Raw genomic sequence first — 72,089 nt, 5'->3', positions numbered from 1 at the left:
TGCATAGAATAACGTAATAACCAAAGTCTGCCACACCTTCTTGTAATAGAAGATGTGAAAATACAGAGAGCAGACCGTATTCCTGTGAGCTTTTGCTTAATGCGCACATTGGTAACTGCATGCTCGTATTTTATAAATCCCACTCTCTCACGTTCATTCATATAGGTGAAATATATACTCATACGTATTTATGATGGGCCCAATTCTGCCTACCTTGCTCATAATGAGAAGCATCTTACCCTGCAGTAGTCCTACTGAAGTCAAGCAGAGATAACGTTCCTTAATAAGAGTATGGGTGGCAGATCCCACCTATATATAGCACGTCTATATTTATCTCCATTTAAAGTGGTTAATTTAGCTCTGTATTGCTGAATTAAATATAAATTATCTGCTAGCACAAAAGCAGCTTGGGAGCAATTACAGCCCCCTATCTTCCCCCCCCACCCCCCCCAAACCACTAAATATCAATGTGTAATATGCAAATCCTAGGGGTTTTTTTTACACTAACCAAGTCAAATTCTTAATACCAGACAAGAAGAAAATCATAGCTTAACATACTCCAGTAGATGTAATAAATAATGAACAGCACTAACAGCTTAACATCATAAGGAAACAGATGGAAAACTTCCCTCCAGAGATCATTGCATCTAGTATTAGAGAATGAGTTTCTGGACGTGCACAGGGTGAACAGTTCAAGTCTGAATTACAATGAGGTTGGTAACACTTTTTTATTATAAATGTAGGAATTTCATGTCTTCCTTTTAGAAAGTACTGCTATTATAGCATTCATCTGTTTCACTGAAGACATGAAAAGCAAAAGGCAAAATCTTAAGCTGCTAAAGCGTGCATAGCACAATCAAATCAAGATCTCACTCTGGGAGTACCTTGGCTGGGTTTGCAGAATACAGCAGGACTGCAATGCCATCATCTGTCCAGGAAACGAAACAGAACCCAGCGTGGAAGCCAAGTCTTCACTTGCAGTGTTTATCTACACTACCTTATTGAGCCTATAGCTGTTGTACTTGTAGGTCAATGACTACTACATTTTTAGAGAATTGTAACAAAACACTGTCCAATCTGTTTCACTGATAACATTTCTACATCAGGTGGCTTGGCTGTATGTTCGAAGTACCTTTCAAACTTAGAGAACAAGGGATGATGATTTCTCTGTAAAGTGAGGCACATCTGTTTAGTTTGAATAGACCACACTAGAGGAATGAACCAATTATCATATTTTTAATGCATTTGTTTACTTTTTTTTTTTAATAGGTGGTGTCCAAGTATCATATGCACACTAAATCACCGGAAGCAGCTCAGCTAAAGCAAGATGTCCTGCTTGAATCCTTCATCTACATGGTTCTAGTGGGCATTTGAGCACATGCATTGAGCACAGGCATTTGAACTTCTCTTAACTTTTATTAAGAATTTGTGCATGTCTGTACAGCATGGATTACAACAGATTCTGACCTCTCTCATCTGCCATCAGAAAGGTCTCCAAGAATGGTGCAAAGCTCCACCTCTAGACAGACCCTCTTTTATAGACACTCTATTATAGACACTCTATTTGCTGGGTGTGCAACCACACCCCATATAGAGTTTTGTGCAAAATAATGAAACTTTACAAGAAGAAATTTTTCTCCCTGCTTCCTTTATCCATCCTCTTCACACACAGCCCCCCCCCCCCCCCCCGACACCCACCCACACTTTAGAGACCACAAAAGAAGCACAAAAACTAAATGCTTTATTCAAGGTCTCAAAATCCATTTCAGCAGAGCATGCCCAAGACAGCCCAGCTGCTGTCTGCTCTCTCAGTTATTAGATAACATTGCTTCCAGGATCAGATGAGTGCAGAGACCACTGATTTCTACTATGGCTGAAAATATATGAGCATCATTGAAACTTGTATTGATTTTCAAGCCAAAACTTCTAGATGACTAAAACTCTGGGGCAACTGTAGGGTCAGCCAGAACACCTTTGGTAATAGGGTGAGGAGCAGAAGCTGATATTCTCTTGACAAACTTGCTAAGCTTATAAATGTCTAGCACTCATTATATTATACACAAGGCTAGCCAATAATTTCAGACTGCTGTTCCAAGATCCAAATTACTTCCAAATGCAGGGCTATACAGAAATAAATGGAAGAGGTCCAGTGTTGGAATGTAAGAGACACCAAAGGGTTACTTCAATAACAAGACTACCCAATCATTTTGTACTGTGCGGTTTGATACTCAATCAAATAACTCCACAGCACCCACAGTCCATTGCAAATGGAGAGCTAGTGATGTGCTCGCAGAGACTGCCTATAAAACAATTAAATAAGAAGTGGAAAAATAACTTTCTGGAATAATAATTTTTAAAAATCCCCCACAACCCAAACATCTTCTGGGATGCTGAGACAGCTAAAAATCTCACCCCTGTGTACATGCCTGAGCAGCATCTGAAGAGATGCAAAGTTGCAGGGCTGTGGAATGCATAAGCTGCTTGCAGGCAGAGTTTAGCATTTTCCCCCCTGCCCCGTCACAGGAGGCAGTGCTGGCAGCAATGAGCTGCAGGCATGGGCACAGGCAAGAGGCTGCCAAGCACAGCAAACCCACTGTGATCTCCCTCAGCCCATGACCTCCCCTGATCCAAGCACTGGACAAGTGGACATGTTGTAGATAGTAGGGAAAAGGGGTCAAAACAGGTATCTTGCCACCAGAGTTGAAAACAGATGCCCAACAAAAGAAGTTGCCCAATTTCTCCATCCCCTCCTCATTCAGGTTTCTATTCTTGATTTCCATCTTGCATTACACCATCTCCTGATAAAGAAGTGTCCTGGCCAAGCGTAACTCCACCTGGGGACAACAGTCCACCTCAGGGGCTGAGAAATTTGAAGTTACATCTGCCAAGAGAATGAGAGACTTATAGCAGAAGCTTCACCTAAAACTAAATGCAGTCAGAGAGTTTTGTATTAAATACTTTCATGAACTTCAAGATCATGTCCAAAAACTTGGATTAGGTTCTGCTTAAGGTCCCATTTTTCTTTTGACCTTCACCAGGTTAAAGTAGCATATTTTCTGTGCTTTTCACTGAAGGCCCTAGAGTGACTCCAGGTCACCATATTCACCACATGCTTTTTGGTGCATCAGCTAACTTTGGATTGCACAAAATTTCTTTACAGTTTTGTCTGCTTGTGTGGGATTGCTGCTGAAAACTAGGATGATAGCCAAATTAGCTAACAAGAGGGAAGAAATTGGAATATGGTGAGAAGTAGCATACCAGTTTGATACTGGCAGCCCAGATTTGTTTCTTCCTCATGCTTCCCCTGCATTTGCCTCCATTTGGCACTCTATCTGTCCTCACTGCATTTTTGCAAGGACTTCCTCACACCCTTGGTAGCTTTCAACTAGAATTAAAAAAATAAAACCAACAAAAAAACCCCAACCAAACTCAGAGGTCTTTTCTTTTCCCTTCTCCTTACAGCTACTTTAATTTTGTTTCTTCTGCAAATTCAGAGGCCAGCTAAATGTTTTAAGTGCAGGGTTGGGGACTTTGCAAGAGATCCATAAGAAAGTGATGCTTGGGAACTTATCCAGAAACCTTCCTTGGCACAAGAAGAAAAATTTCTCCTGGTGCATTTGAGGTTTTGCAAGGAAACCACATATTTTGCGTCTGAGGTTTGCTCATGACCTTTCTCTTTTCCTTAAGTTATGACACATTACCTGACAGTAGCTGTATTTGTCATTTATTAACTTAAACCCCTTTAAAAGTGAAGCACTTCCTGCTCAACTTTGCGAAACCAGAAATGACCAGAGGGAATGCTAGGCTGAAGGCTGAAACAAAAGACTGCATCTGTTATGGGAGGGATCTTGATCCCAAGCAGAGCCTTTTATCACCTGACTTACTAAGAAAGTGAGGTGTGAACCACTAACCAGGTGGATGTACACCCTCCAGCATACATTACATCAGTCAAACATGTGTGCATGCTGTTAGGCTGTGGCCACAGAGACTGAGAAGCCAGGTCAAGGGCCAAAGGCAGGGGTCATGCTCATATGAGCAGTTTCTCCATGCACGAGTGTCAGGATTGGTTCCTTCATTATTTTGCAAAAAGATGTCAAGAGGCGTGAAAGGTTGAAAAAATCAAAGGAGAAGCCAGCTCAACTAGCACATATATTTCTTGAATGAACACCAAATTCAAAGAAATCAAATAAGCCACTAAGCTACTAGCCTCCATCATGTGCTCAGGTTGGCTTCATAGACTCAAATCAATTGAAAGTATTTGGCAGCCATTAAGTCACAAATAGCCCATACTATTAATAAAAATAACTGCCTACAGGGTTCTCCATTTTCAAACTCTTTACTATTATTATCATGAATATTAAATATTTATGTTACCATAGGGCCCAGAGGGAATAGTCAAATCAACTCGCTAGGGCACCAGGCTCCCCGCAAGAGCAGACGTAAGATCATATATGTATTTACCAGTTGTGTTATTTCCCAGCTTGTCTTCCTGCCCCCCTTGCTGCTTCTACCCAGCCAATGAGCCCTGTAAGAAATGCCCAGCTGGAGAGGTTTAAGCACCACCACCCTCCACCTACACTGTCAGCTGCTGTCCATCTCTTTTCATCCTCTCCTGCAGCCCTTCAGCACCCCCCTGGTGTCACCGCTTTCCAGTCACGCCTCTGCCATTAGTCTGCCACACTCTGCAAACCCCCACCCTCCTCCCTTAGCTGGGGGCTCTGCCACCATATGCCGCAATTGATTTATTAGTCCAAATTTCCCGAGGGAGCTCGGCGTACCCATCTGATGCCCCCGCGCTTGGGCCTCTGAGTCACAGGTAGTGGAGCGATGTGTGAAAACCCCATCACGGATTCTGCCGGCAGAGCGCTCCCCGCAGTGCGTGCTGTGCAAGTTGCTCGCGTGCACCACTTACCCCACTCTGTCTGTGGAATAAATTATGCTCCAGAAATTTGCTGTCAATGGCCTCTCTCAGATAGTGGCAATGAGTAAGATAAAACCTGCCGCTTTATGTCAAGTCACACTCATCGAATACAGATTTAGTAATAGTAATACTTATCTTTTATGTAGCACTTTACATTTTCCAGTTGCTGCACAGAGATTAATTAATCACTTAGACATATATAAGCCAGGCCTGAAGCACATATTGGAGGATTGACAGATGCCTGCTCTGCTGTGAAAGCACAAATGGGACTGTCTGACCTGCACAGGCACAGGTATATTTAGCTGGAGTGAGACACTGTGATCTGCCTGTGATTCTGAGTTTTATAATACTACAATATGAAGAGACAGATTTTATCTTAATAACATCTGTATTGCTCTTAAAAACATCTATATATGGTCTGTGAAGGAACTAGGGGGAGTCTGAAACTTTGCATTGTTCCCTTTCATCTGCTAAAAAAAAATGTGTAAGCAAACACCAACCATTCTGCCATACATCCTGCAAACCCTTTCTTGCCACTAGAGCAGTTACTGTCTTTAAGGCTGGGAAATGTGAAACAAAGATGGATGGGTTCGTATCTCACTTTTCATTAATTCTCACTGCCAGTGGTGCCCCACTGAGAGCTCTCTTTGCCATGGCTTAGACATCCCCACCCTGTGCTGTCCCAACCCTTGCTGGGCATCTTCTGAAATCCCTCTGTGTGGTGGAGAGGGAGGTGATGTTTCTGACAGGGACACGGGGAAGGCCCTCAGCACACAGCCACGCCATGGACTGACAGCACTCCTGCAGCATGGCTGCCCAGCTGCTGTTACTACTGCTGCTGAAGCGCTTCGGACATGCTTTCTGAGCTAAGCCAATCCTGGATAATTGGAAGCTGGAACCAACCCAAACATGAGCCAGAAGACGAAGGATCATGTTTTTCTCTGAATTGCTCATTGACAGTGAAGAAAAGCATTTGTGGTGGAGCACTGCTGACAACCAGACAGGAGCATTGGCCAGTGGAGCCACTCAGTTTTGAGAGAGCATCAGTTTTTGTCTCAAACTGGTTTTATGAGGCTCTTCTTACCCCAGACTACCCCTGAGGCAGCACAAGGGGACTCACGGTGAGGACATGCCCAGCACTACATCTTAGTTTGTCATAAACTGGAAAAACCTCCCCGCGCAAACAACCAACCCCTATAAGAAACTGCTGACATCTTTATACTTAGGGACTTTTTTTTTTTTGACATCCACATTCCTGAGAATGTAGGGATACATTAATATGTGCATATGGGATTACTTCTACCCTTATACCTGTCATATACTTGCTATGTGGAGAAATATCTTACACTGAGCATGTGTAAGATGCTCAGATGAGCTAAAATTGAAGCCTTCACAAAATGCAATGTGGGCCAATTAAGAGTCAAAAGTGTTTTAAAATTAATAAATGTGGAGTTCTTTTTATTTGTCTTTTTGGTTCTGAATCCCTAAGTCATAATTTCAGGGTATTTATACTCAGCCAAAAGAACTAGCAGTCCAACTGGTATTTGAAGTGGAAGATGAGATCCTTCCACAATCAAAAGACTCCAGCAGCTGAGATTTTTTTAAAGTTCAATTAGCCAGAAGCTTGTAAAAAGACCTGGCAACACTGCTATGAGACATTAAGTTTTCCATTTTTTGACACTGTGCCTGTTTACCTTTGTATTTATGTAAGTTTTCTTGCATTTAATTTAAGTGGCACTTCTGTCATCCACAGGTACTTTCCCATCTTGCATTTTACTGTCACCAAAAGCACTCCTGTGACAGAGAATATAGAGCTGCCCCAGGTTCTTAACGGCTCCAAGTGATACTGCTGGTGGAAATGTGATTTTGCACTGAAACCAAGGTTGAAACACCTTAAACTGTGCTCCAAACACTTTGAGGTACCTTGTCATCTCTGTCTCGTTGGGCAGCAACTGCAGAGATGTATCTCCTCCTCTTTGCTGAGGCTCAGACTGACCTGCTGTGCAAGTCAGAGATGTGAGTCACTAAATTGGCACAACACTTTTATCTTGGTGTTTCTGAATTCTTCCTCATTTTTGGAGCAAGGAGGTGATTGCATGCTGTTGCCACATTACAAATGAAAAGTTACATGCCTAAAAGCCACCAAAAGAAAAATGTTAGATTGGAAACATAATGCAAAGTCAGCTTTGCTGTGCCTCAAGTCTCCCCTTGCATTTGCTTAGCTCTGATGAGGTGTGATTCAACACTGAGACATGGAGCCTGGCTATGACCCAACTCATGGGCATCTGGTGGCACTTCCCGAGGAGGGAAACACTGGGGACTGCATCCAAGTTCAGGCCCTGTGATTCTCAGGAAGGCACCTGAGGCATTGATTTGCTCCGTGAAGATGAGCAGCTCTTGAAGCCCCAGGAGGTTATGCAGCAGTGCAAGTTATCCTAGTGGTTATCCTGTGTATACTGACTCATACTTAGCTCCTGCTGTCTTGGAGGAAGCACAAAGGGCCTGATTCAGGACATGCTGCATTCACAGGAACTGGTCTAGAATATTTTCAAAACTACCAGATAGCCAGTTTTGGTTTTTCACCATGTAACTGATCTGTTGTTGTATCTGGACCTTCAGAGGAAAAACAATTTTTTTTTCTGAACTTGCTTTAACCACAACCATTGTTGTGGATGGAAAATAAAAGGTATGCATGCCTGTGTTGTGACATTTTTCCAGAGTCAGAACTCCAAATCGAAACCTCTTTGGTTGTACTCAGAAGTGACTGTGTTGTGACCCTTGTTTCATGTACAAAAAATAACCAACTCCCCCCCCCCCCCCCCAAAATCCAAAAACCAAAACAAAATAGAAGAGGGTCACTTTTAAGAATATCTCTGTGTTTCAACTATGCTTAGCAGAAACAAATCTTTCTTCCGTCTTTTTCCCCCCGTAATGAATCTCCCCCCAAAACTGACAGATTTTGTAAAGTCCTTATTATCACACTTCACTACATATCAGGATGAATGAAGAGAGCTGTGCAAACACTGCAGATATCTTTTCTTTATTACAGCTGCAGCCACTCCCCAGAGACATTATTAATGTCCACAGTTCTTGTAGAGAGGCGGTGTACGCTGGCATCTGATTGCTATTCAGATCAGCATCCTCCTCTGTCTGTCTGTGAACCAGCACATTAGTAGGTACATAAAGGGCTCTCACTGTGGGCTGGACAAGTTCCTAGGGCCTCTGTCATGAAAAGATAATGGCAGCATGATTGCAAAAATTTTGTGGAAATTGTGCTAAGCCAAAGCAAAATAAAACCCAAAGTATAGGATGCATTTTTCCCAGGCAATTTATTATTTATCACTGCTTAGCAAACCCTTTGTTCTTGTGGATGGCAGTTAGTCTCTGTTTATAGCTCACTTGGGTGTTTAATTCAAAAAAAAAGAAATACTATGTTTTTTAAGAATGTGGGGGTAAGTCTTGTTCCCTGGACCAGATCCAGGCTTGACAAGGGGCAGTTATTTGAGAAATGCAGGTTCAAAAAAGCCCAACCCACAAAGTGCACATCCACTGCTGCCTTGAGCTTTCTGCAGGGAGAAACCTGATGTGTGGAGTCAACAGCCAGAAGTATTTCATGGATCAGAGGAAGCTCCTGTCCTGCCAAAACCAGAGCTGCCTACCAGTGATTTTGAATTACACATTGGCAGGAGCAATTAAGCAGCCAATAAGGGCAGCACCCGAGAACAGGACGTGGGTGAGAGTTGTGGGTCTGCTTTGCCTGCAGCCACAGAGCCCTGTGCACTGGAGAACAAGCACCCGCCACTCCTGCCAGCTGCTTGAATCCATGATAAACGAATCTGTAATAAATCAGGCCCCATAAAATCCTACTCACAAGCCTACACTGTTCTGGAATGAGGCAGGCAGCATGCCCACTAAGTGCCCATTCCAACTGAAAAAATCTAAATACCTATCCTCTTATGATCCACTTATATCCCTGGCACAGTCACATATCAAAGAAAGCAAAAAGATACTTAGCAGTGAACAACTGAGCTGGGAGATTCGAGTTCACACAAGAGAGTCAGGAAGAGGCAGCTGCTTAAGGAAAGAGAAGAATGTAAATGCCCTGCTGTCTTGTTCCCAACCACATCCCAGGCATCAGCAGATCCCTCACAAGAGAAACCTCCAAAATAACATATTTCATGTAGATGTTGTAAGATAAAAGTAGTGCATGGCTATGTAAATGCACCCCACGGACACTAGGAGATGCTCTTGTAAATGCAAAAAGTGAGCAAAATTGTCTAGCTAGAGACAGCCTACAGAGATCAACACAGAAAATTGACTTTTTTAGGGAAATACGTCGATACATGTGAGACATGCAGAACTGTGATGCGTGTGAGTGTGCAGCTGTGGTCCTCAGAGGATGAAGGAGAGGCCCATATCCACACCCCTGCAAGAATGCATTCAAAATTAAACCAGACACTGCAGCTGGAGCAGACAGGAGAAGTATTTGATCCCTTGATCCCTTTGATGCCATGTGCTCACCGTTGAATAGCTTTTACAATAGGCCTTCAGTGTGCACATAGATCAAGAACGAGAAAAACCATGGCATGTTCTCTTATTTAGAGCCCCCGTGGTAAGGGCTAACCATGATTATCAGCCTGGGCCTGCTTTGTCTCCTTGATGTACTTAGGAGGAAACCAGCCTCTGGAAGTTGTTGGCAGAACAGTATCTTTGTCCAGCTTTGGGCATCCTGACACAGGGGCCTCACATGGTGTAAAAAGCTCCCTGGCTTAACACAAGCACTGTCTTTCCCCTTGCTGCCTTCTTCCATGGCCTGGAAAGCTCTGCCAGCAGCAGTGGAGGTTACCTAATACACTGCCAAGGCACCTGCTTTGAGAACTTTCCACTGCCTGAGGCTGCCACCTCCTGAGCCCTGCACAGACATGCCTTGTCCTTTCACTTGCTTTCCTTCCAAAGGAGGAAAGAGAGGCACGTTGCTGTGCAGATTTCCTTCCAGCTGCTCTATTCACTTTGCAGCAAGAGGCACCAGCTCCTTCCATTAAAATGAACCTGAAGGTCGCAATGAGCTCTGATTCTCTGTAATGTGGGCTGTCAGGGCAGAGATGCAGAGCACCTGCTTCAGAGAAGGGACTCTTGATTCACAGAACATCTGAGATAGATATCTACTTTTCAGAGAAAGCAGATTTTATTTTTCTGTGAACCAAAGCCCTGCCCTATTTTACACCTGTACGAAACCGCCTCTTCTTCCCCTCAGTATATGGAAATATGCTCCTGAGGGAATCTAACAAAGATAATCAGAAAATCTGAGAAACCTGTTTTGTCTGCTTCATGCAAAGATGCACTGCCTCTAGATGCTACCAAGAAGTGGACAGAAATATCAGAGAATATTTTCAGTTGCATGTCCACATCATGAAATCACATTACACAAGGAAGAATTTCTTTACTGTGTGGGTGACCAAGCACTGCCACAGATTGCCCAGAGAGGTTGTGGAGTTTCCTGTCATTGAAGATATTCAAGAACCATTTGAGGCAATCCTGTCCATATGCTCTGGGATGACCCTGCTTGAGCAGGGAGGTTGGACCGGATGTCCCACTGTGGTCCCTTCCAACAATTCCCATTCTGTAATTCTGTGATTCTGTGATTCTAAATAAAAGCCTTGTAAATCTTCTTCCCTCCTGATAGGAAGCACAAATGTGACCTTATATCTGAGGATGACAGGTTGTGACAGATTTCCTCTTGTTGTTAGTAATGATCTATCCAGGTTTCCTAAGAGCAACAGGCAACACACAAACCAAGGTGTTATTTGCTCTTAATATGAATAACAAAAAAAACTGCTAAGCCCTCTTGGAAAATGATTTTGCTCTGAGAGCGATGTATTTTCATGGAAAAGTTTTATTTGTTAGGCACTTCAGTACAATTACTTGACCATATACAGTGTGGCTGAGTTGCACTGAAAATTGATACTTTCCATAATGGTGTCTCATTACCAGTGATTCATAGGAGAGGTGCTGCTGTGATAATTAGTGTTTTATGGGTGAATGGGCCACACATTCTTTAAGTAGACCACTTCCCAAACAATGATATATTTAAGTGGCTGCTCTCTGATAGTCATGTAAATGAATACATGATAATGGAACATAGTGACAGTGCTTCTGTTGACAGGTTTCTCTGTCTTATTGTAAAGCAGCTGAAAAACTAAATCTACATATACAAATCCATAATAGTTAGAGGCTTTTATGTGTTTTTGCAGGAGCAGTTTTTGAATGCACAAAAAGATGCAAATTTCTCATCTCCTTCAATTTTTACCTCCCAGGCTGGCTTCAAAGCTTACTTTTTAACTCAGATATTTGGAGAGGCTGATGTTGGATGAATGAGCACTATATTGTGTCTGTTGACAGCCTACTGCTGTTTCAGAGGCTGGCTTCCCCCTCCCATTCCATTAACACACTTTGTCTGAGAAGATGCTGTGCTAGATGCTTTGAGCAATGCCCTACCAAAACAATTCTGTGTGGTCAACAAAAGCAGGGATTTTAACACTGGCTGTAGTGGGCAGTGGGGCACAGGATGTGACACATCCTGTCCCAGCTGGTTCTGCTCCAGTGGCTAAGGTCACCCACCCCAATTACTTCCACTACAGCTTTGCTGGAAGTTACTACCCCCCGAATTTAGCAGCTGAGGTGCCCATGTGAAAATGAGGGAGAAATGGTGAGTCTGTGCTAAGTCAGCTTTTGGGACTGACAGAGGTTAGGTGGTGTGCACCAGAGCAGAGAGCTGGCAGGTCTAAAGGCAGCCAAAGCTGGAAATCTTCTTTGTGAGGAACTCCTGCAGGCAGGAAAAAATATAAATAAAAATTAAAATTAAATTTTAAATCATCTGAACCAGTAGTTTGGCAGGTTTTCTTCCCTGGCCTGAGTGACCCGCTTGGGAGCACTTCTTGGATCCCTGCAAAACCTCCCTGAGGCCTCATGGGACAGAGTGCAGTGAGTGAAGCTGGCACAGCTCTTCCACTCTGTCATTCTCTGATCACCATGAGACAGCCAAAATAAAGGCTGATAAGCAGTCCTCATTCAATCAGCTCCAGAGGAAAAAATGCAAATAAGCTCAACAACAACAACAAAAACCCCAGAATTTTTCTGGTGCAATTATGGTTCCTATAAACACAACTCCAGCTTCAGACTCACAGTTTATACTGCTTCTGGAAACTCCCAAGACATGAATAATCTCATTGAGCAGAATCCTAGCCTCACATAAGCAATTAGCAAAACTCCTTGCCATTTCAGCAAGCAGAATTTTGTGCACCATGAGCAGTTTTTGCTTAAATCCAGAATTCAAGCATGAATATATAAAATTAAGATCGCTTATTATAGCTGTAATAAAAATATATACATCTGCATTTATATACTTAGAAAAAGGAAATAAAGGAAGGATATTTGCTAATGGAATATACATAACAGTTTACATCTGCTCGTATAGTTGCAGGGAATTAGACCAGATGTTGAAAGTCTGTCATCTTTTATTTTGAAAGATATTCTTTCAGTGTATATTATCTGGTGTGTCAATTAAAATATGTTCAAGAGTAAATTTCTTCCTCAGCATTATAAACTTACTGTGACAGGGTGGCTGAGTCATACTTGTCTGAATCACTTCAGATTTTCTACGTTCCTTCAGCCAGCCTTAATTCCCCTCGGACATGAAGAGAGCCAGTTCCTTGGTTGTGCCAGCTGAGAGGGCATGATACGGCTTTCAAAAGCTGGCAGGCAGTGCAGGATGTCCTTCCCCTTAGTTTGTCACAAACCTGTGTTCTCCCCAGGGTCAAAAAGCTGTTTCTTCTTGAGATAAGAATGGTAGCAGGTTCTTTTCATTGATTTTCATTTCAATTTCATTTCATTTTCTTTTAAAGCCTAAGATGTCTGGTGATTGTGCCATGCCCTTGTACTAGATGGAGGACAGGAAGCAAAGCAAGAAACTGTCTATTTAAAGAAAGGTTAGATGTTAGTGCCCTGCACTTCAGCTCACCACAAGACACCTACATATATTTGAGAATTTCAAACCACAGGACTCCATACAGCCCACAACTCACTGGTTTCTCCAGAAGACTCAATACTTTAAATAGCATTTGTAAAATAACACCTTGTTGTAACTGTGCCATTTGAGTAACATACAGATAAGCCTTGCAGAAATTTGAAGAGAGGTGCTGACCCAACCACAGGTTATTGTCTCACTGACCTCAAGGTAAAGGCATGTGTACATAGGCACATGCCAGGCAGGCAGCACATCAAGGTTGCTTGCATATACTTCCTAGGTTCTAAGAACAACTTTAAGCCTTTCAGCAATGTTTTCCATTATTTTCTCATCATTTAGCAGAGGGAGCAAGCAGAGTTTAAGAGCTGGAAGAAGGGTGACCTCCTTGGCCACCAGTCTCAGCAAAATTATGGAGGGTCACCTACCACCACCCTCAGACACTTTGTGTTTGCTGCATGGGGGCTACTCCACAGAGACGTCTGTCTCAGCTCTCCTTCAGCCACTGGTAATGAGGCCTGACAATGTCTCTTGCCTCAGCAAGAGACCATCTTTGCTGTAACATTGGTTCACTTGTCTCCTCCAGGAGAGGCATGAAGGGCAGATTGGCTGTCTCTCCTCAGGTTAAACCAAACCCATGTCTTTCAGGCCTGGGAAGCAGATGCGGGCTGCCCCAGACCGAGTCCTGCAGGTGACCCGCTGCTGGCTGATCAACAGGTGCCCAGATAGAGTAATGCAGCTCCACCAAAAGACAGGAGGACTCGTGCTGCTGAAATCCACATGGGTTTATTGAGGACAGGTCGAAGGGAGCAGGAACAGGAGCAGAGAGACAACCACACGCAGAGGGAGACAGCTCCAAGAGCAACTAGGGAAGGAGGGACCAGGGTATATGACAGGGAGGATAGGCGTGGTTGGGGTATAAACTGTCCAATGGGAAAAAGGCTTAAGGGAGGAGCAGGGATGGGGTGACACAAACTGAACCAATGAGGGAGAAGGGAAGGAGTGGTTTGTAGAGGGAACCAATGGGGTTCTTGAGAACAGGGAACTTTCTAGAACTTGGGGAGGACAAGCATGAACTGACAGATGACAGACATGTGTTCATCTGCATGGGGAAGCAGGGAACTCTGGGAAAGTGTTCTACACAAATGCAGTCTCCCAGGGCATCCCTGAGCTGCTGGGATACATCCCACAAGCAGATCCTGCTTTCTTAGCTCTGCCTTTTCCAGGGGTCTCTTCTGCGTTGTTTCCTTTTGGGTCTCACCTTTTGTCCAGTGCAGTACCACAAACCTGACATAGCCTTCCAGCAAAGACCATGCCTGAACTGAACAGAGTTAAAGCATTATTTTACATATCCTTATGTACATGTAGGAACATGAGATTTATCATTTTTACTACAGCATGACACAGTAGACTTACTTTAAACAACCAGTCCACTAGAGTTTTTAATTTTTTTATAGATTTGTTTATTTGCAGAGCTGATCCCTCTTTGGCATTTGGACTTTGGACACTTTCCTTTTAAATTGCATTAAATTGCTTTTTTGTTCTTTTCTTTACAAGGACATATCTTAAATACCTCAAGCCTTTTGAAGCCTGCCCCCAGCACCACTGAGGTGCTTACTCCTTGCTGCTGTCTGTAAATGTGCCAGTCTCATTCTAGAGTCCATCACTGGCACCGCTGACTGCACTGCCCACGACTTTGAGCAATCACAGGGCCACAGCAGCCTCCCACTGAGCCCTTCTTGATCAAAACTTCCATTTTGATAATGAGTTAATCACTGTTACTCTCTGAGTAATGTTTTCCAGGCTGTTTTGTGCCCACCACACAGTAGATCTGTCTAGACCACACACTTGCTGCACTTGCCTGTGAGCGCTCTGTGGGAGACGCCGTGACCAGACATGCATTTGCTTCTGTCAGCCAGATCTGTCACCCTGTCACATAAAGGAATAAGACTGGCTTGACAAGCCTACATTGGCAGCTACTCCTTCCCTGCTCCCTTCCAGGTGTCAGATTATTTGTTTCAGTATTTTTTGCAGGAACCAGTGTTGCACTGATGGGGGTACACTTCCCCAGAGGGCCTTGCCCCTGCCCTCAATGCCTGGCACTCTCCTCTCCTGTTACAGTCCTTCAGAAGATGTGGCAAGAGCTCAGCACTTGTGAATTCTTACAGAAAACCCCCAATGGCTCTGAAATTTTAGCACAGTCCCCCTCTCCCTCCCCCTCAGTTCTTTTGAGCATCTTAAGATTTAGATCGTGAGGTCTAGACAAACTTGAAAGCACCATATTTATTTAGAGAGTACACGTTAACCTGGTGCTTTGAACTTGGTTGGAGGGCTTGTTTGTTTTCAGTGTTATATTAGTTACATAAATCTCTTTTTTATGTTTCTGCATGAAAACTTTGCTGTCGACCAAGACTGTATACAAAGACTGAATCACTTCCTTTGAGGCATACTACATTAAAACATGGGATGAGTGTCTGAGATCTCCATTTTGTGGTGAAAAGCTAAAATAAAGAAATCTTCCAAGAGCAGCTGGCAGAAAATATTTGTAATGAGAGCTGCCAACTACTAGAGGAAAGTGGCTTATTTATACAGAGGCACCACTGAGACAGACTGAAGAGACAGACTGCGTTGGATTTAGAAAATCATAATCACCCAAGTGGACAAGGCTGTAAAAACTATATGATATAAAAAATGAATCTTATAATGCAGCAGCACCTGCATCTGGCAATCTCATTCATGCCTTCTGCAGGAGATAAACCTTCTTGCTCTATCAAATAAACCCCATAATTACACTGCTTAAGTAGGATATTAAGTGGCATCATATTAAGCCATTACATGACCCTTGTCATCATCAGCCCTGCCAGGCAGTGAGGAGAGCTGTTGCTCCCTGCTGATTACTCTGGGTATCTATTTAAACATACTGTGGTAATTAGAAACATCTAAATAAAGCCCTGCCCAAGGATTACAAGGGCTGAATGAAGAAACCTTTCTTTCTGGTGGCTACAATGTCCTTACCTGCTGCTGTTGTGCGTGCACACACATTCTTGCCAACATCCCTCATTTGATATGATCCAAAGCTCTATGAGGTAAGAAAGCAAAGAGGTTCAAAGGCGGCAATCCTCCTCTGATTGATAGAGCCTCTGCCACTGGCAAAGAGAATTTTTCCACAGGGCTTGAAAGCCAAATGTGCTAATTCCTCCTGCTTTACTCTTTTATGCCTTTCTCTGAAGGGAAACCTACAGGTTTCAGATGCCAGCTTCATTCTAGGCATCCTTCCTAATTACCTGAACTGCCATTGTTATATGCAGCACATATATTGATTGCTATCATGAATGTTGCCTTTCTAATATTCAGCGAGTGTGAATCAAACTGTGTCACAGATGTGGACTTCAATCACAAGGTATATCTGAGTGCACCCCACAGATTACCCTTCCTTATAGTAACTATAGCTGAATCAGAAAAAAAAAATCACTCAAGTTCCCGTTCTTTAGTTATCATCTAAGGTAATATGATGAGCTCGGGAACACTACAGGGCGTCTACTCCTGGAAAAAAATTTCAGCTTTGGGTGGGAGAAGCCCCCTACTGTACATGAAAGGTGGTTGGAAACACACTTCCAGACTGGATTGCCTCCCAGATTTAGGAAACAGATGGCCTAGAAAAGTCTACATTCATTTTTCAAAGCACCAATTTTAGCATTTGCCTTTCACTTAATTGTGTTTCAAGAAAACTTTTTTTCACTTCCCACAGGAAAACCACTGCAAAAGGATTTCCAGCTCTGTGCTGTGCTGCCATCCCTGCTTGTCTCTCACTCACAGGATTTACCTCTTCAGTGCCTGGGCTCAGATGCTACCATGCTTTCCATCAACTGCAAAAATGGTTCATGAGCAAGCTCACAAACAAGCCGTACTTCATGCCACTGTCAAGTAATTATGGTGGTAGACACAGTTTGTAATAGTGCTTTATGGAAAGGAAAAAGTCAGATATACCAATGATCTTTGTCAAAAGGGAAGTTTAAAGATTTTAAGATACTTGAGGAGAAATTGAAGTTGTCCACCTCGATCACAAAGGCAGCCTTATATGTTATAGCCAAGGGCTAATATCATCATTGGATATTTAGAAAAAATTCTTCACCAAAAGGGTTGCCAGGCATTGGAATGGGTTTCCTAGGGAAGGGGTGGAATCACCATCTCTGGAAGCATTCAAAAAACATGTGGATATGGCACTCAGGGACATGGCTTAGTAGTGAACATAGTGGTGCAAGGGTAATGTTTGGCTTGATGAACTTGAAGGTCTTTTCCATTCTTACCAATTCTATGAATTTGTGATATGAAAAACTACAACATTTGTCCAATATTTCCCACTGCATACAGAACGCATCTTTTGTGATCAATAAGTGCCACTCGCCACTAAGACTTGTCAGTGCCTGGCCACATAATATATCCACATAATTGTGTAGATGGGTGCACAACTGCACACTCCCAGCCAGCTGCAGGGTGTGGGTGTGTGTGAACACCAGGTTATCTGATAATCCTCTGGCCTTTTTAGACCAGAACAGCTGTTCCAAAACAAACACGCTGCCATAGTTGCTCTAGAATGGCTCATCAGGTGGGTTTGCTTTCCTGAAAAAGATTATTTCCCATGCATAATCACTGGCCTCTGGAAATGCAGTGGCTTTCCTTCGACTAGCACAACCTAGTGAGAACCACTTCCAAGCAACTATTGGGAGATGATGTATTCTGTAACAGTTATTATAGCAAATTTGCTCAGGTAAAAAAGCTCAGGAGATGTGCTGACCAGAAATGCTCTTGGACCAACTTGCCCAGAGGTTAAGGAGCAATAAGGAGCAGAATGGAAGATTTTACTTAGCAGGCTCAAAACTGATGCTGAAAAAAAGGCAAAGCCTATTTTTGTCTCTTGTCATCTGTGCCTCAATCACAGTATAGAATTACTCTGGTCCAGCGACTGCCTGCCCAGAGAAAGGCCCATATTCATTCCACCTCCAGGGTTTCCATTAACACAGCAGTTACACTGTCATTTGGGCAGAAGGCCCAAGTCAAGCACTGCTTCATTTGATCTGCATCTGTCCTAAAGTAATATCCCTCTGCCCTTTCCATCCTGTTTGTTTCCCTCTGAGGAAGCAGACTGCTGTTTCTGTGAGGAGTGACTGCCTCCATTGGACAGCAGAGTACTTTGGAGCAATCACGCTAAGTAGGCAATGCTGCTGCTATGAATTACTGTCTATAGCACATTATGGTGACCTCCCTACTTTCTTTTTCCATTTCATATGAGGACCTAGAAAGGAAAGGCACCTTTGTCTGCATCATAATCATTCAAATATGATGCTTTTCAGTGATTCTTTCAAGGTAAGAGAAAGCAATTTCGTTGAAAAAGGAGAATGCTCAAATAACATGGATCCTACGCTCCCCTTGTGTTTGGCATGGTGGAAATTACTGGCAGCCCCTGTATTCCTGTGGGATTGAAAATTTGGCATTCTGAAGGTCCCAGATCAAAATTGCCCCTTTGTTTTACCACCACATTTAACTGTCAGGGTATCAGGTTACTATTTCATATAACCTAAAGAAATTTATGGATCATATATTGTAAGATTAAAAGATTTAATCTTAAAAAAAGATTATATTGCAAGATTTTACTTCTGCAGGCATTTTCACATATTTTCCCCAGTCTGCATGTGTTTTAAGATAAGAAAAGGCCCCAGCCTTTCTCCCCTTTCTCCCCAAAGGGAGATTGCCATCCTCAACCAACCTAAGAAAGACTAAATTTTGAGGCTTATTTATTTGTATTTTCTGATGTAGTACCCTGGGAAACCATAAAGCAAACTGTGTGCATAGCCCTTTAAATCCTTCCAAATAAAATATCTTGGTTTGCAAAGGACATTATTTGATAAGGCAAAAGTTGAATAATTTTAGTTTCTTTAAAATCTAGGATTCTTAGGACTAATTTAGGAATAAAGAACCGTTATCTCAATGATTTTTTTTTTTTTTTTTTTTTTTTTTTTTTTTTTTTTTTTTGTAAGATAGATGGGACAGATATTATTGGGGGAACATTTATTCTGAACGACCTTATATTTCCTCTAAGGGAGAAAGGATGCTCGGCTCTCAAGTGTGAAGCTCTGTTTAGCTATTGCTAATGATAACAGTGACCTCTTGTGGATATTTCCAAAATCTTTTCTAATTCAAGTTATTTTAACCTGGTGGTGGTTTTGGATCCATTTGTTGGCATTTCTAATACATTTGTAACTTAATAAAAGAAGAAACAAATTCTCCCTTGACCAAGTTTATTACTAGATCCCTGACTTCGGTGTACCAGATCTTTAAGTTCTAAAGGAAAATAGTACATTTATTGAACAGGAAGAGAGTTGGTTTTAAAAATAAATGGATGGGTTTGAGGTTTTCTAATTAAGTATGCTACTGTAACCAGAAGTCATGGACAGACTTTGGTATTTCCAATTAAAGATGTTACATCTGCCTGAGCAAAACCAGTCAGTAGTAACTTCACCTGGGCTAACAAATTTGTCTTTTGACTTCAGACACAAAATGCAGTTTTGGACTAGTGTCACAGGATGTTCTGCACCATACCTCTCTTTTTTGTGTCCAGCTCCATGTTGTGCCACTTTATACTTGGGCTTAGCCCTTGCTGTGGCTTCTCAAGGTCATAAACAGACACGTGGTCTGCAGTTAGCATTGTTTGAAACCAGGAGCCTGAGCTTTATGCCAAAGCAGCTGAGTCTCATCTACACTCTGGTCAAGGGCTGGTAAGTTTTTGCAGAAAGACCAGATGAATAAACACAGGGCATGAATATCTCTTTCATTGAAATGCAGAATGGTTTGGTTTGGGACAGACCTTGAAGATCATCTAGTTCCAACTCCCTGCTTTGGGCAGGGACACTCCACTAGACCAGGTTGCTCAGAGCCCCATCCAACCTGGCCTTGAACAGTTCAGAGAAAAAAGAAAAGAAAAGAAAAGAAAAGAAAAAAGAAAAGAAAAGAAAAGAAAAGAAAAGAAAAGAAAAGAAAAGAAAAGAAAAGAAAAGAAAAGAAAAGAAAAGAAAAGAAAAGAAAAGAAAAGAAAAGAAAAGAAAAGAAAAGAAAAGAAAAGAAAAGAAAAGAAAAGAAAAGAAAAGAAAAGAAAAGAAAAGAAAGAAAGAAAGAAAGAAAGAAAGAAAGAAAGAAAGAAAGAAAGAAAGAAAGAAAGAAAGAAAGAAAGAAAGAAAGAAAGAAAGAAAGAAAGAAAGAAAGAAAGAAAGAAAGAAAGAAAGAAAGAAAGAAAGAAAGAAAGAAAGAAAGAAAGAAAGAAAGAAAGAAAGAAAGAAAGAAAGAAAGAAAGAAAGAAAGAAAGAGTGAACTTCTGATGGTCCATTAATGACGCTGGGATCCATTAAAGGGAAGATTCAGTCTTGAGAGGAGTGTGTCCTATCCATGTGGGGAAATACTGGAATATAATAGAGTGTGCATTTCTAGGCATGTATAATAAGGACACAGGAACTTGAAAGATGATCTAATGAAGAGATGGGCTACTTTGACTGTCAGAGAAGAGGAAAAGCTCTCCTGCTCCAGCCAGCAAAAGGAGAAGAAAATGATGATTATTCTGCACAGTTCTAGTTGGGCTGGAGGACATGGAAGGGGAAATCTGTAGAGCATACACCAAAAACTGAGCCTAGAAGTTTTTGCAGTCTTTGCTTTGACCAGTCGGTATCTGCAGTAGGTGAAGGATCCAAGTCCCATCATCATGTGAGGAGCCTGAAGGGACTGCAAACAGAATGATGTGTAGCAAAAGGAAGTTTAAACACCCCTTCCATATACATCATGGAAAAGACAAAAGCAACAACTTACATTTATGGAAGAAAACAAGCCATTCCATGAAGGGCAAATAAAGAGGAGCACACACTTGGCTGAAATGACCAGTCATTAGAAATGTGAACCAGGGTTTGTCAATGGACTTCTGGAACATGCTGTCAGCTGCAGCTATTGGCACAAAATGATGGTTGAATGATGCCAACTTTACACATTAATCTCATATTCAGAGGACTTACAGCAGAGGATAGGAGACACAGTAAGTTTTGCAAAGTGACACTGTAGTTGCTTTCTTTATCCAGGAACCATTTATTAAAACAAATAACATCATCCCTCCTCCTCCCCACCAAAAAAACCCCAAACTATGTCACACTTTAAAAAGGGAAGGAAAAAAACCCAGAAGATTACCTTCCTGACATTGACTGTCTCCTGCAGCTTCTTTTCAGGATCCTGTGAGATTTAATTTATTGGTAACAAATTTTTCATTTTCTTTACTTATATAGTTAATTCAAAGTGAAAACACCACTTTTATAGAAATATCGCCTTAATAAAGTAGGTAGCTGATAAACAGCCTAACCACAACATTCTCATATTATTTTTTGTACACATTGTACTGAACGCTGTGAAACTGGGACATGCAGTACTTAAAACATCACACCAGGAAAGCATATTCCATTACCATTTCACATGGGGGAGGAAGGGGGGAAAAAGCACTGTTCGTTTTGCTTGTTTTTCTTTCTCTATAATTACTTTTTAAGATTCATCACTTAATATGATTTCCAAATTTCCATAGGTCTCAAAAATTCTTTCTCGAGTTTCAGAAACAGCCAACTGACAGCAGCATAGCCAGGGGTCAGCATTTCACCTAGGCAGTGACACTACCTCAAACAGCTTTTGATTGATCTCTCTTGCCATTAATCCAGGTCTCTGGCCTTCAGATGTTTAATTACCTTTCTTTGAAGTGATGCATGGTCATTTACAGTAATGTAGTTGTCCTCCTGGCCAGTGTCTGAGACATGGGGTTCTCCTTGAAGCTGAGGCACAGAATCCCTGTGATTACTGGGTTAAAGTGCTCCACAAGCATGGGGCCAACACCAGGGTGCTGCCCCCCAGGCAAGACACACTTGTGAGAGAAGCACCACCACATCCCAGAGCGCAGCAAAAGGATAAGGGGAAACCCACAGTAGTCTGGGTAAGGGGGTGGTCTGGGTAAGGGGGTGGGAGGGGTTCAAGGGCAGGATCACCAGGTTCCTGCCTGGAAGCCTACAAAAATAAAAGCAATCCTGAATTAGTCACAAGTCCAGAGGCCAAACACTGCTCTGGTCACACTTGGGCAAAGCAACAGCCAGACCCCTGCAGTGTACTGCAGGATTAGTCATGCTCTGAGGGAACAAGACAACACAGCAGATTAATACTAAAACAAGACATTCCCAGGGCTCTCAGAACCATCCATCTTATTTTCTCGATATTTGTTTCTTCTGCTTGATCAATAATCTTTTAAAATGAAGATTTTTCCTTAGCAGGAACAGGAATTGGAATTAGTGTCTTTGTCCTCTGTGTGGCCACCACTTTTCACTAAAGCTACAAGAACTGAGGCTTCTCTCTCACTGGAAAATCTTGCTGAAATCACCAAGCAGCTTAAAATTTTGTGGAGGGAAGGACTGCTGCTCCAGCCATGAGACCTTACAGACTCCCACTGTTATTGTCCCAGCTGGCAGCAGCACTTGGAGCCCTCTAGAAAGATGGGAAGGATTACTTCATGTTTTATGTGCTCTGGGTATATTTTAACCACAATAATAACTAGCGGTTGCAACATAACCCTGTCTCTGTCAGTGGTTGTCATGGTTCAGTCCCAGCAGTCTGCAAGGGCAGGATAATATAATTACCTCCCAGTAGTTCTTGGGAGAGGTAGCTGGTTTCACTCATCTTGCACTGGTGTGGCTGACAACAGAGGCAAAACTTTGCACCCAGGCTGGGTTTTCTATCTAAAAATTTAGGAAGAGAAATGAGGCATTAGAAGGAGTCTCAGTGCCTCTTTCCAGAAGCAATCAGCATCAAAGTTTCTTTGAGCAGGTTCTAGCAAACAGGTTCATAAGGCTCTTCCTAAGCTTCTTTTGGGAACATGCATTGAACTCCTGCCTCCCAGGAATAAAGATACTAATTTTCCCAAAGTACTAAAAACTCCCAGAGGGGTGCAGAAGGTACAAATGTGCCTAGGAAAAATACTTGCATCTGTACAGCCCTGAAGGCATAAAGTTATGGTCAAGAACAGAATTGGTGGGGCATGGCACAGAAGATTGCTGTAGGGTCCCTTTCTGTGGTGCCTGGAAGTGGCTCCAGGTTAGGGTCAGGGTGCAGCCCTTGGGGCTGGCTCAGTGCAGCACAGGCAGCTGCCTTTTTGCCTAGCAAGAGCCAAGAGTGGAGGTGACAGAAGATAGGGTGACAAGTCACCTGGTGCTCCTGTCAGACGTTATGCAATGAGGGGAGCTGGATAACCAGTGGTAACCAAAATAAAGGATTTGTGTGCATGTTGTATAACATGGCTCAACCCCAGACAGCAATGAAGCACCACACAGCCACTCACTGCCTTCCCCTGGTGGGATAGGGTGAGAACTGGGAGGGTAGAAGTAGAAAAACTTGTGGGTTCAGATAAAGACAGTTCTAAAGACAGTAATAGGTAAAGCAAAAGCCACACACATCAGCAAAGTGAAGGAAGGAATTCATGCACCCCTTCCCACAGACAATCAGATGTTCAGTCAGCTCTAGAAAAGCAGGGCCCCATCACACATAATGGTGACTTGAGAAGACAAATGTCATCACTCTGAATTTTCCCCCTTTCTCCTTCTTCCTACAGCTTTATATCATGAGTCCATAGGGTGCAGGGTATCCCTTTGGTCAGTTGAAGTCAGCTGTCCTGGCTGTGTCCCCTTCCAGCCCCTTGTGCACCCCTGGCTTTTTCATTGGTGAGGTGAGGAGAAGAAAAGGCCTTGACTCTCTAAGCACAGCTCAGCAACAGTTGAAACATCTGCATTGTCAACACTGTTTCCAGCACAATTCCAAAACTCAGCCCCAAATGAGCTACTGCAGAGAAAACCAACTCTATCCCAGCCAAAACCAGCACACCACAACAACAGCTGCACACAATTCTATGATCTCCTGCATCATCCAGGAGGGGCTGGTGTGAGTGATGGAGTGCAGTGAATCAGGCTGGGATGTCAATGAGTTGGTTTAGCAAAAACACCCAAGTTCTGGCTTCTTTTCAGGCTCCCTCTGCTCCCCTCCATACTCTCGAGCTCCTTTGTATTCCAGTGCGGGAAAGGGAAAGATAGACAGAAAAGGCCTAGGCAAAGAAGAACAGGAAAACTCAGCAAAGGCCTGCTAGACTTAGATGATTTCAGAAGGAAAGCATTTGGATGAAGCATAGAATAATAGAATCTTTTAAGTTGGAAATTATGCTTAAGGTCAACTTGTCTAACTCTTACCCCAGCACTGCCAAGTTCGCCACTAAACCATGTCCCCAAGTACTACATCTGCTGGTCTTTCAAATACCTCCAGGGATGGCAGCTCTACCACTTCCCTGAGCAGCCTTTTCAACGCTTGACAACCCTTTTGGTGAAGAACTTTTTCCTGATATAAACCTCCCTTGATGTAAAACTGAGACTGTTTGTTCTTGTGCTCTTGCTTGTTACTTGTGAGAAGATGCCAACCCCCATCTCACCACAAGTTCTTTTCGAGTAGTTGTAGAGAGAGAGAGTAGAGGGAGAGTAGAGCTGAAGAGGCTCCTCTGAGCCTCCCTTTCCAACACCAGCCCCCTTAGCCCCTCACAGGACTATTGTCTTGATAATGCTGGGTCATTCAGGCTTATACCAGTGAAGGCTGTCCTTGAGAAATTACAGAGCGGATCTACGTGGGAGACTAAGCCTGGACTCTCTCGTCGGATAAAATTCTAGCAGCGCAGCAGAAGTGGAAAAAAAGAGATCACCAGCTTGGAGGAACAATCCCTTTCCTTGTTCAGCTCTTAGTGTCCCTTTATTTCGTCTATTGGAAAAAATTATGAGATGTTAAGGCCACCTGCCCATGGCTTCTTCCAAAAATCTGCCTTCACTAGCCCATCCTCACCCACCTGAGCCCCCCAAAGTCTAAGTCCCTATTGTTTACCTCCAATCTTCCAGTGCAAGAGCCAGTAAGATCCTAGTCCAAAATGAAAAGCAGTCCTTTACAGATCCTCCAGTCAGCCTGTGGACATCCTCACCAAAAAAGTCTGTGGGTTCAAAATGATGCTACAGAAAACAAAGGCATGAGATGTACTTGAGGGCTCTGAAACACACAGATGTCACATCTGGCTTAGGAAGTCTCTTCAGTGCTAGAGGCTGAGAGATGAAGTACTAGTATTTCCCTGGACTCCAGATAATATGACACCCGCTTCCTCCCCAGCTCCTCAAATTTGTACAATTCAGGAACCATTCCCAACAGGTAGTTTGTGTGAAGCTGTGTATTTTGGGTGGGAAAGAGGATTTCACACTGCGGCCACACATCTCTTCTGTGGCAAGCAGTGCCTGTGCCAGAAAACATCTCAAATGCAGTTTATGAACAGAGGCAGAGCCAAAACCATCCCTGCTTTCCCTGTATTCCTTCTTCTACCTGGAATGAATGGAGGCAAAACAACAGTGCCATTGGCTACTCCTGGGCTCCCCGCCTCCACTGGTGTGTTTGGATTTGCAGTGCCTGTGCCTTGGTTCCTGCCCGGGCGGTGCATGTGGGACGTGAGCTCTGTGCTCCTGCTCCAGGACCAGCTCCAAAGCAGTACGTGCTTGCAAGCAAACCCACTCCCCACTCGGGGACAGATAACTCAAGCGAGAGCTCAGAAATATTTAACTCCTCTGTGCCAGGAGATTTTCCAGCACCAGACGCAGAAGAAACAGAGTGCTGAGCAAAAGGCAAACTGCAATCAGCAGCCGTCTGTCTAAAGAGGAACAGATACTGCTGCTAAGAAAAGGATGTAAACCCAGGCTGTCTTACAACTGGAAGAACATCAACCCTTACTGATGCTTTAGTACACATTCTCCAAGAGGAATTACCTCTTACTACTCTCAACAATAAAATGAAGAAGCCTCCGCACTGTAGAATTAGCACATACTGAAAATATTTGAAAATAACTGGCCAAAGCCAGCATTTAGGCAGAGTCAATTGCTGCAAAGTAAACAAGAAAATTACTTTCTTGAAAGCACCATCTGGTAAGGAGGCACCTCTGTGAAATGAGAAGCTCGTGATTCAGATAAAGAGTTCTGAACACAACCTTGTAACTGTCTACACGGCAAACAAAACACTTCAGTGTGTGAAGAGTGGGAGGCGCATTTTTTTGTACAGTTCCTTTATTTAGGAAAGTGTGATCGATTTGGGCCTCTCTAAGCAACATAAAACATACCTAACATAACAGAAGCTCTGAGTCTAGACAAAACAATGCAAAAATGAGGAAAAATGGAAGATCTTTATGCACAATTAATCTGAGGAATTGATACACTGTAGTACTGAGGTCACAATATTGCAGAATTATAGAAGGAATCTATTGGTTTTTATGAATACCATGATTATGCCACATTACTTGCTCAGACTCAGAGCCTCCCTCAAATTCTATATATAAATTTGGAAAATAAAAAGTTTTCCAGGATGTGTAGAAGAATCAGATTGAGGGACTTGGGAGAAACATCTTGCCAGATTCTTTTTATTTTTCCCATTCAAGAATTTCTTGTTCTTTTCAAGTGTCTGCTAGTATTCCATATTGAGAAAGAACATTAGACTACTTGCAAACTGATCCAATTCTTATGGAGGATTTACTCTGCCTGGGTGAAAATGAGCTTAATCTTGAGCTTTGCAGGTAAACTTGGTGTGGGGGCAGAGTCGATTCATAAGAACAGCGAGCAAGGGAGAATAAAATCTTACCCTAAAATAATTTCCTATCTTCCAAACAGTTTTTCCACAAATACACATAAAGTTTGGGAACACTGCACCTTAAGCAAACCAGGCTGAGTATTTCAGCATTCACCTTTCCTCTGGAATTTACTGTGGTCCCACCACAGAGCTCAGTGCCTGAGGTTTGGATGTTCCCTCGTGTGCCCTCCTGCCCTCCACTTCCAGTAGAGACCAGGGAAACAAAGAACCAGGAGGAAGGGGAAATTACATAGTGATTTCTGGGTAAGTAACTCCTGTTTTCTTTGAATATATATCTATTTGAGTCTTGGTTTCCATTGGCAAATTAACTTTGGGTCTACAACATAAGGCTTCACATATTTACTTAAAAAGTTGATCTGAGTGTGCTCCACATGAAGAAGCACCTCTTGACGTGCCTGTAGACAACAATGTCCTTTCCACAGTGTTTCTCTAAGTATAGGCAGGGCTCCAGGCACGAAGGTGCATGAAGGTATCAGGAATGAATTCACCTTTTAGCAATGCCCCTGATGCAGCTTAAGCTCTAGTGACACGTACCTAAGTGGCAGAAAGCAAATTTACCTTGACAGTTTTGGTACACCTCTCAATATAAGACCTGTTCTCTGTAACACACATCATCACTGGTGGTTTAACTGGAACTGATGAAAGACATGTTGGTGGCAGGTTCAGATCTCCATGCAGCCTCATGGTGATAGATCTTCCCTGAACACAGAGGGAAATCACATTGGTGCTGGGCCCTTGTTAGGTGGACTTCCATTCTGGCATCTGATGATCTTCCTCCTTCTGCCCAAGCTGAATAATTTCAGGTAAAAGAAAATAAAGCTGCCACAGAGCAGTTAGGCATTTTCTGATACCATGACTACTTAACCACAGCAAGTCTTGTGTTCTCTTAGCCAACAAGGGCAACCAGCCAGCACTGTAAGGTATCCCAGCCACTAGCAGAAAACATGAGGTACTCACTCCAGGGCAGGGCCAAGACTGAAGTTGGAGATATCTCCACTTATGATGATGGACACTATAGTTCCTCCCTCCTTCTGCTTTAGAAGAATCTTTCTTTCCCTGCTAGATCTACTCTGATTTAAGAAGTCCTGCAGCCTGAACCTGCTCTCTTACTATAGCTTTGGCCAAAAAACTGACAACTGGAGCTACCAGTCAGCAAAACCTTCCTGGGCTTTTGGTTTATTTATCTTTTCTCTCTTTTCTCCCTTGAAAAGAAAGTCAGTGGGTCAGCAAGGGAAGAACAAGATGTTGTGATGAGAAGGAGCAGGGAATCACAGGCGAGATTGAGGATAATGAGTAATGGGTCTCCTGAGGGCTTTGTGAGCTGAACTGAGAGTAGGAGGATTTTATGATGTTGTGAACAGGAATAGGTTGATAGGCTGAAGGGGCTACAGAGAGGTGCCTCCCTTTGGCTATGGTAAAGACAGATTACGCACTTGGTCACTTGCTGTATACCATTCTCGACATGCCATCCTCAGGTTTGCAAGGACACAGGTCTAAAACTTCGAAGTTCTAGCTCTGCCTCTGGAGCACACTGGGCAGAGAAAAGGGGACCAGAGCTGTTTCTAGAACTTTGTCTATGGTGAGGTTAACTAACCTGACCACAACAAAAGCCTCTGTGTTCTAAATCCAGGTCCTCCCAGGAGCAGGGCTCCAATATGGCTGTTGCACAAAAAGAGCAGCAGATGTTTATGAGAAAAAACGTAAGCAACATTTACAAGTGTAGACATTTCTTCCATGGATGCATGAAGTCCCAAATTTAGCAGACAAGGCAGAACCTCACATATGGCAGAACAGAGCTATAAAAGTTGTCAGCAAGTGATATACATCTCAATTTAGAAACAACTTGTTCCTACCATGTAACGTAAATGCAATGGAAAACATGCTTGTCTTTTAGCTGCAAGTGTAGTAGGCACAGTCGTTAGAAGAACTAAGCAAAGTGCTGGCATAGATTCGCTTTCTTTTTATTCTTTTTTGCACCTGATAGTATCAGATTTTCTCCTGATCTTTCTTACTCTATTATTCAATAGGTAACAGCTTCAAGCAAATCCTGTTGGACAGTTAAGCAGCATTATTTTTGGTTCCTGGTTTGATTAGAGGCAAGACAACAGACCACTAAGGTTTCTGCACTCTAAGAATGGCATTATTCAGGGAAGCAGGCATAGTCTGAGATGCTGCCTTTCCAGGGCTTGGTATCTATCTACTAGCAAAGGACATGCAGAATAAGGGGGGAAAAAAATTATTTACTAACTCCATGCAGTTACTTTACCTCTATTCTTCTCAAGTCTCAAGGAGCACGAGGATCTGGCTAATAAAAAGAGAACCTTGATAACCTCCTTTCTTCAGTGAAAGGAATGTTGTTTCATAAAGCTGTTGTCCAGGGTATTGAAGCAACTCAAGCAGCATTTACAGACGTTCTCATACACACTTGCAACTAAAAGAGCAGTCCTGTAACTGATGTTTGTATGCTCAGACATTTCATTGATACAGACACAAGGGTCAGTCAATCCAACACCAAAATGAAAAAAAAAGGCTAGTATTTACAAAAGTGCCTTCACAGCAGTTTTACTCCACAGCTTAGCTGGCAGGAAGATGTAACTGATGAATGTGATATGCTTTCCACAATCTGGCTTGGCTTTTGCCTTCACATAACTCTTGCTTTAGAAGAGAATATCCCCAATTGGAAGGAACCCATGAAGACCATCAAAGTTTTGCTGCTGACCAGTGTCCCACCCCCAAATACACTGGTGCTAGCCATGTCCAGTTGCCTTGCTCTGGAACATTGCCTCCCTCACAGCACCCTGAAGGTATTTTATTTCACTGGGCTTAGACAACATAGCATTTGTTGTTCTTCACTGTAACCGTGTCTTTTTTTAGAGCTTAGTTTACAAGCCAGTCAGGTCATGCTTAGGGCCACAAAATAATCCAATAAGCTACAAAAGGAACAGCCCACTTCATGATTATACCCCATCTTTGTCACAACCCACTCCTGAGAAAGCTAAAGGTCCACCTCCTCTATCCCAGCCCTTGCTGAGGGCCCCTCAACTTCTCCAGTCTCCCTGTTTTGAGGCCCACCAACCCTCCTTAAATCCACCCCTCACATTCACACCCAGTGCCACAGTCTGCCCTGGGTACCCAGCTAAACCCCACTCTGCCACAGCCTCTGCAGCCTCCCCACTTCCTTGCACAGGGGCTAAAACAATTTCCCTGCAACTTATGAACCCAAACATCTAACCACTGCTTCTGGGATGCCATCGGCTTCTTAAAGCCTCATCAGACCAATCGTCAGCCCTTGGACTGCTGTCAGGAAAACCAAACTATCACCCCTTTTCTGACAGCAGCACATCAGTGCCTTGTTTCATTCAGACTGTATTCACCTCAGCTCTAGCTTAGTCCTCACAGTGATAAAGCTTCCCCATGAACTCAACACTCGCATAAATTCAACCTGGTTTATTCCAAATATCACATAAATTAAACACATTTCCCATGAATATTGCAAATACACATGAAATGAACACTGCAGTTTTTAAAAAAGGTTTTGGCTTTGTTTATGCAACAAGAAGTGCCAAATGTGGTTAGAACATGAACTTCTCCTGTATTTACTGGATACAAAAAGGTGCAGATTAATAATTTATATTTATACATATGTACACACTCCATTTCATTTCTAGCTTTAAAACAGTAAAAAATGGTTTCAAGTTTATCTACATTAAACATACTCATTTACATCTGGTCAGAAGCCCCAGATAAGAGTTGATACAATCATTTCACAACTGCAAAATTAAGGCGCTACCAAAATACCAGTTCCACTAGTGTAAAATGTAACAGGAATAGAGTGTACAGCTTTCTATTTATCAATTTAAAAGTGGACTGGAGAAGAAGGAAAAAGGAGCAGTAAGAAACATGACAAGTTCTACAGGTTAGAAGTACAAAGAGATCTCGATGACTATCAAATGAACATATTAAAATACAGTAGATAAAAGGCCTCAGTGGCAAACAATTAGTATGCTTCTGAAAGACAAAAAAAGTTAAAATATATATATATATATATAATTTTGTAGCTTGAAATTTTACAGGTGAACAACAGGTGTAGAGGTAGAGGGATTTTTTTTTTTTCTTTTTTTCTTTTTGGCCTCTTTACGATGTATAAAGAAGGGCCACATTCACCACAGTGAAAAGAATCATCATATATCCCAGCATCCTTGCTTGGACAGCAAGCAAGAAAAGTTTAATGAGCTAGAAAGGCAACAAATCCTGTCTATCTCTTCCAGGAGCTCAGCTCCAATGCTTCCACATGTACCTTGGCAACAAGTTACACCTAAGAGCAGACTGGCTGTAACATGGACATTTCCTCTAGACAGCAACGAGACAGCTTTTCCCGTGAGGTACCACTGGATGCTGCAGATATTATATGGCAGAGGTGATTTGGTAAAAATGAAATTGGTACTTCCCCTTAAAAAGCAAGTACCACAGGGCAGTGGTGATTTTATCTATTTATTAAAGCTTTGCTATTTGATCAGCATTCAATGTTTTGGAAGAAATGTCAGCTTTGGGCTGCTTATATTATTACTTGCATCCAAACACAGACAATTCCTTTGTTGTTATCATTTATCCAAAACATCGGTCACTGAAATATTCACAAACTGCTTTAAACCTTGACTAAAAAAAAATCCCTCTACAGTTCAGCTTTCTTTTCAATAACTATCACTCTATTAACTATGCAGGCCTTCATGAACACAGTAATGTCACTTCCCATGTAGAATGTCTTTACACATTACAAAACAGCAGTAAACAACCTCTCATTTCATAGGGTTTTCTGTCAGAAGTACCTCAAAAGTAGATACCTGGAAAAAATCACTTTTGCAGAGAAGAATATTAACATTAACATTTACTGAGGCAAAGCCAAGAAGACACTAACTAGCACCTTGATATTTTTTTTCTTAAATGCACTCCTATTTGTAAAATTAAGCACATATAAGATCAGAGACCAGCAATATACAAATACCATCAACATCCTCTTCCAGCTAAACTAGTAATACTCAGAACTAGGCCAGACACACAAACAAGCAAGATGAATGAGTCTTGAAGAAATACACAGCATGGAAAGGAATGGGAAGAACAGGAAGCTAAACAGAAAGGATTGTGAGATCAAACACAGTCCATCTTCTGGTCCGAGAATTAGTTTGTGAAATCACCATTCAGTACCTCAGCTGACAGTCGGCTGAAGACCTACTGACTTCTGACATTTCCTCCCCACAAATACAACAATTCCTTATACTTCAGTGAATTCCTCTTCATCATCTTCAAATCCTGGAGGAAATGCATTCAACTTGAATTTTGAGTATTTTGGTGGTGGTAGCAGAACTTGCAGAAGGCTACTGTAGAGGTTATGACATCATTGGCTGTACATTATGCACTTCACAATTCAGCGAATACACTTACAAACCACTTAAATAGAAAAGGCGTGTTCAAGGTAGAGGCAGTTACAGTACATTCAGGGTATGTTACAGAAACCATTTGTGGTAGCCATTTGCTGAAAGGAAAAAAAACTAGAATTTTTGTTTCCCAGACCACAGAGGTTATAACTAAAATACCCAAAGAGAGCAGGTAATATATCCCAATCACTGCATTTTAATGCAGTCTTCTTCCAGAATTCATGTACAAAGTGGAAAAAAAAAAGTTTAAATACCTCTTCATTGACAAATAAGGAGAAAAGAACTAAAAAAGAAACCAGGCACTTTGACCATTTAGGTAAGCAGCCATTTCTTCTTACCAGACTTCTGCACATGAACAAGTCTTTACATTGGTCTTGCTATGCTTGCAGCACATGGAGATTCAAGTCAACTTTTTTTCCCTGTTGGTAGTATCAGTTCTAGTTATATAAAACTATGCCAATTGAATTGGTAACACTGAGTTATTTCATTGGCAGTTGAGCATATGGTGATCATTTGACTGACAAGCGATCAATTTAATAGCTATCAAAGTTAGATATTAACAAAACAATGCATAAAAAATAATCAAAAAGACAAATGAAGGTTAACACCTGACTGAAGCTTGCATTGAGACGTGCCTTTGTAGGTTCGGTTTGTGACTCCTTTCATGGTGTTACTGTGGACTGATTTCCGTCACATAAAGCAACTGGTACTTAACTACAATACTTTCGGTTTGAAACACGTTCAGTAGAGACCACCCCAACGTAACGGGAAGTCGGCATGACACTGCAGGAAGGAGGGAGATGGAAACCTCCTCACCTTTCATCCTCGCTGGTTCCACTCACAGAGCAGGTGTGCAGACTACACTGCAGCATGCCTCCCTCGTACGTGGGGTGAAATCATTATTTCACAGCAGTGTTTATTATACTTTAGTGAGAGGTTTGGTTTGAATTTAGCAGTAAGACTGGCTAGGATTACTTTGGGTTTTCTCTTCAAAGAAACCAAAGTACATATTTCCAAATATTTTGTATATACTTATTCTGCTACAACATGTAAATCACAAAGGAGGGATTACCTAAGGCTACCAAATAGTGTGCTTATTCAGTAGCTATTATTCTTTCAGATAAACATCCTCAGATGCCTTGACTACAAACAGCTTAACCTGTTTTTTCCTCAGACTGTTATTTGCTGAAGAGAGAGAGGGATGTGGGTGTATGACAGACTGCCTTCCAATTCACTAACAGAGACTACTGTTGGTTATAGTTGTCATGCATACTGCTGGGCAGCGTTACTCCTATTCACTACCTTCAAGAAAGTCTAGGAAACACCTCTTCAATCCACTGTCCAGTTTCCTCTTCCTACTGAGTGAAAATTCAGATCACATGCAGGCCAATGGCACTACTCTAGTACTTAACTCTCTTGGCTAAAAACATCAATTCTATCAAAGTACTTTGAAGCAATCATCCACATCCATCAGCTACATTCTAAATGTAGCACAGCTCTGCAGAGGCTCAGTTTTCACCAGGACAACAGGAGAGTGCGCAAGGTTTGGTGAATACCCAGATAACAAACCAATGCAATCAATGGATGCAGGACGCAGTCAGAAAGGGCTGTTCCTTCTTGAAGGAATCTTAAAAAAATACAAAAAACAACCCCTCCCCTTTTGCCCTCCCCCAGAACAACCTGTCATGAGATGTTTTTGGTGCCCACTCACAACAAAAGTCCATGTTATCTGGGTCTTTTGCGAGTCACAAATATCAATACGCGCCTGATGGCGATCAGACGATCCTTCAGGGAGGTCATAGCCAGTATAGCCAGCTGAGCTCTGTTTTCCAGAGGCAACACTGCCAAGAGCCACCAGTACCAGGCAGGACCACTGGGGTTGCTCTGCAAAACAACGGAAAAACACACAGTTTATATTCACCAGCCCAGCCCCATGAAGAACATCACCTTCCTTGTCACCTTCTATTTGCTAAGAGTCACCACAAAACAAGCAACAACTGAACACTTAATTGCAGGCATTCTCTTTATCTGTATACATCATTAAGACTTCTCTCTTCAGCTACCAAATTACACAGGTATTTTTTACCATGCTTCATGCCAAGAGACCAAAATTAGGTAAATAGAGTCTAGAATGTATAAACCACAGCAAAAATCTGTCAGAAAATAGTCTAGTGTTAAAATTCTGTGTAGAATAAGGCTGCATAAGTAGGCAGGTTTTATTACCTGTGGCTCTGGTTCTTTTCCTGGCATAGATCCAAAATGATTGAGAATTTGCACTTTCATATTGTCTTTAAGTGAAGTGAACCAGGCAACAGCTTGATCATAGACTGAATCATGAAGGCGGACAAGTTCTTCATATTCTGGTCCTTCAACCTTATTGTTAAAAGAAGGAAGATGGAACAAAACAGGTTTGATACCGTGGAGTCCATATGCTTCCCCAGAAGCAAACGAAGCAAAATAATGCAGTGACTACAGCTGTTCAAATGCCCTTATGTAAACCAACTGTGCCTAAGTCTCAGATTTCAAATCTGTGATGCTGGAGTCTTTTTACCCTCCCCTAGGTGTTTTGAAGTGATATTTCTTGGAGCAGTAACTGCCTCACTAGTATCCATTCCTAAATGCTGGCATAATAGCAGAGTATGCTCTCTAATCCTGGGACATATTTATCATCTCAAACCCACAACCTTGAGTCCCTGTCACAGAATGACCTCTGGACAGTGCTACATCATCTGGCAAAACAAAACAAACACTACTGCCACCGAGAACAGAGACGGGAGGGGGGGCTACAGCACTTAAGAGACCAGCACTATTTTATAGAAGTGGTAAGGCCATGGTAGGACAGCCAAGGAGAAGGAGGAGGGTAGACACCCGAGCAGGTAGAAAGCAGGGAAAGTGATGCTTTCCCAATACCAGAAACAGCCATGAAGAAACACCCGAATTGAAGCAGAGTGTTTTAGTTGCACAGGCCTACTATTAGCTATTAGAGAAAAAAAAAAAAAAAGCATAAGCAAAAACCACTACAAATTCGTGGTTTGTTGGGTTTTTTGGGGGTTTTGATTCTGGAGTTTTGTTTGGGGGTGGTTGGGTTTTTTTCCCTTTTAACATGTGCACATCACATAGGTGATTTCACCTACACTACTCACTCAGGTACACATCTGATCTACCTGCTCTAGATGCCCTTCACAATCAAGGAGAAGCAATTCTACAGAACAATTAATCTCATCTTAAGGTAAGTATCTAAGAGCATATAAAACAGGTATTCTTGGACTGAGATTTTTGACCATCAGACATATGGATGTAGGGCACTGAACAGACACCAGCCTCCACCGTGAGACAAGGTAAATCTCATTCTAGTTATGAAGAGGTGGATCTCTGGCACCATCCATAAACAATGCTTGTATACCTGAGTTCCACTACTCTTCACTAAGGATTTAAACAGAGCACAGCCTTCACTCTGAGCAGAGGCACCTCCATGAGCTCAACTGTTCATGCCCTGGCAAACAATTGTATCACCCTGCACAGGTCAGAAAAGCACTGCTATGGCTTTACAGACTTTCACTTCAATTGTGAGAGTGCTCCAGAGCTGTATGACCAAACTGACTTCATCAACTGGCAGAAGATTACTGCTAAGCTCAATGTTAACAGCCACCAAGGTTTTATTGACACAGTCTGAAGATGATCCAGAAAGTATGGCCAAAAATTCAGCCTTTGGCCAACACCCATCATAAACACCTGCCTTCATGCTGCTTTGCTAAGAGGACTTGTTTTCAGAAGCTACTCTCCTCTCTGCATTTCTCTGCTCTCAGTCAGCTCTAATGGATGCTTGTACAGGGCACAGTTAACTACGTGCCCCTAAGAACTCATTTTAAAAGCAGACTCCCACATTTATTTGAGGACCTGTTCTGTAAATGAGAACTTGGGAGGACATGTGAAATGTGCCAACTGTCTGTTCAGTGCAAGATAACAGTCAGTTCTCTACCAACATGTGCTTTTAGAAGGCTTTAAATTCTGTGCCAGTTTTAAAATGTTACTCTGACCTCACCTACATACCATGACCTCAGCATCCCAGAAGCTACTTTGAGATCCATGAAAGGAGTGTAACACTTTAAGCAGAGATAATTATAAGGGAAGAAAGGAAGAAAGGGAAAGAAGATACAAAGTTTGTTCCATGGTTTTTAAAACAGAGCTTTAGTGTATTTGTAATGATACTGGCTTAAAAATAATGCACAGCTAGCTTGAAATGCAACAAGGAAAGGCTATTTAAGTGAATCCAGCAATACATGGGTATGAATAACTTTGCACCATAGATCACCTTTTTATCTTCAAGATACTCGATGTTTGCTGTGTTATATCCATCTCGCTGGCCATGGCTTAAGACCCTAAAACGACGGACACCAACTGTATCAACAACTGAGCGTCCATCAGGAAAAAACTTTACGTCCCTGATCTCTAATATACAGCCATGATCTGCAAATCTGAAATGACAGAAGGGCATAAAAGCGGAAGTCATCAACAAGTGTTTATAGACATCAGGACAAATACTGGGCCTAATTCACCATTTCTTACTTGAAAGAGGATTCTGCTTTGGTGACAATACATTTCTGCTTATTCACATAAGCCACACAACCCCCACCCTTTCTGCCTTCCCTCAGAGGACCTGGGCAACAGCATTTTCAGGGCAGGTTTGTGGGGTGAGAGGGCTGGAAAGGGACAGCAAACTAAATGAAGCATGTTTCACGCTGGTAATTACCAGCTGCTGGTGGCAAATTCATCTGGTTTGCAAAGAAAACAAGATGGGTAAAGATACTGTAAGGAAAGTACAGAAAGTGAGAAACAAATGCATGGCTGTGAGGGCTATCCACCTACTCCAAGGTGTAAGCAGAAGACTGCAGGCTTTAGAAGGAAAAGGCTTTCTACATAACAAGTATTTTCTTGCATTTGTTTCCTTTAAAAAAAAAGTCAAATCAAACTCAAAATACCCTCTTCAAAAAACACATTTATATCCACTATATTTAAAGTAGTAGTGTCTTTTAATCACACCCTGGAAACAGGCACGAAATTAACTTTTACTTTATCAAGCTTACTTAACTCTACCTTTGTGATTTCACTAGAGAGGCTGATTGCACAATGACTCTTCACTACAATACATATGCAGGTCTACACCTCAGCCTACTGTTAAGCAGGAGAAAGCACTGTATCTAGTCTCATCTCAAGACACCAAACCCTACAGGGTCTGATAAATTCTTTATCATGGAAATGCTTGTTTTACTAGGGCTTGGTCATTTCTTACAATGGAGTGATGAAGAAATTACTCCTGTTTCTGCTCTACCAGAAATCGTGGGTTTGGTAGGGGTAGGGGGGCAAGGTCACCACTGTTAACAACTGTTCTCTCCCAGCCAGTGTACAGGAAAAAAATCAGGAAGAGCAGGAGGAGCAGAGCTGCACACAGCTAAGTCCTGGTGCTCTACCAGTAGGACTGATTTTAAAAAGTAGGTCTGTTAGTTTATTATAGCATTATTACACTATACACTATTTAAACAGCTACATAACAATTGTTTTTAATTAACTATTTTAGTGACATTCATACTGGATTTAGAAATTAATATAGAAGTGATGATTTTTTCTTTTTTTTTCCTTAGAGGAGTTACTTTTGGGTAGACAGGGACCTGAATCAGAGAGACAAGAAAGCACCTGGAGACAGGCATAAAATGTGCTGACAACATTAAGAGCTTATATTCTTTTACCAATGACAAGTTAAAATTGAGAAGTATAACAGAGGAAGGTAATGAACAAAACATGTTTTGTCACTGTGTTTTTAAAGGGAGGTATGTATCCATGTCTCAGCAGATGAGGCAAAACAAGTTTCCCCACTTCTTGTATTCCCAAGCTGATTTCACAATTTTGAATAAACAGGAGAACTTCTTTACTTGTAAGAAGCTGGAACGGCCTGCCAGGTGTCTGCAGATTAAGGTTTCCTGCGCTTCAGTGTTTTATTTAAGTCATCATGCTCAAAAAATTTGATTATTTTAGTAACTTAAAACAGACAGGACATAGAAATCTAACCATACTGTTGCATTTTAAAATATCCTTCATGATGTTATCTAACAAACCAATTATTATGTTTTGGGGATTGTAACGCCTTGGCCCTCTGTATTATTATACCTGATTCCAAGTAAGTTTGGCCTTTCACAAGCCTGCAGGGATGTAAGAAGAGTTATCACTGAAGTCCTAGGGTAATTCTGTTCTGACTCTCACAGGTATTCACTCCCAGAAAATTGGTAATAGACCTGAAATGGACTGTGGAGCATCAGCTGCTGCTGGAGTCTGAACTCCATGGAGTGCAGTACTGACAGCATGCCAAATGGCATTGCAGCACAGCCACAGCTGACTGGAAGCTGCAGCATCTCCTGTATTCTTACAGCTGCCTTACTGTTCAGTCTGGGAGAAAAATAAAATCCCCCCCCCCCCAAGAAGCATGGAGTGGACAAGGAAAGGCTGCCAAGCCTTAGTAAAGACTGCCTCCCTCTCAGCTCCAGTGATGATCACATACAAAAATGCTGCTCCTGAGGATGCCTGTCTAATGTTTTCTTAAAAATTCCCATGTTCATCATACATTCTACAGCCTGCCAATGTAGCTTCTGAAGTCAGCAACTATTGCATTTCATAAGGCAAACCTCTCAAGATCACCTCATGCTTCTCCCATAAGCATGGTCTCAAAACCCCATTATCTGTGAAACACTTAAACTTGAAGGCTTTCATAGAATCAGGGAATAGTTTTGTGTTGTAAGGGACCTTTAATCTAGTCAGTCTCTGCATAGGGAGCTGGAAAAACACCAGTGTCAGAATTCACAAAAATGAATGAAAGGTATGATCATATAGAAAGACAATGTAACCCACTCACTGCAGATAGTTTAGACATTGCAACACAGCAGTAAAGACAAACATTCAAATTCAACATCCAGCAGCAAAACAGACTTCTCAGCCCAGTGTATACTTTGTCTCATTAAAATGATACCACTCTTTCAGGAAAACTATGGGAGGTCTGGACATTTTGCTTTATTTTTGTTTTGTTTCTTTTTAAACTGAGTAGACAGAGGGGGAACCTTACCCAGACAGTCAGTTTTCACTGGAACAAACAGGCCAGCAAGCTTTCCAAAAATGCAGCCAATTAAATGCTATTTTTGGAGACTGTAGTAGCAGAATTAGTCGCATTCTTACTATTATCCAACAGGGGAGTAATAAAATTACATCTTTGTGTAAAAAGGAATGTTTAAAGTTCAAAACTAAGAAGTAACTTTAGTATTGGTTCATACAGGACTGAAAGGAACCACGGTGGTTTGGGGAGACAAGTATACTGTGCTGCAGTATTCCATTAGCTCACAGCAGCCTCTGCAACAACAGGACATTCTCAGCTCATCTCCTTACCCTTTTAATTCATCAGCTAAGCACATGCCAAACTGCTTGGTACCAGTTTCCATGCATCTTCTTATCATTAGGCGATAACGAGGTTCAAAGACATGGAGTGGACAAGGGATGGTAGGAAAGGCCATGGTACATACGAAGATGGGAACATCTTTATTCAAACTGTAATAAAATTGTTAAAAAAAAATCACCTTTTTTTCTGGGTGCTGCTATATTCAGCATATATCCTTAATACAAGACAAATAGACTCAATCTTTGTAAATGCATATCTCTTTGAGATTTGTCATTTTCACAAGACAAACAATATTTCAGGACTCTTTTCCTTAATACATTAAGTAAATAATCCCTCTAAGCTACTTTCATAAAGGAAAAAAATCAAGAAATAGCCAATTTCCTCAAAACATGCCCAGTGATACATCTTATACACATGGCAAGATTTTGGTAACAACTTTTCACAGTAATAAAGTACTTAAGACCCAGCCATGTTCAAAGCAAGATGACAGAGAATCCCCAAACTCAGTAAAACCCCTTTGATTTCAAAGCCATTAATCCACTTCATTTTTTTCAGGATTAACTGCATGTTTTGTTTTACTTTTTAGCTGAGTTACAGCACAACATTCACAAGTCACTGACAAAACTGGATCCTTGAACTTTTCCTGACCTGAAGTATAACCCATTGATAATTTGAATTCTACTCCCAGAAAACCCCCACTGTAACTTCTAAAGCTATTACGTTGTTTCATAGGAAATGCAATTATCTTTATTTTAAGAATATTGTTTTGCCTCTCCACCATCCAAACACATTGTTAAATTGTTTATCTGCAACATACACATCAAAAATACAAAACATCTGGCAGGTTCATTTACAAATTCATTCCTTTGGTGCATTTTCATAAGCAAATTAATCTTCTTCAGTAATTTAGACTGAAAATACATTTTTGTAACAGCTGTCAGTACTATAAAGAGAGCCTACTTTGACAATTCCTTCATTTCTTCCTCATAAACTTTCTTCCTTTCAGATAATTCCTCTGGCAAGTAACGGACTATGAGCTCTTCTGTAAGGACGGTCTTCTTGTAAGTTCTGCTTGCCAGAAACTACAAGGAAGAGTCAACTGGTAACAAGAAAAGAAGTAACATCTCTTCCTCCCAGCCCATTCTTCCCCGAGGTCGAAATGCACATTAGTTAGGACTGTACCAATTCCTTACCCTTTTCAGTCTCCGGGCACTAAAACTTCCACTTCAGCCTATGTGGTTCACCCCACTGACCTTTTAACCCCATTCCCTTTGTTGGCAAAGTTGTACTACCAGGAAGAAAAGGCAGTCCATCCTCTCTTTTGCAAAGATACATGTATCTTCTTCATCTACAGCTGTCAGCTTACTGGCAAGAAGCACTAGGTATGGGATACCTTGTGTCTGCTGCTGACAAGTGTAGACCAAGGAGCAACCATTCCTCATATACCACAGTTTCCACACAAACTGGAAATTTGGAATGAACATGGCTATGGCTAGGGGTCCCCAGGCATGAGCCTGATGTGATACTGGAAGCCTCCATTTTTTTTAAGAACCAGTGAAACCACCTGTATTCCCAATGAATACCAAATATATCCTTGGGTAAATGAGGTCTGTGCACAGCTTAATTTTGTCAGTACTGTCTTGTTCTGCTTTCACAGAATCATAGAAGTTTGGGTTGGAAGCATCCTTTAAATGTCATCTAGTCCAACCCTTTGAGCAGGGACATTTTCAAATGGATCAGACTGCTCAGAGCCCCCCATCCAACATGACCTTTAATGTTTCCAGTGATGGAGAATCTGCCAACTCCCTGGGCAACCTCTTCAATGTTTCATCACCCTCATGGTAAAAAGTTTCTTACTTACATCTAATCTCTTTAAATCAACTCTCTTTCACTTTAAAAGCATTACCCTCTACTAAAATGCCTGTCCCTATCTTTTTAGAAACCCCCTTTGAAATACTGTAAGGCCAAGAGCAGGTCTTCCCAGAGCCTTTTTCTCAACAGGCTGAACAACCACAACACTCATGCTTGCTTCATACGAGAGGTGCTCCAGCCCCAGACCACATTCATGGCCCTTCTCTGGACTTGCTCCCCTGTGCTGGGGACCCCAGAGCTGGATGCAACACTCCAGGTGGGTCTCACCAGAGAGGAGTAGAGGGACAGAATCCCCTCCCCCACCCTGCTGGCCACATGCTTTGGATGCAGCTCACAAGTAGAGCACAGAAAATCTCCACACAGATGTTTTCAGAAGAACACAAGTTTGTGCAGTTTTGTTAACTGGGGCAAGGACATACTTACTTCTGACAGCTTTTCCTTGCAGAGCGGGCAAAGTGGATTATGGTCAAGGCAACGCTCAAGGCATTTGAGGCAAAAGGTGTGTCCACAGGGTGTGGTAACAGGTTCGTAGAACAACCTTAACATGAAAACATGGAACAAAAAAGCTAAGCTGTCAACAGAAACAATTCCCAATGTGTGGAGAGGAGTGACTAGTCCTAGCTCTTTCTTTTTTTTCTGCTTTTTTATAAAGCACAGGTGACAGTGTTATCCAAGGATACAAAAAAGGTTTTCATTTTTACCAGTGGTAAACAATGGAGAACTGCATATGTAATGGAGAAAACCACATCTGTAAAGATTCACCAGATGTAATGTTCAGCAAAAATGAACAGAGTAATGATTTAGACATTCTCTGGCAGGTTTCTCTTCTTACACCAGGATAACTTTTTTCAGAAGCTAGAGAGGCTTTGTTATGTTAATGCCAGGTGAATGAAGTCATACCTCATGCAGAGGGAACACTCAAAGTCTGATGCATCCACCAGAGTTGTTGGTATTTCACTTGAAGTGTCAGTGGTGTTTTCAGGTAAAACATCTCCATCTAAGTAGTCAAGAAGATTATTACAGTAAAGATGTAAGCATTACTGCATTTTCCAATCTTTACAATGTTGACTTTTCCATTAAAAATCTGATTCATGTCTTTTCTTATGTTTTGTTTCTAACAAACATACTTCCCATCTAAGTTTTAGATTTTTTGGCAGATCTTTTGGAGAGCAGAGGATGATGTCTGCGGCCAGAGAATACACTTTAGAGCTGAATACCCATTATTTGCTTCTCCAAAAATTATTGTGTTGTGGGTTTTTCTAGGCTAGTTTTTAAAATATTCTGCTATTGCTTTCCCACCACCACCCCCACATCAGCCAGGCCAGATGTTTTCAAGTACATTAAGTCCAGAATTTAATTTGTTTACACACAGTCAAAATATTTCATCACTGTTTATTATAGATTTCTCAGCAGGGGTAATTTTTCTTACAAATATAAAAAGGCTTACATTTTTCTAGACTAGGCTGTTGTAGAAATCCCAAATTTCAGACAGCTTAAAAGTTAAAAGGACTACTGGAGCTGCATTAGCTAACACAGCTTTACTAGCTCAACAAACTACAAAGAGAGAGGCTTTCACTTCACTTAAAATTCTACCCAGATTGATTTTTGGGGGGGGGTTATATCTCTGGGTTTAAGGGTATGCACTTCAAACTTCATAGCAGCATTATTTAGGCTCAAAAGCTATGAGCTCCAGCTTCTGTTGATATTTACACAAGCAAACTCTGCAACTTCTTTTACAATTTGCATCTTTGTGATGAGTTGCAACAGAGGCGTGACTGCTGCCTCCACATGTTTTTTATTAACCAAATTCTTGATCATTTAAAAGCTCTACTTTTTAAGTTGAGTTAAAATACTAGGATGCTTTGTTAAAGAGTAACTTATGCTCAGCATCTGGTTTATCTCCAGCACAGACAGGATAAGGTGGTGTGTGGCCTATAAAGAAAAAGAGTGCTATCTTTAACCTATATCTCACATGTTAGCATTTAGTAATTGCAAGAACCTGGCTGAGTTAATTCTGCAAATAGTAACATGGCACTGGGACCTAGAACACACCAGAAATTAGTGCTTATGGGTAAAACATGATCTGTGGCCTTGCCTGTGAAGATACAAGTGGGTCACATTTCACAATCTATTTACTCAGTCTGCAGTTCACAAGCAAGTAGAGGGTTTTTTCCTCCACAGCAAGGTGATCAAAAACTGGCCATATTATTGATCTTTTGCAGAGGTCAAAGACAGACAGCTGTACTTGAAGACTTGCAACATTTTCAGGCACAAGTCAAACTCGTCAAGGTGTGGGTTGTTTTTTTTTCTTGAAGGGAAAAAATTCACATCAGCACAGCAACATTTTCAAAGTCTATGTTAATCAATTATTACACTACTCTGTAAAGTATTGCCTTCAGCAGTTTTAGCCCTGAGTACTAAAGCCACTCTGGAGGTCTTTGTTAGAAGCTTGAGAAGCACACAAATTGTAAGCACAACTATCAAGTAACAGAAAACTGGGGGGTGGGGGCTTATTACCCTTTAAAAGGCTTCTTTGTTTGCTCAGAAAATTTCATGTAAAGTTGCATGTGACCGTTTCTAATGCCAGTTAAAGATTAGTGTCCAGGCTTACTCCGCCTTTCAATCATATAGAAAGACAATGAAGTCCAGCTATAGCTGAGACCTAGAAAATGGAAATGGCACTACCAACAGGAAGAGTAAACTGTGAGTGCATTACACACACTACATTGGAAATGGTCCATTTGAGAAAGAAAAAAGTTTTCAGTCAGTGAACTTAAACTGCTCTGGAATAAGGTGAATAGGTTGTTAGAGCAGAAAAAGACACACCAGAGAACAAATTATTATCCCAATTCCTGTAGGGAATGTTTTATTGACCCCTATAAAAAGAGAAGAGTAAAAAAGTTTACAGTTTTGCAGTATGTGCAAGAGAAATCACTTTTCTAAGCCACAACACTAACCTTTTTTAAGAATCTTATTGGGGACATCCAAACTCTGCAAATCCCTCATATCACTGGACAGCTTTCTTTTTAAGCCAACCCCAGGTAAACTGGAGAGAATAGCTCCCAAAGACTTCTTGTTGTCATCAAAGTAGAGGTCCAGAACATGATGGGAAATAGAAGAATCAGTGCTTCTGAATACATCAGATTCTTGGGACGGGGTTTTTGTTAACCTGAACATAGTATCCTAAAAGAATAAGAACAGTTATATACAGCATGAGACAATTTTGGTTTGCTTTTATCTATTAGTTTTATCAGCAATAGATCAATGTTCCCACAAGGAGCCTAGCAATAGAGAAAGGTCTGTATCAAAGGTCACTTCCCAATTGCATGAAGTAGGGCCATGTCTGTGCCTACAGCTCCTGTCTCTAGAAATTATGCTCCTGTCAGACTAAGATCTTCAGTAGAAAAAAACACAAACACAACTGACCCCCACATGAAGGCATCACATTTTTTTCTGAAGAAAAAGGTGCACTCTATTTTTCTGAAGAAGTACAAACCAATAAGAGATCCAACAGCAATGAAGAGAACAGGCTGACCATAAAAGTAAGGCTTACCACCAAGACTACTCAGTTGCAGACAAAGACAATGTCACACAGACCGGAAAGATCCATATACTATTTTTGCTATTTTTATGTTGAACATTTTTGCTTTACCTTTGAGGACCCAGCAACAGAGTTATCTTCCACAGCTGACTGTGTGTTTATGCTACTCAGAAATGCAGGTTTCAATCTTGTATGGGATGTTCGACTAGAGAAAGGTGCTGTTAGACTATCATGCACATTTTCAAAGGCTGGGAAAAACATCTCACACATTATCTAGTCAATTAGAGAGAAAAAAAAAAAAAGAAAAGGTAGTAATTACAGCATAGATATTTATGTTTATGTGAACACAGATGCACAAATTTCACAGTTTCTAGAAGCCAAGAAGCTTGCAACATCCAAGACATCCTGCATTCCCCAATGCCCATGGGAAACCTGAATGGCAGCGCCCACCACAACCACAATCACATTCCAGGGTGCTCTTTGGGTGCCCATCTCCCTTACCAAAGGATTCTGCTCCCCAGGAGCATCCAGGGCAGCAGTTTGTTGCATCTTTCTCCTGATTCTACCCATCTCCATTTTGACCCTGCCTCCAGAAGTCTTCAGACCATGCTTTCCCATCAAAACCATTTAACAGAGATGTGTTTAAACATTCCTTGTGTTCTTCATCTATCTCCTCCATCCTCAAGCAGATTTAAACCCTAGCTTAAAGCCTGCTCCTCTTCTCACCAGTCCACATCAAGCATCTTGCCAAATCCTCATCTTATTTTTATAAAAAGCTGCCTGTATGGATGGTCACAGAGAACCTGACAATGGGCTGTTAGCACTTAATGTGTCTAACTTCCCATAAGGAACAAAATGCTACAAAGACTGCAGGATTTTTCCAGCACAGGGCAGTACACAGCTTCCTCTCCTCAATCCTCTGCCACTTCCCACATAAAAGTCAATTTTGATGGATACTAAAATTAGCAGCCTCAAGCCTACGCAGTGGAATTCACAAATATATAATCCCTCTGGCTGAGGCATCAACCAAAACCAAGAGGTGCCTCACAAAGCATAATGCTAAAAGGATTTATTGGAGAATCTCCTGAATCAAACTATCCTCTGGGTGTTTATTATCACCTGAAATACCATGAATTTTACTTGGTTGTGGGATTAAAAGCAGCACAATGGCCAAATAGCCAGTAAATACATTTTATACCTTTTGGGCTTCTTTCTTCATTGAGCTCCATTCAGGATTTAAGGCAACACAATAAAGAAACTCCTTCAATGCTTCCTCAGTCCTTTCCAATCCAGAAAGAGCTTTTGCTTTCACATAATGGCCCTGTTCACACAAAGGAAACGTACAAATCTAGAGATCATTTCTGAAGTGGCAGAAATACACCTGAAAACAAACCTGAAAGTCCAAATCATTCTGTAGGTGAAGAACAAGAGGTAACAACCTCTTTGATATGTGTGACTGGAAGAAATTCAGTCCCTTCTGGTGAAATAAGATTCCCCGGGAACCCTCTGCTGCACCATCCCTTGCCAAAGGCATTTCTCATTTCTTGAGAGAAGAACTGGGAATAAGGAAGGGTGTTTTTCCCCCCAGGGACAAAGTCTACTATACATCTCACTGTGCTTGGATACACCAGAAAACAGTTTCACATACCAGGACAAACTTAAAAAGTAAGACATCTGCGCAGAAAAGGCAGTGGCACAGGGCTGCCTGGAACTGGTAGCTGAGAGAGCTCATGATAGTCACTTCTCCTGGATGTCTTACTAGGACAGAGATAATTTTTTACCTGTTTTATTTGGCCCAAAAACATAATGAATTTAGGGCAATGTACCAATGCTTAACCTGAAGCATTTTAGCCCACCCTACCTCTCCCATGTTCTGGAGTAACACATCCATGGCCAACAGCTACGGTAGCCAGCTTTGGAATAAATCCTACTTTACTTTACTTGTTATTAGTAGCAGAAGTGGAATGCTTCACCTCTGAACTTACCTGCAGATATCGAACTACAGTTCTAATCTACTATGGAAATTACTTCCTTTACAATGAAAAGAAACTACATGTGCATTTAAGCTTTTCCATCTTGCTATTAGACAGAAGTGTGCTCTGCAAGTCCACCCCTGACCCATGTGAACATCTCTAGGCTGTACTGAAAGTACAGCTTCATTCATCTAAGAGACTGGCTAGATAAGCAGATCCACTTTTCTTGCTTCATAATAACATTGAAGGGTCCACTATCACATAATCTTCCTGAGCAAGTAACTCCCTCATTCTTTCAATACTGCTGTCCAAGCTGAGACCTGTTAAGATCTTTACCATTCCACTGGAATTGGAAGAAGGAGGCTTATTCCAAAAGCAAGTAGCAAGCATAAGCCAGGTTAATTAACACAATTATAATTTGGTGACCTGTATAAGAAGTCTCAGTACACACTGATTCTCTCCAGGCACTGATTCTTCCTCAGTGCAGTAAGAAGAGAGACACAGTGAGGCCTGACCCTGACCTTCTTACCTGGATGCTTGCACAGCCTCCATAACCTTTTACATGCCTGCCATCACTGTCAGCATTACTGCACTGCACTGGGGAGCCTACAAGCTTGTTTGGACTTGTCCTTCGAGGCCATAAGAGCAATGTCCTTATCTGACCTGCAAGGAAGGACTGAGTTGGGCTGCCCACAGACAAAGATCCAACACCAGATGTTAGGCCCAGGGACTAGAGGCCCCTTTACTTCAGAGACTATTGCTGCCACCTTCCCTTTCCTGAAGGGGAGATCCAAGCAGGACAGAGGGCACCTCTGTCTACCCTCTATATAAAAACACAACTGGAAACTTCTCCCTGACTTACGGAGTCCCAGTTTTCATAGCAACTGAAAAGAAACCAACTTATCTATAGCTCCAATGACTACAGCATATCAAGGAGTTTCACCAGTTACTCAGCAAGCCTACATCTGTTATCAATAAGCCAAAAGATACCGGTAGGTGAACACTTGCATCCTAGGAGCAACTCCCAGAATGAAGTTAAATTTTATGTTGGGTTTATTTTTTTTAACTACACAGCAAATGTTTGAGCTGGATGAGATGCTGCAATACACAAAACAAAGCAGATGCCCAGAACCCCTGAGAACATAGATTCTGGGTCAGCACAGCTTATGTCAATGTCCTCACAAACATGAAAGCACAACTGAAGTACGTCTGAGACACTGCTGGTTATGCCATGATGAGAAATTTCATTTTCAATTAACATTCTTCAGAGATGTGATTAATGAAACCTTTATCCGCCTATGACTGACACGCATCACATTTCCATGGATTCAGGCAAACAGAACACACTTCAAGAAAATATCTGAATGTGCATTATTATTTTTTCTCCCTCTGCATAGAAACCCAGCCAGCATCACCCAAGATGGGATTTCTGACTTGATGAGAAGATAGAGAAGCAAACTGGATGCAGAGGAAGATTATGAACTGCCTTCCAAACATGAAAGGTTTTAATGGGTGGCAGCACAGATAGCCTTCAGAGAAAATTAACTAACTTGCCAGAGACTCGTTGTTTCAGACAGCACCTCTCTGCCTGCCCTGCATCACACCTGACTGGGAATGGAGCACTAGATTCATGGCCCTGCTTGCTGAGGCAGGAGGCTGAGGCATTTATGCAACACCTTCTTAGTCTCCATAGGAAGACAATGTCTGCCTAAAATTCTTCCCCAATTCCCCATGTGTAGCTCTCCCTAGTATGAAGCCAGAGGCTTTATCTGCTCAAACCTGTGCTGCAGTTTTGCTGCTGATAGGAGAGAGACTGACTGCAGGTGTAATCCTAGGTGGGGTCAACTGTTGGACACTCAGTCCAGCCTCAGGCAACCAGTAATAATGATGGGCACCACGTGCTTCTTCCATTTCTCTCTCCTAACATCATTTCTGATACTTGCTTCAAACTGCCCACTGCTCCTTGTGGCACATGCTTTGGTTATGAAAAAAATCCTAACCCCTCTATGAAACACCATGACACAGGTAGACAGCACAGATATGAAATCTTAGAATAAAAGAGGGAAAAAAAATAATCCTGAAATACAGTCTGGGTAGCTTCTCAGAAAAACACACTGGCCAGCAGGCTGTCAAAGCCACACACTTCCTGGGAAAACATCATCCCACAAGGACCTGCAGGGCCATCCCGGGCTGCCAGAGCCTTATGGACTGATTCTGCTGCCAAGCTGCAGCACAAGCTGTAACAGGTAAAAGGCATCAGCATGAACAAAACCACACACCAGCTGCCCACTACCAAAGTCCCACCAGCTGGAAAGATTCTGAGGACCTTCCAGACTTATTCTTTAAAGAACTTAAGACATTTTTGGCCCTGTTAATGCCACAATGTTCTTCCAACAACACTCCCAGCAGCACTGTCCCCAGCAGAGAGAGAAGCCCTGAGGAGAAGGAGTTTTCATTTTGGTCTTTACAAAAGGCGAGCACCGTACCGCGGGCCAGTGGGGTTTGTTCCGGCACAGGATGTCTGCGTCGTGAAGAGCTTGCTGGTAGTTCTTCATCAGCGTACAGAGCTCCGCCCGCTGTGCTATTAACGAACACTTGCAAGGAGCTGGAAAACAAAAACAGTTGCAAGAAACTTCATTAAAAGAAGAACCAGGACATGTTAAATACTATAACCTCATATCCAACCACCATAACCAAAAAAACCACTACTTTCCACCCACTGCATTTATACTCTCCTGTAATGGAAAAAAGGCAATTCCTTCATTCTTTCCTGCTTAAAATGAATATTCTACTCACTCTGAAGCAATCTCTGTGTTTTATATAGCAGGACATACTTCATATCCACAAACAGGATGCCACTGCTCTTTTCCCCATCTTGCTTACAGGGTACTTCAGAATGCAAAAAGAAAAAAGTTGCAAGTGTTTCTACCCTCAGTATGGAGAAAGAAATCACCAGCACAGGACTTCAGGTAAAACGTTCCCAGAAGCCATTAAATAACAAAAATGAATGCAGCATTTACACTTCATATCCGCTTGCCTTCCCCAGGGCAAGCAAACCTCTCATGATCACACACCTTGCCTCCAAAAATTCATGAATCATTCAGTTCACATGGATTATAAAGTTCCCAAGCATTATTAATCTGTCCTTTCTTAAGGTCTCTAGAACACATTTTAATTTCACAGAACCACAGAAACACTGGCTGGTCCATGTTCAGCCTGTCCACCAGGACCTCCAGCTCTTTTTTTGCAGATCTGCTGTCTAGTCCAGCCCATCCTATTGCAGAGTTACTGTGTCCCAGGTGTACTTCCTTCACAGAAGTAGGCAACACTGGTCAGCCCATGCTCCAGGTTGTTGGTTTGAATGGCAGCCCTGCCTTGCAACACATGAATTGCTTCTTCCTTTCCCAGTTTGGTGTTGCTGACAGTGTGCTCTTGCCTGTGATGGAAGCTGTTAGTAAGGTGCTGAACTGTGTCAACCCCATTACCAATGCCTGGACAACGACACTGGCAGCCATCCACCCAGCAGCTCTCAAGCCACTAGCAACCTCTTCATGCCCATGGTCCAGTCAATTCTCCACCTCCCTGCCACAACGACCCCAGCTTGGCAAGGACACTGCAGCAGGCAGTGTCCCTGCAAAATACGCACTAAGTCACAAATGCTCTGCTTTTGTTCACTAGAACAGATATGTCATCATAGGTGACGAGATTTTTGAGAGATTTACTCTTGGTCACTGTTGACCATCATGTACTGGGAGAGGCCTCTGGAAGACTGGAAGGGGGCTGCTGGCAGCTAAGTGCAGTAATCCTTTCCCAAACGTGAGCTGGTTAAAACTGTCAGAACAGGTAAGAAACTTTACAAAGGCTCCAAGGTGTGCTGAGAGACAGTATCACGTTTCCGTAAATTTTAAACTTCACATCCAAACTAGCTCACATCTAAACTTTTCCAAGAAATGTCACCTTATGTGTGTTCACACACAGGGCTCCTGTCTCCATACTTCTCCTGCTCTCTTCAGCCTGCTTTGGCTTCAGTGTTTGGATCTCACTTCAGCACCAGCATCCTAAACACACCCTTAGTAAGAACACATTGCCCATACGCAGCCCAGGTACAAACACATATGCATGGACACAGACAGAGCAAGCACAACTGCTGCAGTTGCCATCACTCTTTAAGTTCAAGGACCTACAAGGAGGGATGGTCCAACATCACATCCCCCTCCCACCTCCTCCCCTCTCTTGGGCTGACGCTACTGCTTGTGCAGCAAACCAGGCTCGCATGGTTGCACCAAGAACCAGAGCAAAGAATCAATTGACTGGAAGTTAATTCAACAGCAACAAATAAATAGAAAGGTTTAAGAGGATCGGTTTCCCCTCAACGAGTTCACTGTACAGCCACACAAACTTGAGTGCCAGGACACCGGATGAGAAGGAAAGAAGCAGCAAGGAGCGCTGCCTTTTTTGGCTCTAGTGTGGACTGATGCCAGATATACTAACTGCAGCATGACATACCAGGGCTTCTCCAACTGGTCTCAGACAGTGACAGCTAGAGACTACACTTCAAAAGCGTAGCGAGTGTAGTGCAAAAGCTCAGGAGGTAGGTTCTGTGCTGGGTTTTGCTTGTGTGGTTTTACCATGATTTGTTGTGGGTTTTTTTTTTTAACTACTACACATGCAGACTGCTGCATTCAGCAATCCACATTTCCACCCGATAGTTTTTAAAAAGACTGCAAGTTAAATGAAATTGAAAAGCAATTAACCTAAGATCTTCAAGTAAGTTTTTTGTTTCTTTTAGCAAATACTCAAATATGAAATTATTTAGCTGCATTTGAACAGTAAGGAATTCATACTGTATTTCCATCTTTGTAACTGCTCTAGGGTGCCCAGTTGCAGGGTATGCTGAGGTGGGTGGAAGCAGCAAGCAGAGTTAGGCACCTCCTCTGGAAAGCAGGGTGCAGGGTGGGGTATTTCTGGCACCATAGGGAAAGGAAGCAGTGTGAGATTAGGGACAAAGCAAGTCATACTGATGTTTTCCAGCACTCTTTCAAAACAGTTCACACACCCAAAAGACTCAGAGAGAGAACAGGTTCATCAGCTCTTCTTCAGGAACTTATCTTCACTGCAAAAGTTTTAAGCAAAAAAAAAGCCATTGCAAAGCACAACAGTGTGGCAGTGGGTGCAGATCCTCCTGAAGCACAGTCCAAAGTGTCTCACAATATGAAAGGAAAATAAACCAACCTGGAGGCAAGCCAGAAAAAGTTACGTGTATTCAGGGCTAGCACCTCTCATTCACTGAGACTCAGTCAGAAAGCATAAGGTGTGGCCCATCTTAATGAGTAACTGGCAAGGAATGTTTAGTTAACTGAGAGAAAGGATAAAAAACCCAACAAACCAAACAACTTTGCTAAAGACAACAGTATTTATGAGGCCACAGTACAACAGGTCTTCTATAGGGAGATGAAGCATCTGGACTAGATGCCATAGCTAGAGTGGTGCCTAGCCACCTCCATTCAGGCTCACCTCACTCACAGCACAAAAAATGCAGCCTGAAATCTTGCTGGTTCTAAACCCAACTCATGCATCCCTAATTCCCAGCCTCCTGCTATCAGCACGACTGTCCCAGGAGGGTCTGCATCTCATCAGGGCAAAGCTAGGTGGACTGAAACCTCATTCTTTGTCAGCGGAACTGAGCTATCAGCTGTCTGACTCCAACTCAAGGTTCACGTGGGAAGTGGGATCAAAAAGTGTATACCCACCAACAGCCTAAATAACTACAGGATTTCTTGAGAGCACCATGATATTGAGTTGTTCCATGCCACAGCAAATGCTGTGGTGAAAATAATTAGTCACAGAAGGTAGAAGAAGAGGGCTTGAGGATATACAGAATTTGTGAACGCTGCTGGATGCCAGTATACAAGTATGCCAGTGTTCAAGGCCAGGGCTGGCAATGCCTTGAGCAACTCAATCCAGTCATCTAGTGGAAAGTGTCCCAGCCCATGGGACTAGATGATCTTTAAGGTCCCTTCCAACTCCTAACATTTTGATTCAACACTATAACTGTCAAGTTTATTTTTTTCAATTAAAAAAACAAACAAAAAACCCAAACAAAAACAAAACAAAAACAAGCAAAAAACACAAACAAAACAAACCCAAAGAAACAACCCTAAAAGAAAAAGCTGTACAATAGTCAAAAGTTTGTTTTAAAATAATGCACCCTATCTCTTTTTTGGAGATAAAAAGCAGATAAAAAGAAGGTTTATTTTATGAAATGACTTATTATTTCAGGCCATATTAAAAAAGAAAAGCATAAAAAAATTTTACTGTTTCCACAATACCAGCAGGTGGCATTTTGTGAATCCATCCCCTCCTGGGAATCTACAGCTGCACAGCAAAATTTATGTCCTTGTCAGCATCAGGGATGCAGTACTGAGGCTCTCAGGATCTGCGGTTCTGGGCAGCTCAAACACAGGGAACTTCCTCCAAGACACAAGTCCTGGAAGTCTTCCCAAGCATCTCCCTTCCCCCCAGCCATAATCCCACTGTACCAGACAAAACCCTGGCCCATACAGGGCCCAAAGCAGAGGTATGTTTGGGTCTTTGCCTCCTGGACCTTCCTTTGGACCATTAAATATTGCCTATGCTGAGCATGGTTGTCAGCTTGGATTTCTTCAAAGTCATTAATTTTCCTCTCACACCACGTCTGTGCTCATCTGCATGTTTGTTATATTATGCTTTTACTTATGCAGAAGCTATCACCCAGAATTACTTTTCTAGATATGCCCAAGAATTCAAGTTTTTTAAAAAACTATTCTGCTGAGTTCAAGAGGCTGGTAGGAGAACAGGGCTCCCCAAAATCTCCTTGTGCCTGGAAGGCAGTTAGAGGAATTATGAGAATTTGCCCAACTGACCATAGGTGATGACAGAAGTTTTATTGCAATAAACTACACTGTGATTTCTTCCAGGAACTCAGAACAGAAAGAACAAGTTTGAAGTTGCTAGAACTTTCTAACTCTCCTTATCTGACAATTCTTCCTAGAAAATTGCATCTTATTCACACCTATTTCAATACTAAGCATATTTCCTGAAGGCATGAGCAGAACTGAAATAGTGTCATCACAAACACTTTTCAGTCTTGTTTGTAAGAGTCAGCCTGCACAGTATTTCAGTAGAAACTTCTCTCACATTTTAAAGAAATTTCCACCTTGGAGAGAGAAAGAAACTTGGCTTGTTATGCTACATTATGCATTTAGTTCTGAACAATTCAGTATTGAAAGCCTTTTAATAAGCTTGAAAAATAATATGAAACATATATTTTCATTTCAGTGAGAAATTAGCAAGTTTTAGTAATTAACTGAATAGCAAATTAGCTTTTCATCTCCAACTTCATGTAAGCATGACAATTCCACACAGAAAAAATGGATGCACAGGGTTGTTTGGTAGGGAAAGAGGGGGTGGCAAAGAGAAAGGTGCAGCTTAGATAAAATAATTAGCAGAATAAAGACATTCAGGACTTTAAACTAAAACTTCATTTCACAGCAAAGATGAAAACTAGGGTCAGCTTCCCAAACCTGATTAAGGGGGACAACGAACATGACCACCTACTTGCAATCAGCAAACCCATGATTTCTAAATCATCAGTCCACCTTAATTGGATTAACAACTGGACTTTAAAAGGTATACATATTTTCTGAATAACATAGCTCTTCCTCCTTGCATTTACATCACTGGCATCTTCCTGAAGTGGAGTAACCAAAGGCCCCAGAGGAAATGTGCAAGAGCTTTTAGTGCACAGAGAATGCAATAAAAGATGGATCTCCCTCCAGAAGTCTACTTGTGCAAACCAGCACCGTTCCACAGCACTTCTGAGGCACGCAATTGTGAACAGGATTCTGCAGGCATTTTCCCTGGGGGACCAAGGGACCAATACTGGCAGACAGCAGTGTACAGCCTTAGGTACCCTTGAAATAGGCTGTAGTGAGGATGAGGAGCACAGGGCACCACCATCCTCCACTTGGAGCCTGTGCCACCAGTTTTTAAGGAAGATGTAATTTTAAGATTGATACTAATTTCTCTTGGGCCCCTGTATTTTGCTGCTCCAAAGTCCAGGCTTAAGAACTCAGCTCTTGCAGTGTGCTGAACAAAATGCTTTAGATTCTCAGCAGTTTTATTTCAGGCTCAGTAAGTCCTCAGTTAGGAAGCTCCATATGTTATTTAAAGCTGGACTGTCATCACTGCTAAGCACAGCTAATCACTGTTCCCATTATTACTCAGGAGAAACACCATAAGGGAAGTTGTATGCTACCCAGAAGAGCTGCTACAGATGATGCAGCTAACTTTGCATCCTTGCTTTTGTGCTGTAGCTCTGGCCTCATGAGGAAGAAACATGCCCATTACATTACATTATTACAAACAAATGTATTACCAATTACATTAACCTACAGTTTAGGTTCCATGTCCACAGCTCCAAAGCAAATGATAACCTTGTTCCCAAATCCATGTCATGAATTGCAGCAGCAGCAAAAGTCCCAAATTCAAGAACGTCCCAGCATGGAGCTAAGCACAATATATGAGATCATTGCTCCCTCCTATGCAAATCCTAATATTTCAACACTCTGCTAGACGCCTGCTACCCTTTCCAGATAATACAGCATGAAACAACACAGTCTCCATGTATTTTCAGTTCCCACTCTACCCTTTGGACATTTAGGCTGCTTCACATGATGTACCCCAAGCTCATCTATGGCCTCTTGCCACCAGTATAATAAAAGCAGTAAGTACACAAATATGAGTCATTTTTCAATGCTTACTAATTCACCCAGCATTTAGTTCAAGGCTGGGAAAGGTTTCCTACCAGACAGAATGGAATTATCCTCGCAAACAGCAGGTACAGAGATCGCCCCAAATCAAGATATCTACTGACTGAGGTATGATATAACAAGCAAGATTAAAAACCAAAACAAAAAAACATCAAGGGGTCAACTCCCCTGCCAGATCTTCAAAGCACCCAAGGAAAAGTTCTGACCTTCCCAAAGGAACAGGGACCTTTGCTAGGTGCAAAATAACCTGACTGCAAGGAGACTCCAAAGACACCATTGTACTTTGCAGACAAGGCATGACCAGCCAAGTAGATCTCCCACAATCAGAGTTTATATAACAAGATCAGTTTACAGCCAGATAATGCAACAAGATATTCTATTATAAAACTACTTTACCAGTGACAACATAGTTGCCTTCTTTGACATGATTACTACATAGGCTACATTTCTAGAAGTTACCCTTCAGGTGTCTGTAAGCTCTTTCTCTAGTTAAAGCTTTTTTCAGAATTTCTGACTTTTGCAATAAAAGGACCCTCTTGTTTCTCTGTTACTACCTCACTTCTGTCCTCAAAAGGAGCATTTGCAAAACTACATTTGCAAAAAAGAAAAGAGTACTGCAATATCCTACTAATTTTAAGATAAGGAAGCACAAGTCAGTTCTATAAGCATCTTCTTTCAAAAGCAAAAGACATTCTGTTACACTTAAAAAAAAGAGTATGCTGTTTGAAGAGACTTCAAAAATTCTTCAGACTTTCTTAAGTAGGTATAGTTCATTCTCAGCAATTACTGAGAATTATTTATAGGAAATTACATCTGGGTTACATACATGAAGGGGGAGGGGAAAATACAGTTCTGTACCATTTAAGATGGGCTAAGTAACATGAGCAAGGTTAATTACTTTTTTAAAAAACACACCAAAAAACCACAGCAAGACTGTCTACTGTACAGCACGATGCCTTCTCCCCTTTGCCACTGATGAATAAGCCTCTTGACCACCCTGGCTCTGGTCTTGCAGCTCGGCAATGCCTCTGCCTTCAGCAGACCCTCTGCAAGCAGGCAAACACTTCCAGAGACCCAGCTACAGGACCGGTGCACTCAACCACAAGCTCTGTACAAAGCAAGAGTAACATGAGCTTCTTCTCCAAATGACTTGACATGTTTTCAGTAGTGACATACATGAAGTATTTACTACTATTTTTCAAGCACTAATTCACAGTAAAGGTGGCGGGGGGCGGGGGGGGGAAGAAGGTGGGGAGTCACTGAGGGGCAGAACTCTGCAAAATATTTTGATTTAAAAATAACTCTGGGATTACTGCAACAGTCTCCAGGTAACCTTGACTCCTACTTCTACACGTTTTTCCGTCCATGTAGAACAGAGCGAAGAGGTTTTGGACACACACTTTAAGCAGATTCCAAGACATGATTTTATAGAGGGATGGGAAAGTTCCTTTTTTAGCACAACTCCTCTAAGCAGCAAGCAACTGCTATTTTTTGTAGCAGGTAATTTCAGAAACACTACCTCTCATTCTTCTCTTAAAGTCACCTTACATTAGGAGGTAAAAAATTAAATATTCTTCTGATAAATTATTAAAATGACTGAACCAGCTGCCGTTGCAGGAGTCATGACAGCTGTCTACCATGGCTTTTTTGTTGTTTTTGCTAAATGGCTGGTACAACATCAAAGACTTACTTCTTTACTACTGCAAACAGGAAAGTGTACCCAAGACCCTGTAAGGAAGGAAGATTTGGCCAACATCTTTTTTTACCACATCAGGAAAAGACAAATGACCTTATCTTTTAATGGCAGCCTTGTAGAAATGGTATACAAAAGAAGAGACCATTAAAGTGTTCTAATACATATAATGCACATACAGGTGAATATGGATGCTCTCTAGCAGTTTTCTTTGAACGAGACTTTGGTGCAAGTGCACCATTAACAAGCGTACAACTTTAGAAAATGGCAGAATTAATAAAATGCATACAATGGCATCAGTCATCTCTACAAAAACTTAAACACAGCTCTCTATAAAGACAGCTCAGTCCCTTTACAGACTGGGACTCTGCTTCTTCTGACCTTGACCTAGGACTAACAGAGAAATCCATCACTAGTCAGGGCTGCAGTAGGAAAGCACCTGAAGGGTGTTCCACCAGTTCTGATCATCCCTTCCCTCCCTTATCTGAAACAACTTAGACACAGAAATTGAAGGAAAATGCCCAAGCAAATTATTTCTGGGGCATGGCAGAACGTTTGCCAACACCTATTTTATGGCTGTAAGCACTCAGTCTAACTCCAAGAATGCTTGGCTTGAAGTTTACCTATGCCATGCTCTCCAGGAAGAAGTGCAACCCCACAATCTGTCATTTACTTAGCAGGAAAATCTACAGCAACTGCTCTTGAATCAACTCACACTGAAGGTCTGTAGTTTCCTATGTCTTTTTTCTACTGCCTCCTGGCCTGCCTCACCCCCTTAATTCAATTCTTACAAAGAGAGAATGTGGTAGGCATCAGATAAATTTCCATTAATTGCTTTACCACAAAAGTAATTAGTGTTGAGTGGCCACAATTAGCTTTCTTTTGGATGAGACCAATTTATGATGATCATCCACTGGGATGAGAGGGGGGGGTTCTCCAAGGTCCGGCCAAGAGAGGCAGATTCTCTTCTTTCCACCAAAGCTCAAGAAAGCTTCTGCATTTTGTTTCTAGCAACACCACAACCACCACCCTCTGGGCCAGAGGCCAGTGAGCAGCTCTCCACTCCTAGAGACTGGAGATGGAGCATCCCCAGCAGCCACACAGCAGCATCCCCCTTGCTTGCCCTGTAGCACTGCTACCTCTAACACTACTTTGGGCTTGGTACAAACTCACCTCCTCTCCTTGGCCTTTCCTACACCATCCTTTATCACTTAAAACAAAGATCCACACAGACATATGAGCAAAGGAGTCTTTTCTTCCTAAGGCTTCAATCTTTCACTGTGTTTTGAGAACTCTATCATACAGCTGAGCTTTATCTCCTATATGCTCATTCTGGAACCCTTGGCAGGGATGAAAAATCCTGGGCAATGTGAGTGGCTGCATGCATTAGCTATCCCCCCCTGCCCCAGGACAAACATACTTCTGCTCAGAAAGAGTCCATCACACTAGAAGTAAACACAACCACTTTGAGTGTTTGCTGAGCTCTTGCAGCCTTCCAGAAACAATGATCTTCTCGGGCCTGATAAACTTTGCAGCAGTGGGTAACTACACACCGAAGCCAACACACCTCATGTAGAAACAAGGTGTCCCAACGCCAGCAACTAGACAGGATATGTGCCACACTCCAGGCTGGGACCTAACTGTACAGCACACAGCAAGCAAAAAAAAACCCACACATCACACCACAGGAGCCAAGGTAGGGTCACCCCTCCACACCCAAAGAAGATCATTTGAGATTAGGGTCAGGTGGGCACAAGGTCACAGCCATTTCCAGCAGAGCCACAGCCCTGAGAGCAGGCTTGAGAGACCACCCAAGACCTGTAACACACATGTTGTCTAATTAATGTGCCCTCATCCCAACAAGAGCATCATCTCTTTTAGAGCTGTGCTTGGGAAAAGCTCTATTCACAATCTTCCCAATGAAGCTACCTGTTGCTTCTGTAACTGAGAACTGCTTTGGAAAAATTAAACAAAAAGAAAAACAAACTAGAACACACTCCCAAAAGCTTCTCAAAATACATTTCTTTGTCACTGAAATCTAGCTTACTTTAACTTCAGGCACAGCTTAAAGAGCTCAGAGCTCTTCAGCTTAAAGAGTCTGTATGCCTGGATATAAGGAAATTACTGTACTCCTCCCAAGTACAGTTCCTGCAGAGAGTATCTCCACCAGCGAGAGAGCAGCAGTTGAAAGAAAAAAGGGTGCAGAAAGCACATACTGCACAAAGAAGCCCCAAACCCAAATAAACAAAGAAAACAACCCCACAAACAAAGCAATCCTGCACACATATATCATATACCTCAGTTTAATTAACCTAGGAGCCCAGACTAAAAGACCAGTTGGAAGAGAAGGGATGTCAGAGAGGAAGCCCAGCTCTGACCCCCACACAAATGAAATTCAGAAAGCTGGGGTAATGGCCATGAGAGCAACATTTGGACAATACTTTTTATTATGATGGCTGAACAGCATAAAGCTTGGCACAAAAAATGATCCATCTGGAAACAAGTGCTTTCTTTCAAGCAGCTTGACATATGCTTGCTTTGAAGCTGTGGTAATTAGATACCTTACAATAATGGAGGATCTATTACAATGTCTATAGCAGAAAAAAAAAAGGTAGTGACTTTGTATAATACAGCAGAGATCACATCTCAAGAGAATGGAAGGATCAAATAGCAAAGCTGATTTTCTTAAAAACTAAAAACCCCACTCAACCACACCTGAATCCATAGCAGACTACAGGAGTGAGCATGGGATCAGCACTGTTGTTGTAGATGTGATAGTTAAGGACAAAAGAAGAATATACTCACTAAGACTATGAGTTTGTAAGACTAACTAGTTCAACTGGAAAAAGTTGACAACTTGAAGGCATGTAGATCTCTTCCCAGGCCTGAAATATGTACCAGACATTCCAGATTGCACCAGAAACGTAATTCAAGAATTGAAGCACCTCAAGAACTAAAGTGTGAATCAGGAGGTCACAATCAGAATGACCAAAGTGATAGGAAAACTTGCTTTAATATTGCATCACACAAAGCTAGTTGTAACAAATAGAGTAGGAAAGTATTCCACAAAAAAACACCAGTAAAAAATCCCACTGAAGTATGCGTACTGCCAAGAAACCTGGAATTTTACCTAACTTTATATCATAATTGTATAATCAATGTGTTCATGTGCCTTCAGTCACTAAAAAGAAATTCTAAAGATACCCAGGCCCTTGACACGCATGTGCAATACACGAGCATTTAGAGGTTGTAAAAAGCACTTATCTTCTCATATATCAGAAGTGTGTTCAGCCAGGAGTAGAAGAAACTGAGGGGACACCACATCACAATTTACAGCTTCCTCACAAGGGGAAGTGGAGGGCCAGGCACAGATCTCTTTTCTCTGGTGACCAGGGATAGGACCTGAGGAAACAGCATGAAGCTGAGTCTGGGGAAGTTTAGGTTGGATTTTAGGAAAAGATTTTTCACCCAGAGGGTGACTGGGCACTAGAACAGGCTCCCCAGGGAAATGGTCATAGCTACAAGCTTGGCAGCTCAGGAAGTTTTTGGACAATGCTCTCAGGCACCTGGTGTGACTCTTAGGGCTGTCCTGTGCATTTAAGTCACCCATATGCTAATATTGAAATATTGAACAATTAGAAAAGAGATGTGGGCTTTTTCTTCCTTATTTACCATGATACTTGGCTGGAAAACAAGAAGGCAACTCCAGCATGCTGCAAAGCAGTACCTGATGAACATGTGGCAAGAATTTAAGAACATGAGGCTCATACATAGTTCGATTTGTGAGGAACAGCACAGCATGCACAAAACATCAAAAAAGATTATGCCCTTCATCAGCAGGAATTTAGATCCACTACAGGGAAGTCACAACACATAAGCCTATGGCTTTTGGATTTCAAAAGCTAGCAAGATACCTTTTATTACTTCTAATTACAATTTTATTAAAAAGAAAAAATTCAAGTTCATTGACAGAGTTCAGAGGACTTTCTGAACAGATTCCCAGGCTGCTTGGGAAATCACTGAAAACAGAAATAAGGACACTGCAAAGGAGTTATCTTGAGACCATGATGCACAACAGCCATGGCTGGAGATTGTACTCCCGGGACAGGAAGGAGAAAGACACATGTTGTGTGACAACACCAGCAGCACACCAGTCTTCCCTCTCCTTTCACCCCCATGCAGATACAGCAGGAAGCAGAGACAACAGTGAGAAACAGTTCTCTGAAAAACTCTTCAAACATTAATTTCATTGATGAGATGCTGTTTTTCCCAGCAGTAGAACTCTGAACCCAAAATATTAGGATACTTCCCTACTGAAGCATCTCACCATACTGAAGCAAACTCACCATATCCACCAGTGACCTACATTAAGCCTCTCCTCCACCTCTGCTTCACCTTCCTTCTTGGGCTCCATCCTGCCCTACTTTAATAGGGATTACTTCAGCTAAACCACATAATAGTTTTATGGAGACACTCAGGACTGAAAACTTGTCACATCTAGCTGGAAAAGTGGAAGAAACAGCAGAAGTAATGGTTTCCACAGCCAGCATCAGCTGTGAAGAGATAGTATGTTATGCTATCCCATCCCAAACTCTTTTATCTCCAATGCCTATCATTAAATCGTAGCAAAAAAATGAAAGTGAGTCAAGGACTGGAATAACGGTGAAATTGTTCTCTCCAAAGCAAAATAAATTTAAAGAAATCAGAGCCATTTATCCCTGCATGTGACAGCTAGGATCAAGGAAGACGATTTTTAGTCAATGCAGGGAAGAAGCTCATTGACAGAGGAGTGGCAGTTTTCCCTACACTTGTCTTTCAAATACATTTACCCGCAGGATTTCGTCAGTGTTTAAAACGACCGAGGCTTTCTCCCCCCTTCCTCCTCGATTAAACCGGACATCCATCACGCTGAGACCGGAGGACCGGCAGATCCCGGGGGATTTGCCGAGATCGCGGCTCTCCCCGGCTCCACGCCTCTCAGACATCCACGGTGTGGTACCACCCCCACCGCTAGCAGGGCAAACAAGCCGGGCGCACGCACGCACACATCCACTACTACAAGACTACAACCGAGCGAACGGGTTCCACCTACTACTCTGCGCAGAACCTGAAAACAAGCTAGTTTTGATAAACTAAGGCTGCCATCGGTTTGGCAGAGGACGAAGGCAGGCATTTTTATTTAAAGCCAAGCTCTTCAGAGAACACCCTGCACATAGAAATCCTACATATGTCAACAAGGAGGCTACGCTCAAAACACTCTTGGTCCACAAGAGTGGACCATCTCTCCAAGGCTAAACGCAGATCATCTTGAGTATTTTGCACAGTGCAAGATAAAGGAAATTTTCTGAGCCTTCACACCTACTGGTATCTCATTAGGTGTTTTCAAAGCTTTTATCTTGCTGAAGGTGCAGCTGCATGTAGCTGAATGAATCTGATCCACATACTCATTTCTTCCACAAAGCCGCGGCGCGGCTCAACACGACCACTACCTCGTATCCTACACTGAATAATGGCTTCCCCATAAATAGGAAAGCGGGTTTTCTAGAAATACTGCATAATGAGTCATCGGCAGCGAACAGCTAAACGCCAAGCACCTTCAGAGCAAGGACAAAAATACCAATGGAACAAAAATAGCCATTCACTGGAGCGGGGGGCGGGCGTAAGGAGACCCGCTGGCAGGATTCCCGCTCGTAGCCTCCCCCAGGCGCCCTCTCCCACCATTCACCGCAAGCCCCCTCCCCGCACGGCTGCGGGGGCCAGCCCGGTGCCGGCGGGCAGCGCTGCCCCCGCCGCGCCCCCTCCTCCTCCTCCTCCCCGCCGGCGCCACTCACCCATCTCTAGGGCCTGGTTGTACTTCTCCAGGGCGGCCGGTAGCTCCTGCCGCTCCCGCAGCGCGTCGCCCTCGGCGCGGAGCCGCCGCGCCCGGCTCTCGGCGCCGAACCACTTGTGCAGCAGGTTGCCCAGGACCACGTTGACCCGCGGGCGGCCCGCGGCCGGCGGCAGCGCGGCGGCGGCAGGGGTCGGCTCGGCGGGGCGGCGCGGGCGGTGGCAGCGGCCGCAGTCGCCGGGCTCGGCGCAGCGGCGGCAGTGGGTGTGCCCGCAGTGCAGGGTCACCGGCTCGCACAGCAGCCGCCGGCACAGCGGGCAGGCGAAGAGCTCGGGCGGGCGGCAGCACGCCGGGTCGCCCAGACCCTCGCCCTCCGCCCCGCCGCTGCCGGCCGCGCCGCTCCCCCAGGGCGGGAGGCGCAGCTCCTTGTCGCGGATGCTGAGGGCGACGCTCTCCGCCAGCTCCCGCAGCTCCTCGGGCCGCAGCCGCGCCAGCCGCGCCGCCGCGCCGTAGGCGTCCAGCGCCTCGGCCATGCGGCCGGCCCTGGCCAGCGCATCGGCGCGACGGAGGCACAGGCCCCGCTCGGGCTGCGGCAGCCCCGCCAGCTCTGAGCCGTAGATCTCGGCCGCCAGCTCGAAGTTGCCGCCGCGGAAGGCCTCCTCCGCCACCTGCAGCATCTCGGCGCAGGGTCCCCCCGCCGCCGCCGCCCTCGCCCCGGCCCCGGCGGCGGGCGGCAGCGCGCAGGGCCCCGGGCCCAGCTCCATGCCCGCGCGGCGCCGCCGGCCCCGGGCCGCCCTACTCCATGCTGGGCCCGCGGCGCTGCCGACTCCGGCTTCTTCCTGGGAGGGGACGGCGACGGAAGGGAGGGTGGGATGGAGAGGGGGCGTGTCACATCTCTGCAGCAGGGGGGCGGCTCCCGGGAGGGGGAAGGGGGAACGGGGAACGACGGGGGGGATGGGGGTGGGGGGAGGAGGAGAGCGGCTCCGGGCTTATGTAAGGGGCGAGTGGCTGGGTAAAACCACCCGAGGCCGACAGACCGCCCGCCCGCCCTCCCCGGGGGCAGCGGTGGCGCGGCGGGAGTTCCTCTTCCCTCCCTCCACCCCTCCCTCCGGCCCGCCCGGCCGCCGCTGCCAGGTGCCGGTGCCGCACGTGCCCGCCCCGCACGTGCCCCTGCGCCGCCGCGCCCGCACGTGCGCCCGGTCCGGCGGCGGCGGCGGCTCCCAGCGGGAGCGGGGTCGGGGGAGCTTCCGCCGTGCGGCTCCTGCCGAGCTCAGCCTCTTCCTTCCCGTATCCTGGTGCCCGGCGTTAACCGCTTCCTCGCCGGGGCTGCCGGACCCTCCTGTCCCATCGCCTCCCGTCCCGCCGTGCGCCTGGACCCCCTGGGTGCCCCCCCCGGCCGCCGGACGCGGCCTCTCTACCAGCAGAACCGCACCGTGTGGGTCGGGGAGCGTTATCGTTTGTTTCTTTTTATTTCTCTGGTCCCCGAGAAAGCAGGTACTTGCTGTCTCTTAAATAAATAAATACACAAATAAAAAAAAATAATAACATTTCCCAAACACCACAACTGTTAGAAAAAAAAAAAAAATCCTTTTCTGTAAGTGGCAGCCTCGCCAGCACAGCTTGGGATCCACGAGTCGTGCTGAGCGCTGGCTTGTGCATCGGCAGCAACAATAAAGATAATGCAGCTGGAAGTTAGTTAATCATGTGTGAGTCAGAGAGGAATCCAACTTGCTCCGCAGGAATAACAGGAGCGGGGAAAAAAAAAAAAAAAAAAGTTAAGCAACGTTTATTTTAGACACAGCTGTAAACAAACTTCTCTGAGAAGCGGAAAGCCTGCCAATCCAATGGGGAGATAACCCACCTCCAGCTGCTTTTTGGGCTGCAGCTGGACAGCAGAGGGTATTTTTGGCTTTGCCTCTCTCCTGTTAGGCCTCCAGCCTCCGGCAAATCAGGAAAATCTCATTCATTAACTATTGTACCAAATAGTCTTTATACTATTAAAGTGTATTGATTTTCTAAATAGTAAGGTATTAACTTTCTTTAGATGTATGTGGTTGATATCATACTGCACAGTCTGGCTTAAGTAAGCATCAGTATTCATGGTGGAGTAAGCATGACCAAAGGACCCCCGCTAACAGCAAGGAACAGGACCTTTGTTCCTCATATCCCCAAAGCCATTCATGACAGATAAAGGATACCAGGGGACTACCAAGCTAGCAAAAGCCATCCTAGCCCCTCCAGCACCTCTGTAAAACCCTCCTCTTACTTTCATCATAGATTAGAAACTGTAGCAAGACTGACTCTGGGATGTCTAGTCAATAAAGAAGCAGGTGGATGATGGCTATAGAAGTATTGTTGGTTTTCAGAACAGTAATATGTTTGCACTAAATTGCTCCAGGACTTTTCCATTTTGCACTGTTCGTGTTTCTAACAGTTGATTCTCTGAGCAACACTCACTGCTCCAAGAATTGTGCCATCCTCCTTGGCTCAAGGTTTCTACTCAGAAGGTGACCCTGGCATCCTGTTAGTATTTCATCATTCCCTTTCTTGACATGTTCACTTGGAATTAAGATGAGATTGTTATGAATGAAGTTCTATATGTCTAATTTAATAAACAACAAAATTGAATTTAGCAACAATTTTAATTGAACAGCAATTTTATATAAATGAATACAATAAAGTATATTAAATATAATCAAGCATATACAAAAAAATTGGCAGTGATTAATTAAGTATGATCAAGGTTCATATAAAGCATAAGCAAAACTGACTGGGGTACGGGGAGGGCTTCTCACCCTGCCTCACCTATGAAACAAAGGAATCCAAACTAAACTTATATACTGTATGCTAATACATATTCATCAATATTTTTCCGTAAATCTCCTCCTATTTTTGATTCTTGACATCTACGTCACTACACTGCATGGTGCATGCTCCACTTGTTGTTAGGGGGTCTCCTGGCTTTTTGGTGGTCTTTTCAGAGGAAGGCTTGCTGTCTTCTTCGCTGTCCTCTGAATAATTTTACAGGTTGCACATGTGCACTAAGCTTTGTGCTATGTAAGTAAGCATTATCTTCCAAAAATAAGCCTTATTATTTCACAGATAAAACCACAACTTAGATTCCATACCTGGAATTGTCCCAACTTTGTTCATCCCTAGGCCGATTCTGCTTATCTCAATACTACATCCTGTATCCTATTTTTCACATGTAACATCTGCAAAGGGGCCCATCCGCTTTGTAACTAATCACATATACTTTTCCTTTATTACTTTATAACAATTATTTTCTAAAATAATTTCTACAATTTTTCTAAAATATTTTTCTAAAATATTTTTCTAAATTTTTAAAAAATATTTTCTACAATTTAGTTAGCATGAATCCTATCCATTTATCACAGGGTTGAATCCCATTGCCATTTTATCTAAGTCATTTATGGACATTATTGATAGCATAGAGGACAGAAACACGGTGGCTTGTTCTATTCTGTAGTATCAAGGACAAGCCATGGAATCTTGGACAGAAGATGAAAATGTGGACTCCCTGCTTGAGCCACCCCACAGCATTATTCTGTCATTCCTATGATCCCAATAAGGAGCAGCAGCATTTTTGCTGACTGCCCTGATCCCACTCATCTGGCGATTAGGCTCTTTGGCTGGGAACTCCCTAGCAGCCCTCCTTGCTTTCCTGAGGAAGGAGACAGCAGGCAAGTCCATCCTGTCACGCCACTTTTCCCCACATGTCTTTGGACTGCTGTGTGATGGCCCTTCAGCTCCATCTGTCCCTTCTGATGAGTGGTGATTTGGAAGGTGCTGGTACTGAACATGGCCTCCATCTGCTGTTGTGCATGTGTCATGCCAGGCTGGCATGCTGGGATGGCTCCAGTCCTTTCCCCATCAATGCTTAGCAGGCACTTCTAGAAGAACCTCCCATGAAGTGAGGCTACTACTTTAGTTTAGCAATGTGATCAATAGCCTCTTGGCACGCAGCCTCTACTTTTTTCCAAGGCATTTATTCTCAAGGGAACAAAATTACCTCACTGCTGTTCAAACTGGCCCAGCATGCCATCTTTTCCCTGCTTCCCAGGAGCAGAACTGCTTGCCACCTGTATCTGAGCACACCTGTATCACTCTTCTCCCCAACGCCTATTTTGGGGGCCATGCTCTTTCACAGGCCTTCTTACTCCAGAACATGGTTCACATGTTGTACATCTGAGTGCACTTGTATTTGTTTTTTTCTTATCTGAGCAACAAAGCCATTTTAATGCAGCTGCCTTTTGAAAAATTGATAAGAATTCACTGAGCTGCAGATCTTGGAGGGATGATGAAAATGTGGACTCACCACTTGAGCCACCTCAAAGTATTAATAATTTTCAGGAAAGAATGATAATGATAGACTAAGAAAGAGCAAGAACCAGGGGGAAAGAAAAAAAAGTAAAATTATTAAAAATGAAGAAGCTCATTCTTCTTATTGAAATCATCAGTAGTACACCTACCACAGCAAACGTGACATGGGGACTCCTGCCAGGAAAGTCCAGTCGAACAGGTGCCCCATGACATGGTCATGTGGTTTATGGCTTCTTCCTGGACAAACTACAAGCAACTGATTGCAACAGCCACAAAACAAAATGGATTTTCCATAAAGGAACTGAAAGCTGACAGAAACACCAAGTTGATTTATAATTTTTATTTGAAGAAAAGCTGTAGCTACTGCATCGGATTGAAATGTTGCCTACCACAGGAAATAAAGAACCATCTTTTGTACTCATAAACTCACCAGCAGGCAAAACTGCTTCTGGCTTAATCATTTTTCAAAAAGCCCCATCACCCAAAATTGGCTGCTCAGTGGAAGGCTGTTGGAGGCTCTCTCCGTTAGCAATATTATGTTCCTGTTAATAATGTGCTTCCCCTTAGGACTGGCCTCATCACACACTCTCAAGCAACGTGTAGAAGTCCATCCACTTCCCAACGGGAGAATTACAGGTACTTACCCCAGTGAGTCACGGTTACACACTTCAACGTTATCATGGGATTTCCTTTACGTTCATAGCCTAATTTTCAACTTCTTCCTGAGGCCCAGCTTCCACAGGGTTTTCCCCAGGGTAGAATTTACTTGGAGCTTGAAGGGTAAAGGAGAAGATGAAGTAACTTTGAAGTGACAGAATTTACATATTTGGAGGGCATTTTTAATTCCTCTAACATTTTTCTGTTCCAAGGTAGTTTGAAGTATTAAACTCCAGTTTGTTTTGATAATTTTTTTGGAGGAAATCTGTCTTTTATTGTTTCAGAATAAGTTAATTAGGATATAATCAATGCACAGGCACACATACAGGTACCCTGATAAAATATTACAGAAGCTGTAAAGTCAAAGACACGAAAGTTGGGGTGCAGTATAATTAAGTCTGTGTAGTCTTATTTAATGTCTCCTTCATGCATTAACCTGATAGGATTTTAATTAATGACATGCTATTTTCTCTACAGGATGCATTCCTATCTTGGTTTAGTCACAGGAAAGAAGATAATTAATGGGCATCCAAAGTGTAATGTTCTCCTTGGTCACTGTGCAGTCCCCTTGCACCTTTTAATTTGTATTAGTCATACTTTGCTGTAGTTGCAGAATTATAAATTTACTTGTGTGTTTTTCTGTAAAATTCAGGATACAGCACTGGAATATTCACAAATACGCACACATTTATATTTTCAACAAGAGTTTGAGTCAAAAGGAATAATAGTTCACCCTCTGAGAGCTGGAAAATTGAGGTAGGTCCAGAGTGGCCGCTAACCTGAGGCACTGGATTTAGTGGATGAAATTTCAGAATATGATTTTTCACATATGCAGATTATTTCAGAAGTACATCTTCCTTGGGTTGGGCTGCAACTTGGACAGAGGTGCTGAGACTTCAGTCTGTGTTTGGGCCTCAGCTAAAACACTCTGCAAACAAGAGCTATACAATTAGCACCACCACCACCTCCCAAGGCATGATGTAAATGCCTTACACTTTGGCACAGAGAAAACCCACAGCACAGTGCCGAATGCAGTCCTTCCAGCCAGCACTCAACTGCTTTTCTCTTTCCCTAATCACTGACTCATTTATTACAAGCTTTCCAGCTTTCAAAAGAAAAGGTCACTGTATAATTATTACTACTGAAGTCTTTGCCAGTTTAATGAATTTTCCCCACCTTATATAGCAATAGTGTAATTTTTTTTTTCAAGAAAGCCTTCTTTCAGAAGTATTTTTGTAAGAAAGTTGCAGAGTAGTGCCAGTGATGAAAAAGGTGCTAGCTAAAAATCTACTGATGTTAAACATAAAAAAAGATCTTTTTTCCCCCCCAGAAGACATGTAATACATTAATCCAGCTGCTGTGAATTGCAGGAGCTAGGACTGTTTCTGGAGATTCTCATTTTTCTTTGCAAGATCCTAAAGAGGGAGATGGATCTCATCTTTCCAGAGTCACACATGTGTTCTGTACAAGCGATGTTTTTCATAACTACATCCTGCATGGGCTGATGGGAAGATTAAACAGCTTAATAATTGTCCAACAAATCATTAACACATCTTATGATGCAAAAGCAGCCAATTAAAGTGTACTACCGGATTCCTTTCCAATAGCTTCTGAGATAAGCATTTCTAAGAAAACCCCCTTCCCTAGCTATGACAACAGTCTTTATAGAATGAAAGTGTATTATCTTTTTCAATTTATGCATTAGTTCACATTATACACTGTAGTTTAATGAGGTAGCATTGTTCATGCTTAAGTAAAAAAACTGAAGGACAGCCCAGTCCCAGTTGCTTTGCTTTCTCCCAGCACAGAATCAGGGAACTTTTTGGTCTTGTTCAGTAAACATCAGTTTGGATTTTTGGAATAATACACCGATATTTTCCACTGTGCTGGTTCACATACCTGAAGAAATATCAAGACCTGTGTTTCTCTCTGGTGCTGGCACCATCAGGGCCTTTGTCAGGCACAGGGCTGAAGCAGGATGTCCTCATGATGACTGATCTCCGTCCAACTTTTGATACCCGGGGTCAGTTTGCCCACTGAGGGGAGGGGGTTCTGCAAACAAATCCATGGTGAAATTGGGTGAAGTTACACTTGTTTGCAATCCCTGTTTGAGCTGTGACTTAGCAAAGCAGATCTCACACTCCTCTGAGCTGCTGCAGATGCAGAAGTGCAGCAGCACGCGGCTGAGGCTGAAAGGCAACAGCCAGGTGCATTTACCCTGCATGGGTAGAAAGCAGTCTCCTGCCTCATGTTGCACCAGGGCATCCTGAAGTTCAGTGAGATTACACATGCCCTGGCAAGGGGCTCTTCTGGCATCTGGCACTGAGCTCATTTTAAAAAGCAGGACAGCATGTTGCAGTTCATGGCATACCAAATTCCCTCTGGTGCCAGCCATCCACAAGGGTGGTCATCCAGTCAGATGGTAGGCACCACATGTGTCATCTTCATGGGGACAAGAGACATCTGTTGGCATCTGGGGGCCTCTTCCATTTCTGCAGCCCTGCACTAACATTTTTCAGGGAGATGGTCTCCCTTGGAAATGTGGCTGGGGAGAAGCTTTATCAAACTTCTCTCCCATTCCTGCTAGGACACCATTATATTCTCAGATGTTGTCTCTCATCCATGTCACACTTGACTTGAGTACATATAATCTTACATCTCTCTTTTCAAATGGCATTTTTTTTATCTTGTTCTTTGGCTACTACTGTTAGTTGGAAAAGTATCCATTGAAATGAAGCACTTTAAATCCTTTTAATAAACAATTCCTCTATAGTTTTACAGTGTTGGTGTGACACCACGTGCCAGCAAGTCTTCTCTGAGACTGTGCTCTGGAATGAGTTTTCTAGGAGACTGGAGGACATTCTGGTGCTGCTTTTGAGCATCCTACCTGTGGTCACAGGTTCCTATGCTCTGTGTGCTGAGGCCCAGGTACTACCCTTATTAACAGAGATGTGAGGGCTTTCATTTAGGGAATGCTGCCTGGGATTCACTGAAGGGAAAGCTGGGCCTCAAGCACAAATTTCTTTTCCAATTTTGAAATTCTTGTTCAGTGGCAATCTAGTATTAAAAAGGCAAATAACATCAGTTGGATGCATACATGAGACACTATTTTGCCTGAAAGAGATCTTCTTGTCCTGTTTTGATTGCTATTTTACTGTGAGTCAGCCTATGACACATTTTCATGAAAACTCCCAGACATTATGCTAGCAAAATTAAATGTGGGTCAGATGGGAAAAACATTGTGAAGAGCTGACAGTGTTAAGGTAGAAGAGAGATCATGTTCTTACAGGTGGGGATCAGTACCATGCCTTGCTTGCCCTGGAAACTGCTAGTCGCTGTCTTCATGTCCCCACTCACGGAATGCTCTAGAAGTCCCTGCTGCAGCTATCAGTGATTCCTGGTAAAGTGTTTAGTGTGGATCCCTCACAGAGGACCTGTCACCTTGAGCCACATTACTCTCATAAGCTCAAGCACTAGAAACCTCTCAATGACATCCCTGGTACTAGGAGTCTGGCAGTGTACAAAATGCATTGGATGATAAAATTTGGGGAGAGCAAAACTATAACGTCTGCTGTTGTTTGCCAGCAAGGAACAGACAGGACAAGGCAAGTTTTCATCTCCTAAGCAGTGACTGTTTGTCTTTTTTTTTTTTTTTTTTTTTTTTTTTTTTTTTTTTCTGGGGGGAGAGGCAAGGATTGGAAGAACAGTATAGTGGTTTCATAGTGGTTTCTCATATTTTAATTAACAGCTGATTTTGGATCACTATAGCAGAGCAGACTGCTTCAGAAGCTAAAAAGCCAGGC

The 72,089-nt window shown here is 42.8% G+C and overlaps 1 protein-coding gene across 1 annotated transcript; it reads right to left on the bottom strand.

Moving 5' to 3' along the window:
* Positions 1 to 30,134: 30,134 nt before the first annotated feature.
* LONRF2 (LON peptidase N-terminal domain and ring finger 2) lies at positions 30,135 to 64,049 on the bottom strand. Its single transcript, XM_053971061.1, has 12 exons — positions 63,290 to 64,049; positions 49,442 to 49,560; positions 46,181 to 46,303; positions 45,094 to 45,255; positions 44,399 to 44,624; positions 42,342 to 42,438; positions 41,865 to 41,979; positions 40,530 to 40,651; positions 39,560 to 39,718; positions 36,447 to 36,609; positions 34,358 to 34,507; positions 30,135 to 34,018 (listed from the first exon to the last, which is right to left on the bottom strand). The coding sequence occupies exons 1-12, from the start codon at positions 64,047 to 64,049 to the stop codon at positions 33,860 to 33,862; spliced, it is 2,355 nt and encodes a 784-aa protein (XP_053827036.1). The 3' UTR covers positions 30,135 to 33,859.
* Positions 64,050 to 72,089: the final 8,040 nt, after the last annotated feature.

This window comes from Vidua macroura, chromosome 2, assembly GCF_024509145.1.
Source record: "Vidua macroura isolate BioBank_ID:100142 chromosome 2, ASM2450914v1, whole genome shotgun sequence".
Classification (NCBI taxonomy): Eukaryota; Metazoa; Chordata; class Aves; order Passeriformes; family Viduidae; genus Vidua; species Vidua macroura.
The sequence above is the reverse complement of the archived record's forward strand: the minus strand, read 5'-3'. Positions and strand labels throughout refer to the sequence as shown.

What these genes read in the sequence shown, in the direction of transcription:
- LONRF2 (XM_053971061.1), bottom strand. Translation starts at nt 64,049, where the DNA reads ATGGAGCTGGGCCCGGGGCCCTGCGCGCTGCCGCCCGCCGCCGGGGCC. An exon ending in CAATAAGATTCTTAAAAAAG is followed by an intron (nt 42,439 to 44,398) that starts GTTAGTGTTGTG and finishes TTGACTACTTAG; the next exon opens with ATGGAGATGTTTTACCTGAA. An exon ending in GAAATGAAGGAATTGTCAAA is followed by an intron (nt 39,719 to 40,529) that starts GTAGGCTCTCTT and finishes ATTTTATTACAG; the next exon opens with TTTGAATAAAGATGTTCCCA.